Here is a 71,788-nt window from a genome sequence, read left to right as displayed (position 1 = left end):
GTGCCCCTGAAACATTAAATCTACAAGTGATGCCTGGGGCGCCTGGGTGGCTCAGTTGACTGTTGATTTCAGCTAAGGTCACGATCTCATGATTGTGAGTTGGAACCCCGTGTCGGCTCTGTGCTGGGCATGGAGCCTGCTTAAGAGTCTGTCTCTGCCCCTCCCTCTTCTTTCTCTCAAAAAAAAAAAAAAAAAAAAAGAAAAGAAAAAGAAAAAAGAAAGAAAGAAAGAAGGAAAGAAAAAAGAAAAAAATCACAAAAAAACAAGTGATTTCTATAAAGCTAGTTCAAAGAAACTCTGTAACCAGCCCCCCCAAAGTCCAGTAAAGGATGTTATAATTCAGAGATTTGTACTTCTCTTTATTTCTCCACCTGGCCTATTTCCTGTTTCTAAGGTACTTTGGTTGCCATGAAGACATAAACACAGCGTTTCCTCTAGATGGACTGCTGAATCCCACCCTGGGCTCTACCCCTCTGGTTTCCCTCATGACCGTTCCCCCCTACATCACGGTTAGCCAGTTGCCTTTTGCCACTAACCTGCCCGCTTCCTCCACTCCCAACTTTCTCTCCCAATCTCCCCATCCTGGTGAGTCGCACACTTTAGTGTGCGTACAGCTATGGGTGTTTGCCCTCCCAATTTATAAATTCTGTGCACAAACTCACCTCTCGCCACCGGGATTGACTCCTGCAAAGACTGTTTTTACTGAAGTATATTGATAAATGATAGATATAATAGATATTGATCTAAATTGGCCCAGTGTATATTGACTGGAATTAGGAACACCTCGGATATTGACATTTTGTTTCTTATTAAATAGCTGCATAAGGAAATAGTAATAAAATTTTATGAGTAGGAATATAAATAACACAGAGCGTCAAGGAAGTGGTAAGATGTTTACAAGTTGGTACAAAATAATGATCCAAAACAATGAGTGACTTGGGTAAAATTAAGAATTGGGCTACTCTTGGGGTACCTGGGTGGCTCTGTAGGTTAAGCGTCCAGCTCTTGGTTCTGGCTCAGGTCACCATCTCGCAGTTCATGGTTTCGACCCCCGCATCATGCTCTGCGCTGACAGCAAGGAGCCTGCTTGGGATTCTCTCTCTCTCCTTCTCTCTCTGCCCTCTGCTGCTCCCACTCTCCTCTCCCTCTTTAAATAAATTTTAAAAACTTAAAAAAAAAAAAAAAGAATTAGGTTACTCTGTAGCCCAAATACAAAGGAAATAGGTTGAGGGGAACATACATAGTCTGGAAAACTCAGAAATGAGCTATGTATTAACCATTCCTTTTCTTTCTTTCTCCTCCTCGCTCTTTGTCTTCAGCTAGTCATAACTTGGGGACGATAGGTGATCACACACACTGCATGAAATGCGACATTCCTAATAGTATTCAGCAGCAGTACAGATCAACTGGGGAAGAGATTTCATTCTCTGTGCAGAAGCTCCTGGAATGTCCTGAAGCAGCAGGTGGATCTACTGTCAGAGCCATTTGTGAAGTGGGAAAAGGGGTAAAACGTTTCATCGACCGTGATAAGCACTATCAGCATGAAAATCCCTGTGTGGAGCACCTGCTTCTGCCTTGTGCTGCCAGGAGCAAATTCCACCAACAGGTGCCCTACGAATGATGAAATGGCAGATGAGAACTCAAAAGATTAAGCACAGATCTGCAGTGAGATGTGTTTACATCCTATATATAGGTAGAGCGAGTATATTTTTAGGGTAGCAAGTTCTGGCCAAATGAGCTGAACATGAAAACATGAGTATTGCTCTACTTCAGCAGACCCACCCAATGTAATATTTCATCTCCGAGAGTGGAACTGAAAACTTAATTATTATGTAGAGCTTTCTACATAAAGCTCTAATGTATGACTAATTTAGTTTTCATTGTATGCTGTCTTGTAATAAATCTACGCCATCTTCCCTACTGGATTGACTTTCCACTAGGACAGAGTCCCTGCTAAATCACCAGCTATCCGGGAACTTTGGGGAAAAAGTCACATTGGAGAGACAAGCTAAACACGGAGGCGAGCACTAACTTTTGTAAGTACGTAAAATTTTTCTAAATGGCCAAAAACGGGGTATAATGAAATGTGTCAAACTATTTGTACACTACATGTCTCAGAATGCTGCACGTCTAAAGTTTTTTATGTAGGATTTTTCCAGTTTTTCCTGTTAGTTTCCCTGTTACCGGCTCCCACTCTCTTTGCTCTTAGGATAGAGCTTACTTAGCACAGACCCTCTTCTCTTCTAACAGTTTCTTTCTTCTTTTTTTTAATGTTTATTTTATTTTTGAGAGGAAAAGAGAGAGAGAGAGAGATGGAGCACCAGCTGGAGAGGGGCAGAGAGAGAGGGAGACACAGAATCCAAAGCAGGCTCCAGGCTCCCAGCTGTTGGCTCAGAGCCTGACTCCAGGCTTGAACTCACGAACCTCGAGATCATGCCCTGAGCCAAACTCAAATGCTTAACCAACCGAGCCTCCCAGATGCCCCTCCCCCAACCCCAACAGTTTTTAATTGGCTTTGGGCAGATGATAAGTATTACTTACATGTGCACCACATTTCACCAATTATAAAGTGCTCATCCAGGGGCACCTAGGTGGCTCAGTCAGTTGAACGCTGACTCTTGGTTTTGGCTCAGGTCATGATCTCACTGTTCATGGCTTTGAGCCCCTTGTCGAGCTCTGCACGACATCGAGGAGCCTGCTTGGGATTCTCTCTCTCAGCCCGCTCTCTCTCTGCCCCTCCCCCACTCACGTGCACATGCACACACGCTCTCTGTCTTTCTCTCAAAATAAACACACACACAAAATAAAATCTTAAAATAGTTTCAGTTGAATGTCTGTCATTTGTAACCGAAAGAGCTCTGCCAAATATAAACTTCACATCAACGCTTTGAGGTAATAGGAATATTATTACTGGCTTTACAGGTTGAAAAACTAATGACTGACTCCATAAATGAGTATACTTCATTATATACAGAAAAAGAACTTCAACTCAGGCCTCACATTTTTTAATCTAGAGCTTTTTTGGCTGCAATTTATTGCTTTTCTTTCTTTTTTCTTTTTCGTTCTTTTCTTCTCTTCCTTTCTTTTTTCTTTTCTTTCTCTCTTTTTTTTTTTTTTTTTTAGAAACAGAGGGAGACGGAGCATGAGCAGGGGAGGGGCAGAGAGAGATAGAGGGAGACACAGAATCCGAAGCAGGCTCCAGGCTCCGAGCTGTCAGCACAGAGCTCAGCCCCACGAACTGTGAGACCATGACCTGAGCCAAAGTTGGACACCCAACCGACTGAGCCACCCAGGTACCTGTCTATAATTCATTGCTTTTCAAATAACCAAATGTATTAAAATGGCATATAAAGCAAGGGCTCTGAGAAAGGGCCCGCAGGTAAGACATTGTGTCTAAATAAATATTCAATGCTTCATGAGCATTTGGGGAACAGATTTGCTGAGGTCGGACTCCGCCCTCTACACCCCACAGCATGCCAGAAAGTTTCAACATTCAATGAAAGATTCCAGCCAGCAGGGGCCCCAAGAGTGCACTGGGGGACAGATTTTCTAAAACAAAGACCTTCAAAACAAGTTTCAACAGTTTCAGTTTGAACATCTTTGCCCCAACAGGTAAAGGTTTGTCTTTTCTTCTTTCCTTCCTTCCTTCCATCCTTCCTTCCTTCCTTCCTTCCTTCCTTCCTTCCTTCCTTCCTTCCTTAATTCTTTCTTCCCTTTTTTCTATGTTTAAAAAGTCTACAAGACCTTACAAAAAACCAAAAATAGTAGTCTCTTGCTTCCTCTGCATTTTACTGCCTCATTTTCTACTCTTTTAATTGATTCCTTTATGTTTTCCAGCAGACCTTGAAAACACACTTCTGTTACTTACTAACTTTTCCGTTTTGGATATTATGTATTGGCTTCTCCATTACGGAAGATGAAAATGTATCTCTCTTCCATACACATCACCACCACGCATTTGTATGTCTCATCTCCTATTCCCCAATATAATTATATCCTAATTTTGGTTATTTAGTCTTAGGAAGGTCATTACGTCATTAAGACCATGTAAACGCTATTCACAACTGAGTCATGGTGAACTAGAATGCACTGTGATTGCTTTTCCTTTCTTGGAGAACTGACAGCTTCCCCAAAGTTTACATTCAGTTTGTTTGAATGCTTAGTTGTCTATGTACTCATTAATTCAGCCCCAAGCTCTCCTCCAACTATGAAATCCTGACTCAAAACACTAGGTACTTTGGGTGTCCTCTTGCTTTCATTCTGGAGACATCTCTCCAGGAGCCATCTGACCCACTCTGGTTTGGACTGGCTGCTCTGGCCCCGATGCACAGCTGTCTTCCTGGGACCTCCATCCACTGTCACTCGGAGATTCCCTCCCTCCACCTCTCCCTGTGTTGCATAGTCTCATCCCATGTTGTTCTCCTTGGTCTACTTCTTCATATCTAGTGAAAGATGGCCCTCAGCAGCTTCCTGAATAAAACATAGTTGGAAAATAAGTTTTTACAGAACTTGCATGCCTGGAAATGTCTTTGCTTTTTTTTTTTTTTTAAGACTTTACTTTTAAGTAATCTCTACATCCAACATGGGGCTCGAACTTAGGACCCCAAGATCAACAGTCACATGTTCCACCAACTGAAGCCAGCCCGGTGCCCCCAAAATGTCTTTTCTTTCATATCTCATTGACAGTTTGGTTATATTGGGGTTTCTAGGTTGCAAATACTTTTCCATCAGAATCTTTTTTTTTTAGTTTATTTATTTTGAGAGAGAGTGCTCATGCACAAGTGGGGGAGGGGCAGAGAGAGAGAGAGAGAGAGAGAGAGAGAGAGAGAATCCCAAGCAGGTTCTGTGCTGCCAACTGCTAACACAGAGCCGGACATGAGGCTCGAACCCACAAACCATGAGATCATGACCTGAGTCCAAGATCAAGAGTCAGACATCTAACCCACTGAGCCACCCAGGATCAGAATCTCAAAGGCTAAAGGTGTCCCTTAACTGTTTTTATAGCTTCCAGTGTGGCTGCTAACTGATCTAAAGTCATTTTGATTCGGGGTGCCATGAGTGGCTCAGTCGATTGGGCGTCGGACTTCAGCTCAGGTCATGATCTCATGGCTCATGAGTTCAGGCCTCTCATTGGGCTCTGTGCTGACAACTCAGACCCTAGAGCCTGCTTCGGATTCTGTGTCTCCCTCTCTCTGCCCCTCCCCTGCTCACACACGCAGTCTCTCTCTCTCTCAAAAATAAACGTTAAAGGGGCGCCTGGGTGGCGCAGTCGGTTAAGCGTCCGACTTCAGCCAGGTCACGATCTCGCGGTCCGTGAGTTCGAGCCCCGCGTCAGGCTCTGGGCTGATGGCTCGGAGCCTGGAGCCTGTTTCCGATTCTGTGTCTCCCTCTCTCTCTGCCCCTCCCCCGTTCATGCTCTGTCTCTCTCTGTCCCAAATAAATAAATAAATTAAAAATGTTGAAAAATAAACGTTAAAAAAAATTTTTTTTTTAAGTCATTTTGATTCTTAAGCCTCTCTTTTTGGCCTACTTTACATTAGTTTTGTTTTTCCCTTTCCAGGACCTCTTCTCTCTGCCGGTTTTCTTCCTTGATGATGTGCCTTCTTGTGAGTCTGTTTTCATTCACTGTTGTTGGCATACTAGACGGGACGTTTCAGTCTGAAAACTCACACCCTTTAATTGTAGGGAATGTTCTTTAATTATTCATTTGGTGATTTCCTCCCCTCTGATTTTTCTGTTCCTTTTTTTTCTTGAGTACCTTTTATTTACAATGCTGGATCTCCTGGTCCAATCTAATTATCTTAGGACTTAGTTTGTTTTGTTTTCCCCCTCTATTTTCTATCTTTGTCTTTTCTCGCTGTAAGATTTCCTCAACTTTATCCTGCAAACTTTTCTCTTGAGTATTTTTTTTTTCAAGGTCTCCCCCACTGGGGCCTTTCTTCACGAGGATCTCCCAGATCCCTCTAAATTCCCACTCGAGGCTCAGCCCCCAGTGCCCCACCACTTGGCCTCCCGCGGGCTCTTAACTGGGGATGTCTGGAACAATCCGAATTAGCAGTTCCTCCCCCCCCCCCCCCCCCCCACTTCTCTGCATCTCCGGACAAAGGTTGTCACTCCGGGGAGGGCTCTGTATTTTTCCTCAGCGACTGCAGCATCTCCAGTGGTCTTGGCCTCTGGAGTAGGTTGAGGGTGAGGGGTGGTTGCTAGGAACTGCCATTTCCCACTGGCAGCTGTCCCTGTCTTGCTGATACCGCATCTGTTCCTGGATGGCTTGTTCTAACAAGTGTGGGTTCATTCCTTCCACACAAGTCGGCTGTCACCCCAGAGCCATAGTCCTTCTGGTGCCGGAGCTCCCCAAGGACAAGGTACGGGGAGTGTACCTGGGCTTGGAAGGGCTCCACCAACTTGGTACAGACCGGGATCTGGGACTCGTCAGATCAGATCCATGCTGAGTCCTCAGAGTCACTCCAGACTGAGTCATGTCATAGAGGACAACCTGCCCAACATTCTCAGCGTGCCTCAGAATTTGGTGGCACTGACTTCCCAGAAGTAAGAGATCCCACCTGGGCAGCATCCCAAATAATTGAGATGGATTTTTGAAGATCCCTGTCCGGGCGCAGTGTCGGCCTTGGGTCCCTGCTTTCTACCCGGTGGGATCATGTGTCGAGGGAGGGACAGGTTACCAATGGCCTTATTCCCCACTCCTACCTTCCCCACCAAATCACCCTTATGCCTACCTGCTGTAGTCTTTGAGATCTTTATCATGTTTTTGTTTTTAATTTTTATTTATTTAAAAAAAATTTTTTTACATTGATTTATTTTTGAGAAACAGGGTGAGACAAAGCGTGAGCAGGGGAGGGGCAGAGAGAAAAGGACACACAGAATCTGAAGCAGGCTCCAGGCTCTGAGCAAGCGGTCAGCACAGAGCCTGATGCAGGGCTTGAACTCACAAACTGTGAGATCATGACCTGAGCCAAAGTCGGATGCTCAACCGACTGAGCCACCCAGGCGCCCCTAATTTTTATTTATTTTGAGACAGAGAGAGCAAGCGGGGGAGGGGCAGATAGAGAGAGGGAGACAGAATCCCAAGCAGGCTCCATGATGTCAGCACAGAGCTCCATGTGGGGCTTGAACCCACGAACAGTGAGATCACGACTTGAGGCGAAATCAAGAGTTGGAACTTAACCGACCAAGCCCCCAGGTGCCCCTATCCTGTTTCTAGTTTGTAAGAGTTCTTTCTTGTTTGCAAATGTTTCTTTTTATAGTGCCTTGTTCTTGTTTCATTAATTTGATAGTTTCTCTTATCTCTGAGGTTATTGGTGGTACATTTTTTTTTTTTTTTTGAGGGAGAGAGAGTGTGACTAGGCTGGGTGAGAGGGACAGAAAGAGAGAGAGAGAGAGAGAGAGAGAGAGAGAGAGAGAGAGAGAGAATCTTAAGGATACACAGGGCTCGATTCCACAACTCTGGGATCATGACCTGAACCCAAATAAAGAGTCAAACCTTCAACCGACTGAGCCACCCAGGTGTCCCATTAATGATAGATTTTTAACTTTTCTTTTTATTATGAAAGAAGTTTAAATTTCCAGATGATTCCAAGAAAAGTGAAATTTTTTCCATAATCATTTGAGAGTAAATTGCCAACACAATACCCATCACCTCCAGGACTAGTGCGTGTTTTCTCAAAAAGGGACATTCTTCTACCTAATAAAATCACTAAAATTGACAAATTAATACTGACACATGACTGCCATCTAATCCACAGACCCCAATCACATTTCTCCAATTGTCCCAATACTGTCCTTCATAATAACAGGATCCAATCCAGGACCATACTTCGCATATGTTGTCATGTCTCTTTAGCCTCTTTCAATCTGGAACAATTATTCCTGTGTTTCTTCAACTTTCATGACCTTGACACTTTTTTTACAGGCCAATTATTTTGTAGAATGTCCCTCAGTTTGAGTTTCCTCATGACTGAATTCAGGTTATGCAATTTTTTAAATTTTATTTATGTATTTTGAGAGAGAGAGAGAGAGAGAGCAGGGGAAGGGCAGAGAGAAAGAGAGAGGGAATCCCAAGCAGGCTCCTCATTGTCAGTGCAGAGCTTGATGCGGGGCTCGAACCCACGAACCAAGAGATCATGATCTGAGCTGAAGTCAAGAGTCAGCCGCTTAATGTACTGAGCCACCCAGGCGCCCCAGGTTATGCAATTTTTTTGTTAGGAATAGCAGAGAAGTGATGCTGTGTGTTTTTTATGACCTCCTCTCAAGTGGTAACTGATTTCAATTTGCCCCATCGTTGAGAATGTTAACTTTGATCATATGACTAAAGTGGTATTTGCTAGGTTTTTCCATTGTGAGGTCACTTTTTTGCCCTTTGTAATTAGTAAGAATTTTGCGGGGAGGTACTTTGAGACTATGCTTATATCCTGTTCCTCATCAAACTTTTACTCATTAATTTTAGTTTTTCTTGACTGAATGAATTTTTACCCTGATGGTTGCCAAATGGTGATTTGTATCAGTTGTCATTCTACTGTAAGGAAACGATTTTCTCCCATTTGTTTATTCATCTATTTATATAAGTATGGAATACAGTTTCCCATTTTGTTCAATGGATTATAAGCATTGACTATCATTCTTTATTTTGATGCTCAGATTTGGTTAGTGGTTAGCCCCTTCTGCATCATTTTGACATGTCTCCGCCATTCTTTAAGCACATCTTTACTTTCTGGCACAGAAAGATGGTCCGGGTGTATTTTGCACTTTCCCCATCTCAGTCCTGGAATCAATTATTTCTCCAAGGATCCCTGGTTCCTTTTGTGGAGAATGGTATTTAGAGACCAAGGTTTGGACACGAGGGGTGTTCATCACTGATGGAGTATTGCTGTCTCCAAGTTCTCTTGGCAGATAAACCTAGAGAATATGTGTACGTGGGCACATAGTACGTACAAGCATATACACACATTTGCATCTCTATTTCTCTGCCCAACACTACAGTTTTTTACTTTTCCATGTTGGCAAATTTCTTCCTGTTCAGTGAAGGGAGGAAGGAAGACAGAGGGGAGGTGTTGGCTTTTTGTTTGGTCACTTTACCGATCCTGCTAGGCTGTTTTGTGGAGGAAATGTCTAAAAGCAGTAACTTTAGGTCTCCTCTGTTTTACTTGCTCGGGAAACTAGACTTCCAGCTTTCTGCTGGGCTGAGGGATGAGCAGGTCTGGAGAGAGGTTCTGGGCACCTACATGCATAGTACGCAGACTTTGAACCAATCTCTTGTCTGCAGTCCCTTCACCCCATGACTTCCCAGGGTTCCTGTGCCCTCAGTGCCTGAGCCTTTGGGAGTTCTGTGGTGAAAATCAAGTTGCTTCTTGGTTTTCTCTCGGACAGTTTGGGATACAGATTCCCTGGTTCTGCTAACACAGTTAACATTCATCCCCTCTCCTGTTCCCTTTGTCCTTTTTCTGTCATTTCAGTGGAGCTTTGAAAGGGTGGGGAATTAAATGCCCATTTAATCTGGCAATTTACAGGAACTCCCATTCAAACTTCCAGGCTTCTAATGGCCTCCATGACTCTCTGCATCCAGGGCCAAAGACCCAGATGCAATTCTTTTCAGTCGCATATTCTTTTAATCCCTCACCCTTTCCTTCCCTTTGGCTCCTCTTATCATTCATTGACCTCCGGGCCATCTCTTTCACCGTGTCCTGTGGAATCCTCCTTGCAATAACAGCAATAACAATCATAATAAGGAAATCTTGACTTCTCCCTTGGCCTCACATCAAATTTATGCCCCAGGCCTATCGACCCTCCCTCCGGAGACTCTCTAGAATCTGCCACTGTCCCTCCACATCTGACCCCAGCTCACACCTTCACTTCTCACCCGGATCCCCTTCTGGTCGTCCTGCCTGTAGTCTAGCTCCATTCCACATATTCCAGTTTCTTTTTATGAATGTGACCGTGGCTCTCTGCTGCATAAAATCCTTTCCCAAGTCCACGGTTTTAAAATTTGGATTGAATCCTTTCAGGTGAGTGAGTACTCTTGAAGTCTTTGCAGGTCCGCCACACCCTCTTGTCTCACATTCATTTAGGGCATCTGCCCTCCCCTGAAGGCATCGGAGCTTTTAAGCCCTGCTTTAATGACTTCCCACTGGTCTGGGGGAAAGTACAAACTCTAGCTGTCCCTTAAGACCCTTCAGGATCTGGCCCCTGAGTCCTCTATTCTCCAGCCAACCTATTCAACTCCATCATACCTCAGGGTTTTTTGTGTGTGCTCTTCTCATTCTCCCCTCCCATTCATCTGGCTATTTCTGACCCAGGACTCAACTTAGGCATAATTGCCTTTGGGAAACCATGCCAGTTCTATGCCCCTCCTGCTGGCTCTCCTTGGGGACTCTATCTATTTCCTCTGGAAGTGCACTTTATCACACGCTATTATAATTATTTATTTATTCTTTTTCTTTTTTTTTTTTTTTTTTTTTTTTTTTATTTATTTATTTTTGGGACAGAGAGAGACAGAGCATGAACGGGGGAGGGGCAGAGAGAGAGGGAGACACAGAATCGGAAACAGGCTCCAGGCTCCGAGCCATCGGCCCAGAGCCTGACGCGGGGCTCGAACTCACGGACCGCGAGATCGTGACCTGGCTGAAGTCGGACGCTTAACCGACTGCGCCACCCAGGCGCCCCTAATTATTTATTTATTGTTTTATTGTCGTAAGCCCAGAACGTATTTGACACATACAGACCTTCGATAAATATTTCTTTTAAATATTTTCTAATTAATAAGTGCATCTGGGGTGCCTGGGCGGCTCAGTCAGTTGAGCATCTGACTTCGGCTCAGGTCATGATCTCACAGTTTGTGGGTTCGAGCCCCGTGTCCGGCTCTGCGCTGGCAGCTCAGAGCCTGGAGCCTGCTTGGGATTCCGTGTCTCCCTGTCTCTCTCTGCCCCTCCCCCACTCGTGCTCTATCTCCCTCTCTTTCTGAAAATAAATAGACGTTAAAAAAAGTAAAAATAAATAAATAAATGCATTTTTTTAAATGTGGCTTAGGATGAGTTAACCCTGGGGTAAGTTTTTATAGATACATTATCGTGTCTTCACAACAGCTTTAGACGTAGGTCCTGTTGTCATAACCCTACTTGTCAATGTGAGGAATCAAGTCTCAGAAATATAAACTGGGGGCACCTGACTGGCCCAGTTGGTAGAGCATGCGATTCTTAGGGTCGTGAGTTCGCACCTCACGTTGGGCATGGAACCTACTTAAACAGAATAAATAAATTTTTTAAAAATTAAAAAACAAACAAACAAAAAGAAATACAAAGCAACTTGCCCCAAATCATATAATTATTAAATGATCCAGGTCAAATACAGGTCTGTCTAACCCTGAAATCTGTGCTACCAATTATTCAGGTTACTTCTACTTTAACTTAGTTCAGGAAGCAACCATCCTGTCCTTCTGGACTGAGACCTGGCCCTCCCCAGGCGCTTGTTCTCTCATAGTGCCCATGCCAGACCATTCATTCTTTATTCTTGTTCATTTTAAGTAGGCTCCAAGCCCGACATGGGACTCAAACTCACAATCCCGAGATTAAGAGTCATGTGCTCTACCAACTGAGACAGACAGGTGTCCCAAAGACCGTTCATTCTTTAATGCCCAGGTGTGCACAGGTTCAGAGGCTGGACAGCATTCTTGTGGTACCCCACAGCTTCTCCTTGGTAGGATTGGCAGATTTAGCAAACAGGGGTGCCTGGGTGGCTCAGTTGGTTAAGTGTCCAACTCTTTTTTTTTTTTTTTTTAATTTTTTTAAATGTTTATTTGTTCCTGAGACAGAGTGTGAACAGGGGAGGGGCAGAGACAGAGGGAGACACAGAACCTGAAACAGGCTCCAGGCTCCGAGCCATCAGCACAGAGCCCAACGCGGGGCTCAAACCCACGAACTGTGAGTTCACGACCTGAGCCGAAGTTGGACGCCTAACCGACTGGGCCACCCAGGTGCCCAAGTGTCCAACTCTTGGTTTCAGCCCAAGTCATAATCTCACAGTTTGTGGGTTCGAGCCCGATGGTCAGCATGGAGCCTGCTTGGGGTTTCTCTCTGCCCCTCCCCTGCTCATGCTCTCTCTCTCTCTTTCTCTTAAAGAAACATTTAAAAAGAGATTTAGGAAATAAAAATACAGGGAAGCCCGTTAAACTTGAATTTCAGGTACACAACAAATTATTTTCTTGTACATTGTACAAGAAATCTTGTACATTTCTTGTACATTGCATTGTCCCAATGCAATATTTTGAGGCATATTTATGCTAAACATTATTCTTTGTTTATCTAAAAGTCTACTTTAGTTGTGTATCATGTATTTTATCTGGCAACCCTGCACCACTGCTATTCCACCTCCTTTGAAAGGTCCCCTACTTTCAAAACATCCTACTTAGTGTCATCTGGTGATCCATTCATTCAACACAAACCGAAAAGCCAGAGACTACGGGATGTGCTGTGATACAACACATTCCCTACAGGAAAGACAGAAATCGCTTCCTTACAGGTTGTTAGTCCTCTTGCTACTTTTTTATGCATACTACCCTGAGCACATAAGCACACTCTAGACTTTCATGCCTTTAAGATAATTGTCAACCCTGCTCTCCCTTCTCTGAATCACCCTATTTTTCTCCTCTACTCAGCCAAAATTCTTCTGTCTCCACTCCATTCATTCGAAAGATGGGGTAAAGCTTAGCGATTACGAGTACAGATTTTGTTGTCAGAACACCTAGGTTTACATCCAAGCTGACTCTTACTATTAGTAACCCAAAGTGCTTCATTTCTTTAAGCATCAATTTCCTTTCCTGTAAAAAGAGACAATTGCCTACCTCACTTCAGAGGGTTGCTGTGAGCATTAAATTAGATTATTCGCATGAAACACTTTGCACATGCCTGGCACATAATAAGCATTCAATAAACATTCATATTATGCCACTAAAATCTATATTCTGCCTGGTTTGCTACTGGAAATGCCCTGGCCAAGGTTAGCGATGATCTTGAAGTTGCCACACCCAAAGGGTAGTTTTCAGTCTTCATCTTACTGGACTGTTGTGACTCTTGACACGACTTCTTCCTTGACATTCCCTCTCCCTGTGGCTGCTGGATCCCCACTTTCTCCTTGCTATCCCCGACCTGTCTCTTCTAGGCCTTCTTTGCCGCATCCTCTTCCTCTGCCTGACTCCCCCAGCGTGCTCTTCCTTGAGTTTATCTTTTCTCCTCCTGCCTCAATTCCACTCACCTTTCCTGGGAGGTGATGTCCATCCTGTTGTTGAACTGCCATTTCTATGAAGAATATATCTTTCCTATCTCCACTTCTGACCTCTCCCCTGACCTCCAGTTCCACATCTCCAGGTGGATGCCTACAATATGCTGAATATTTGTGTCCCCCCCCCCCCGACACCAAATTCATATGTTGCAACTCCCAATGTGATGGTATTTGGGGGGGGACCTTTGGAAGGTCATTAGGTCTTGGGGTTAGAGCTTCATGAATGGGATTAGTGCCCTTCCTTAGAAAAAGATGCTAGGGAGCTAGCTGGCTTTCTTTCCACCATGTGAGGATACAATGAGAAGTCAACTGTTGTCACAGCCAGGAGGAGAGCTCTCACCAGAACCTGACTATGCTGGCACCCTGATCTCAGACTTCTGGCCTCCAGACTGTGAGAAAGAAATTTCTGTGGCTGATGAGTCACCCAGTCTATGGCATTTTGTATTATAGCAGCCTGAACTGATTAAGACAATGCCCAAGAGGTACCTCAAATTCAGCACTCAACTTAACCATCTCTGAAGGTATTACTTACCATCTCCACCATGAAACTTGATCTGCTTCTTAGATTCCAACAGTGGCCGTTGCCTCGAACCTCATCAAGTCCACAGACCTAGGAACCTAGACATCATTCTTTCTCCTTTTTTCACCCTTCTTTCCCAAATCCAACCCATCTCCATGTTTTGTCACTTAAGTTACTACTGATCTCCCAAACCTGCCTTCTCTTCCTAAGCCCTCATGCTTGGGTGGAGGATGGGTTAGAGGGACCAAGGAGATAGTTAGCAGGTGTTTTCAACCATCTAAGTGAGAGACGATGTGGAACTTCCTAAGTGATCTTCTTGGTCCCTCCAAAATCCATCCCTATTTGGTTATCAGAGTAATATTCCTAATCTCCCCATAAGTCACCTTCATCTTCAAAATCCTCAATGGCTCCCCTTCACGTATAGGATAATATAAACACTTCAATGCCTAATATAAGGACTGTTTATAGACTGACTCCCGACCGGCTCTCCAGCCTCAGCTATTGCCACGTCTTTTCCCCACACACATGTTTACACCGAGGCTACTTGGGGTTTCCCACTCCCCACCCTAGTTCCCTTGCTATTGACGGTGCCAGTAACCCTCTTCCATCTTGGCCCCTCTGACCAATCTCCACTCAACCTTCAAAATCCTGCTCTGAATTTCATCTTGAAACCTTTTCTGAAATACCGCACTCCTGCCTGCTTGCAGAGTTCATTATTCCCTCCTCAGCACTCCTTCCAGACTTAGTACATTTCTTCTTCTCCTCCTCCCCCTCCTCTTCCTCCTCCTCCTTCTTCTTCTTCTTCTTCTTCTTCTTCTTCTTCTTCTTCTTCATAGAAGCTTCGTACATTTTTTCATTAGAACGCATCATTATATTACTCTTCATATGTCTATATGAAGAATATGTCTATATGTCTATATTTGCTACTACTAGAGCGTAAACTCCTCGAGGTCAGCTATCTGCCTTCATTCATATTCACTCCCCAGAGCCAAGTATAACTACTGCCATATGGTGGATGTCCAGTTAATGTTTATTAAACCAAGTTGCAATTCTGCATCGGTGAGGCATGAAGGAGGAGGGAGAGAGGATACGAAGAGAGAAGGAAGGTGGGAGCTAAGTCTGGAGAGGTTGGGAGGGGAAAGTGCCTTGTGTGCCAATCTATGAAATTTAGATTTCGCTCTGTGGAAAACCAGAACTAGCAGGGTCTTCAGGCTGGGGAGTGATTTGGACTTAAGAAGCCATTTCTAAGAGCAATGCGAAAGGGGGAGGACGGGCATACGAGAGGACATTCTGAGGGCTACTGCAGTAATGCAGGCAATAGGTAATAAATGCGTACATCAAGATAATGGCAGTGGGTATAGACAAAAGAGCTAAGTTCTAAATGGTATTTCTGAAGTAAGGTCATCGATTTAATTCAGAGGAGTAAGATAATGTGAGGAATGAAGGATAAGAACTCTAAGTTTCTGGCTTAGATGACTGGTGATACCGTTAAAAAGAATATATACGAGACAACAGGGGCAAAAGGGTTTGGGCAAAAGGGTTCAGACAGAATGAAGGGCTAGTGAGACAACCAGAATAATACATAGTCACCAAACGGTGGCACAAGGCTAGGAGCCACGTATCTGAGTGATTGCCAACACGCTACAGCCTGGGGGCCTCATGATTATGGGCGAGATAGTCTCCAAAGGAAGAAAGAGAATTAGGAAAAGTACAGTGCTGGGGGCCAAGAAAGGAAAATATGGAGAAATAGTGGGTATGCGACAATATCAAACGCCAAAAAGCAACATGTGCTAGTGTGTGTTTTGTAAAATCCCTCAGGAGGTTGGGTGGTATTCTGCTGGGAGTGAGAGAACAAAGAGAGGTATGGGCGATCCAGTTGGAAAGACTGCGTGTTAAACAAATTTGAATACATTTCTTCTGTTCAGGATTTTACATTTAATATGTGAATCCACCTTGCAATTTCCCAAAGGGAAACATTTTCATTTATTCACTCCGGTAAAAATGAAACATCTTTCATGTGCTGGAATTATGGGGCTGCTACAGTAACAGAACAGACAGGATTCCTGTCCTCCAGAACTTACATTCCTGGGGTGCCTGGGTGGCTTAGTCAGTTTAGCTGCTGGCTCTTGATTTCAGCTCAGGTCACGACCTCACGGTTCGAGAGGTTGAGCCCCACAGTCGGGTTCGGCGCTGACAGCATAGAGCTTGCTTGGGATTCTCTCTCTCCCTCTCCCTCTGCCCCTCCCCTGCTCATGCTTTCTCTCTCTCAAAATAAAAACAAAAATAAAGAACTCACAGCGTCTAATAGGACGAATGTGACACACGTGTTCGCCAGGGGAGTTCAAGGAACTCGCGTTTCGCAGAACAAAATTGAGGAAATGTGGCCGCGGAAAGGTCAAGTAGGCTGGGAACCAGAGCATACGTCCTTGGATTTAACGACGAAAAGGAGTCATTGATGATGCTACTGAGAGCCATTTCATACAGTGGGAGTTGATGAAGCCTCAACAGACAATCTACTCTTTGGCAGCCTAGGGGAAGAAGAAGAGAGCAGCAGCTATAGGCAGAAGACTAAGTCGAGGGAAGGCCGTCTTTAGTCTGGGGAGTCTTCCACCAATTTGCAAGTTGAAAGGAAGGAATCAGAAGAACTAGACAGTTTGCAATTGAAGATAATGAGGACACGTGTTCGTGTGTTCGCTTGTAAATATTTGTTTGCTGAATCCTTTGCTCCGGGGACTGTATTAGTCACGTATGGTACAGTGGCGAACAAAATACACGTGATCCCTGCTCTCCTGAAGCTTATATTCTTTTTTTAAAAAGTTTATTTATTTATTTTGGAGAGAGAGAGAGAGAGAGCGCGCGAGAGCATGTGCATACAAGCGGGGAAGAGGCAGAGAGAGAACCCCAGGCAGGCTCCGTGCTGATAGCTGGACCCCACGAACCACGAGATCATGACCTGAGCTGAAATCACTCAGTGAGTCTGACACTTCACCAACTGAGCCACCCAGGTGCCCCTGAAGCTTATATACTAACAAATAGTCAACAAGTCAGCCGATGAAGATCTAATCATTAGAGCTACAAGGGGTGCCTGCCCGGCTCGGTTGGTTGAGCAGCGGACTCTTAACATCGGCTCAGGTTGTGGTCTTGCTATCGTGGGATCGAGCCGTGACTCAGGCTCTGCACTGAGTGTGGCGCCTGCCTTCCCTCTCCTTCTGCGCCGCACCTCCCCCCCCCCCACCAAATAGATAAATGGTCATTTAAAAAAATCGGGAGGGAAATAAATCGGGTCCCGTGATGGAGGTCGGGGTGTGTGTGAGGGGACAGAGGTCTTTAAGGCATGCCATTTGCTTGGAGCTATGAAGAATAAGGAGCCAACTGTGTGAGGAGGGGTGGGGGGAGTGCTTTCGATAGAGACAATAGTAAGTACAAAAGCTTTGAGGTGGGAAAGAGGTTTGGGTGATCCAAGAACTTCCGAGGGCCACTGCAGCTGCAGCAAGGTGAGCTGATGTAGGAGGGGTAGGCAGGATTCAGATCACGTGGGTCCTTGTCGACCAGGGCAGGGAATTCGGAGTGCACCTTCAGCTCATCGGGAAGCTACTGAAAATTGACGGTAGTGATGCAGAGTAGGGTCAGGCAAGAGGGAATAGAGAAGGAGTCCGGGCTAGGCGCTTACAGCAGTCAACAGGTCAACGAAAGACGACCCTGTGGCTGAGGGTGGAGGCAATGGGGTAATAAGGAGTAGACAGATACAGGAAATATTTCAAAGGTTGAACCCACAGGCCTTGGGGATGGATTGGATATGGGAGATGAGGGGAAGATTGAGATAATATGCAGGCCTTCTGGAAGGATTATTTTTGAAGAGGAGACAAAAGGGAAAGTGCAGTTGACTCAAGAGCCCATTTAATAAACATTTACTGAGTGCCTTCCAAATGCCAGGCCATGTGCTGGGTGTGGGACATGCGGAAAAGACAAAGGCATGGGTAGAGCCAGTCCTTGTGGAAAGGCAAACCTACAACCAAACGAACTCTGATGCCACCTGATTTGCACAGTAAGAGAAATTTGCACAGTCGTGGCACAGAGGTGGGAGTGCTTCACGCTGCCTGGGGTACTGGAGGGAAGAGGCGTCAGGGAGGAAGGTAAGGCTAGGTCCTGTGGAAGGTGAGTGGAGAGGTGGGGAAGGGAAACTAAGGAATCCCAAGCTCTATGACCTTGATTTTTTTTGCATGCAGAAGGAGCCAGTCTTTTGCTACGCGTAGGCACTGGAAGACCTAAGAACTGCTGTATATTCTTGGCTGTGTTCTCCAGAGGTGGGGTGGCTGGATTTGTAGCTTCGGCACCCATCATGATGCCTTGGTTCTAGTCACAGGGCATTTCATCATCCAGAGATATCACTGAGGGCATGGGCATATTCCGTCCCCCCACCCCAATCTTAATTTCCCCCAAGTTACTTCTTATTATTCTATTATTCATTCAGCAGCATTTAATAAGCATTTACTGTGTACCTGGCATAGAATAAATGAATGAATGAATGAATGCACAAAAGAATAAACGGTTAAATGAATGAACAAGAATTATAGTTTATCATTGACAGTAGGAACAAGATGTAACTGAAAATTTGAAAACAATTATATTTTTAGCCACCCTACCTTTAGCACTGAAACAGGTTTTGAAGCTGCCTAGATTACGCACTATAAAAATAGCTGTTGTTTATTGAGACTTGCAATGAGTCAGGCCCTATGCTAAACATTTTACATATGTTTCTCCTTTACTCTTCTTACAATCACCCCAGAGGCAGATGTATCATCCTGATTATACAGATGAGAAAACAGGTTTCAGGAGGCTGAATGGCTTAATGGCTTATGCATTCAAACCCAGGTCTAATTATTCCAAAGTCAGATCTCAACACTATGCATAGTTTTCATTCTTCCCCTACTTTTATTTATTTATTTATTTATTTATTTTTTTAATTTTTTTTTTCAACTTTTTTTTTTTTTTTTTTTTTTTTTTTTGGGACAGAGAGAGACAGAGCATGAACGGGGGAGGGTCAAAGAGAGAGGGAGACACAGAATCGGAAACAGGCTCCAGGCTCCGAGCCATCAGCCCAGAGCCTGACGCGGGGCTCGAACTCACGGACCGCAAGATCGTGACCTGGCTGAAGTCGGACGCTTAACCGACTGCGCCACCCAGGCGCCCCTCTTCCCCTACTTTTAAAAGACATTATGCTTTTCCATTGCCATCATTTCACTCTTCCCTGAAAATTAATTGCACCAGTGAGTACCGAGCATGTCAATATCAAGCAATTTATACAGATGATTAGTTCATAGTTCTGCTATGTGTACTGGAGAGTTATAAGACATGACACTTGCCTTCGGAGAGTTTCCAATTTAGCAAAAATCAGAAATAAGACCACAAAAACTCAATCAAAGACAACTAGCCAGTGTGCCCTTGGGGACTGAATTGTGTGTCTATAAACAAAGAATTTGGAAGACATGACATTTGGCGTCATGTGGAGCAAGGAAAAGTAAGATCTGTTGGGTCTTTTTTTAACTTAACACATTACGTGTTAGATATGTTACATTCTTCACATACATGATCTCATTTTAATGTATCATCCAATCCTATTCAATAAACACTTCCTGAGCTTCTACTACATTTACGCAAAATACCAGGGGTGCCAGGGTGGCTCAGTCGGTTGAGGGTTCTGACTCATGATCTCAGCTCAGGGTCATGAGTTCAAGCCCTGCGTTGGGCTCCATGCTGGGCATGAAGCCTACAAAAATCAATAAATAAACAGGGGCACCTGGGCAGCTCCTCGGTTAACATCCAACATTTTGCCTTAGGTCATGATCTCATGGTTCCTAAGTTCAAGCCCCACATCAGCTTCTGAGCACGGAGGCTGCTTGAGATTCTCTGTCTCTCTCTCTCTCTCTCTCTCTCTCTCTCTCTCTCTCTCTGCCCCTCCTGCATGTGCTCTCTAAATAAATAAACAAGTAAATAAACAAACAAAATTTATAAAAAAACAAAAATAAATCCAAATCAAAATACCTTACTAGGTGTTATTGGTGAAAGAAATATGAACATGACTTTGTTCCTGTCCTCAATGAATTCAGAAAATAGACATGCATACAAATACAAATGTCTATGATACAGGGCTATAAATACAGTGATTATATAATTTATTGGGCCACTTTTGAGAATCAACAGGATATTAATAATTACTGAAGACAAACCCAAACATAAACCCAAACTGTTCTGAACAAACCAGGTCGTATCACCTTACGAATGAAAGAGCTTGAAGTGAGGGGCGCCTGGGTGACTCAGTGGTTGGGCGGTCGGCTTTGGCCCAGGTCATGGTTTCACAGCTCGTGGGTTTGAGCCCCATGTCGGGCTCTGTGCTGCCAGCTCAGAGCCTGCCTAAGGTCTGCTTTGGATTCTGTGTCTCCCTCTCTCTCTCTGTCCTTCCCCCGCTCGTGTTCTGTCTCTGTCTCTCTCAAAAATAAAAATGTTAAAAAAAATTTTTTTAAAGGAAAGTTTAAAAAAGAAAGAAAGAGAGAAAGAAAGAAAGCCAGCAAAGAAAGAGCTTGAAGTGGTAGGAAGACAAAGGAGCAGTTGGGATGAATCAGGGAAGCCCAGGGACAGAAGTGGATTTGAGCTGGGCTTGCTGCAGGGGACAGCATAGGCAATAGGCATGTAAACAAAATAATTTCCAGTACCTTAAGGGGTAAACAGTGAGGCGGGGGTGGAGAGGAGGACTAAGGCATCTCAGAGGAGGTAACATTTAAGCTGACACTTGAATGATAAGAAGGATCAAGAAATTCAACGACAAAAGAAAAACAAGTCACAAGAATAGTCTTATCCCAGCAGTGATCTTCAAGGTCAGTAGGAACAGCCTCCCACTCATGGGGTTTGGTAATAATGAAGAAGCAGAAGTGGAAGGAAGTGATACCCCAGAGCAAGAATGGATGTCACCTAGCATAATGCCTGTTCCTAGGAGGCCCTCAGTAAATGCTTGTTCCTCCCTCCTCTCCCACTCAGCAGGTAATGAGAGTGAGAGAAGATTGTTTTTGTTTGTTGTTTAGAATGGAGAAAATGTTGGGCATGAACCCAGGTTATGGGGAAGAACCGGCAGCGAGGGAGATATTAAAAATGTAAAGGAGGGGCAGGCTCAGTCTGTTGAACATCTGGGATTCCTGATTTCGGGTGGGATCATGGTCCCGGGTCCTGGGATCAAGCCCTGAGTAGGCTCCACGCTTAGTGTGGAGCCTGCTTCAGATTCTCTCCCTCTGCCCCTCTCCCCCACTAGTGGACACACACTCTCTCTCTCTCTCTCTAAAAAAAAAATAAATAATAAAAAAAAAAAAGAAAAAAGCAAAGGAAAGGTGGTAACCAATGGGATATTTTATTTAAAAAGGATGGAAGTCAGGGCCATGTTAGCCTTAGATAGGAGGCATGATACTTCATCGTCCTAGGTAGGAACGAATAGAAGTCTGCATGTGGGAGGTGGAAAGTTAATGAAACTTCTATGGTAAGGCTTTGATTTGAAGGTGGGCTTATGGATAGAAGGACAGATTTGGAATGCTGCTGTGGGGGAAAAAAAAATACCCTTTAAGAACAGTGGTTGGTTCTCATCCTTGGCTGCATGTTAGGATCTTCTTGGGAGACTTAAAAAATGATGCTGGGTGCCCAACCCCAAGGATTCTGATATAATTCCTCTGGGATGGGGCCCAGGCACCAGTGTTTTATAAAGTGGCTGTGTTGACGCTAATGAACAGCCGTGATTGAGAACCCCCAGTAAGAGGCTTGCAGAGGGCTCAGCTGAGGTGTGGGAACAGGAATTTGTTGTTGAGCCAACAATCAGCTTGGTTACACGCCTCTCTCCAGCACCAACTATTCCTGGAGCAGAAGCTGTGAAATTAGAGCGTGGCACTTGTTTGAGGTTGGTAAGACGCTAAGCTGAAGAAGTGCGTGAGGATAGAGACTGGGGAAAAAGAATTGAACTGGCCAACCATAGGCTCTAATCTGATAGAATAAGAATAGATTCAGATGAAATCTAATAAAATAATAATAGCAATACCAAGCAATTTTTTTAAGTGCCATCTACCAACTACTAAAATAAGGGATTTATACAAATTCTCACTTACTCTTATACAGCTGTGGCTCCCATTATCCCCATTTTATACATGGGAAGGTGAAGCATAGAAGTTTCCCAGGGGAACTTGGCTGGCTCAGTCAGAAGAGCATGAGACTCTTGATCTCAGGGTCGTGAGTTCAAACCCATGTTGGGTGTAGAAATTACATAAATAAATAGCTATTAAAAAAAAAAAAAAAAGGATGGGGCGCCTGGGTGGCACGGTCGGTTAAGCGTCCGACTTCAGCCAGGTCACGATCTCGCGGTCTGTGAGTTCGAGCCCCGCGTCGGGCTCTGGGCTGATGGCTCGGAGCCTGGAGCCTGTTTCCGATTCTGTGTCTCCCTCTCTCTCTGCCCCTCCCCCGTTCATGCTCTGTCTCTCTCTGTCCCAAAAATAAAAAAAAATAAAAAAAATAAAAAGTTGAAAAAAAAAAAAAAAAGGAAACGTTCCCAAGTTTACAGAGTTTGTAAGTGTCAGAATTGGGATTTGAAACCATATCTGACTGACTCTGGAGCCTGAACTCTGGTTGGGCAGGAGCAACAAAGTGGGAAACTTGGGAGGACGGGAGCTTGCGACAATCTACTGGGTTCTGAATGGGACTTAGACCCAGAGGAAAGAAAATGAGAGGGTTTCCAAGGGCAACAATGAAAAGTGAGGGGATGGGTCTCCTATCAAGAGACCAAGGCCCCTGATGTATCGGAGGAAGAATGGGAAACCAAATTGGATGGGCACATTGGCAGTCTCAATCTGCCAATGGCATATCTCCAGGTGGTAAAAAGAATCTAGGAGACACTAAAGGGTTATGTAGGGGATGGTTGATATGATAAAGAGCAATGTTTAAATTTCACCAACCAGATGAAGAGCTAGAAGGTCACTGGGGAGACTTCTGCACTGAAATGTTGTTTTCTCCCCGTGTTCCTTGTCTTGTCCTGGTAGCCAAAGATGTTACTTACTCCAAACTTGGCACTCAGGGCTGAAGACATTGCCCACTCTTTAGCTATAAGATACCTTCCCAGGGGGCGCCTGGGTGGCGCAGTCGGTTAAGCGTCCGACTTCAGCCAGGTCACGATCTCGCGGTCCGTGAGTTCGAGCCCCGCGTCAGGCTCTGGGCTGATGGCTCGGAGCCTGGAGCCTGTTTCCGATTCTGTGTCTCCCTCTCTCTCTGCCCCTCCCCCGTTCATGCTCTGTCTCTCTCTGTCCCAAAAATAAATAAAAAAAAAAAAAAAAAAAAAAAAAAGATACCTTCCCAGGGCTCATACCTAAGATCACAGTCTATTTTCAAAGACCAATAAAAGGCTCTGCAAATTGACTAGTGTTAGGAAATCAGGGTGGGACCCTTGTCACAATTGTTGCTACCCCTGTAAGAGAAGGTTATTCAGAAATATAATTTTGTTATAAGGTCCTGGGTACAAAGGAGGCATGGTACACATACTAATACCATGACAATCCCACAAGTTCGTCATGGACCCCCATCAACGTCACCTATCAACAACCCACCACCCCTGAACTAATTCAAAAAGTACCCAAGGGGACCAACGCATCATAGATGGGGATGGTGTAGGTTCTTTCTTGATCTGATTAGACCAAATGAAATGTATACCTAAAGAACGAATTTTCAGATTTTTGTGTCTGCCCAGCTGCACATTATTTTCAAATTAGTGAATAAGTGCAAATTGTTGGTGGACAGTAATTTTAGGAGAACCGAAGAGGCAAAACAAATAGGTAGGATTTTCTGGGCGATGACCAAAACAATGCTGGGACCTGGGGCACCTGGGTGGCTCACTGAAGCGTCTGACTTCAGCTCAGGTTATGATCTCGTGTTTCATGGGTTCGAGCCCCACATCGGTCTCTGTGCTGACAGCTCAGAGCCAAGCAGGCTTTGGGTTCTGTGTCTCCCTCTCTCTCTCTCTCTCTTCCCTTTCCCCGCTCACACTCTATCTGTCTGTCTGTCTGTCTCTCTCAAAAATAAATAAACATTAAAAAAAAAAATGTTGGGACCTGATGAGGCCGCAAGAAACCTGGTGAGCTGAGCTAGCTGGTTATGGTACCCTGGGAACGGGGAGATTTTTTTTCTGTCAGAGGGAATATGAATTCTGCAAACTAAAGCTGGCAGTTTGGGGGAAATGTGTTTAATCCACTCACTTCCCTCTCTGATTGTCATCTTGCTTTCCCACTTTTCAACTTAAGTTTATCCTGGAAGTGAAGCGTTTATCCCAACAAAATGTGCCTGGTGTGGTCTCTCAGTGATTAAAGACATCTGCTTAGTTTGCATTGATGTCTATGCGGTGCCTGGACCTCTCTGAGGGTATCTTTGCTAAGCATGTAGGAGGCTGATACTGCTTCATTTTCCTCGGGTGTATAAACTGAAGAAGCAATTTTTACCGGCTATGAGGCCAAAGAAAATGGGCCCATTAGCCTTTAGTCTTAGTTAGCCACTACCAGATGTTGCTTGAGCATATTTCGAGAAGAACTTTATCCGTTGAACCTTCTTTTGGAAAATCAAAATATTAGCCCACAAGCCACGTAAGAGGGAAAATGCTGTACTATAGAGCTTAGGCAGGTGTGATATAATCATTTTATCGAGACTATGGTATGGGCAAACATTTTTTCTTCTAAGTGATGAAGTAGCTTGAGTTAAAAGAAGAAGCCTCATTTCCTTAAAAAAAAACTTATAGAAAGCTAAAATCATGAAATCTGTTTTAGCATGTTGAAAACATTTGGAGTTTTTTTAAGGGGCGGGAGGTGCCTGGCTGGCCCAGTCGGAGGAGCACGTGTGACTCTTGATCTCCACGTAGTGAGTTTGAGCCCCAAGATGGGTGTAAAGATTACTTAAATCAATAAACAAATAAACTTCAAAAAAAAAAAAAAAGGAAACATTTGGGGTTTTTAAGAGAGCATCACAGATGTATATCTTCCAGGCTGAAATTACTTGGAATTCTAGATTCTAAATATTTTAAATTGAAGTCAAAATGAAATCATGTATAAATTAGCCTGGGATTTTTTTTTCCTTCTAGGTATTTTTAGGTAAATAAATGAGGACAGGACATGAGACTGGCAAAGAATATTTGCTGGGAGGACCCATTATGATGATCAAATTCCAAGTACCATTTTCTAGTTGCAGCTCATGACTTACAAAAAAAAAAAAAAAAAAAGAATTCTGTGTTTTAAACAGAGATGATGAAAACCTCAACTTTGTTTATGAATCTTTTTCTTTTTAAAAATATCTTTCCTAGAGACCAGTTCTCTAGGAGCCGGCCAACAACGCAGGCCTAACACTTTAGCTAACAGTTTCATAGTTCAAAAGCCAGTAAGTAGGGTATGGGGAAAACAAATGGAAATGGCCAAGACATCTTGGGAAGCACTTTACTACAATTAATAAGTGACCTCATTGGGGACAACTTACCCTCCAGAAGCCATATTTACCTCAGATCACCCAAACTATTATATTCAATAATAACTAAAAGTCCAAAGGACTGGATTTGTGTGTTATTTTTATTTTATTGTTTTTAAGTTTATTTTTATTTATTATGAGAGAAAGATAGAGAGCAATCAGGGGAGGAGCAGAGAGAGAGACAGAGAGACAGAGACACAGAGAGACAGAGAGACAGAATCCCAAGCAGGCTTCACACTGTCAGCACAAAGCCTGACATGGGGCTTGAACTCATGAACTGTGAGATCACGCCCTGAGCTGAAATCAAGAGTTTCAGTTGCTTAACCAGTTGAATCACCCAGGCGCCCCTTAAATACAATTTATAAATATAAGGATACTGTGTACATTATCATATAATTCATCTCTATTCCTAAAGTGTCACATTTTCACTAATCCGTTTGAACTGGGGAGGAAAAAAAAAAAATATATATATATATATATATATATATATATATATATATATATATATATGGAGATAGTGAGACTGGACCTACCAAACACTGAAATGGAACCCAGAAGAAGATCCAAGGATTCGTAGCTTAATTCTGCACCATCTATGCTTCTTACCAGAAAACTGCAAAGGGCTGACATAAGTAAGTTGTAAGGATATCTGAGTATCTTACAAGAACATTATGCAGAATCATTAAAGGTTTTAGCCCTGGCAGGATTCCTAGGTGAGAAAGGGCAGCTATTTCATATTCCCTCCTCACTTTTGTTTTTTGTCATGACCTCAACCAGACTCCTTTTGAAAGTAATCACTTATTTGTGAACACAAAACCCTTTCCTTTGCCTGGTCTCCTTTCTTTCTTTCTTTCTTTCTTTCTTTCTTTCTTTCTTTCATGTTTCTTTGGTTTTGAGAGAGACACAGAGTGCAAGCAGGAGAGGGTCAGAGAGAGAGGGAGACAGAATCTGAAGTGGGCTTCAGGCTCTGAGCTGTCAGCACAGAGCCTGATGCGGGGCTCAGACGCAGGAACGGTGAGATCATGACCTGACCTGAAGTCAGAGGCTTAAATGACTGAGCCATCCAGGCGCCCCTGGTCTCATTTCTTGAGTGGCCTGGGCAAAGAGACCCACCAGCAAGCAGTGGCCTGTTTTAAATTCTTAGGCTCCTCTCCCTCCCACTTATTTTTGCCCTCCTTCCCTTCACATTCCTGCTACTTGGAAAGGCAGTGAGGCAAACAAGGCCTCACGCTTTAATATTTCATTAAGGAACAGGGGCACCTGGGTGGCTCAGTTCGTTAAGCGACCGTCTCTTGGTTTGGGCTCAGATCATGATCTCACTGGTTCCTGAGATCCAGCCCCCACATCCCTGCTCTGCGCTGACCGAGCTGAGCCTGCTTGGGATGCTCTCTCTCTCTGTGTCCCTCTCTTTGTCCCTCCCCCAATTGTGCCACTCCCTCTCTCTCAAAATAAATAAATAAACATAAAAAAAAAAAAAAAGGAACAACTTAGCCATCCTCTCTCTAGGACGGGCACAAGGTGCAGGGTTATTCCCTTGCATGAGTGGATGTTTTAAAATCTGGGTGGGAGATGACATTCTAAATTTAAATTTATAACAAAAAAGTTCTAAGGGGAACTTTCTTCGTGATCTCAAGAATAGGCTCTTTACACTTCTGTACTACCTTTCCATTGGCTGTGTGAAAATAAACAAAGACGACCAAAGGCGAACAGGCTATTTATTCACTGCTGGCTAAGCGAGGGAGCCGGCCACCTTCGCTTAGTTTGGTACTCAACGGCAGGCAGGGAAAACGGGGAGGCTTGAGGTGTGCTCTGATTGGAGGTTGTTGGCCTGAGAAGCCGGAGGCAGGCTAACCGGAAGAGGCGCTGTTCTGTGATTGGTTTGGGGAACATATTTGGCTTTCTCTGATTGGCCCCGGGTTGGAAGCCGGGGCAAAAACCGGGGAAGCTGGCAGCGACCAAGCGCTGCTCGTTCTGGGCCCGTCACTGCAGAGACTGTGGTCTGGCTTCCCAAGCCGGTTGCTGCAGAGGTGGAGGGTCGGAGTTCTGTTGTCGCACACGGTCTGGCCATTGTCCTGTACTGTCTCTCGGCTGCGGGAGACCCAGGTTTTTCTCTTCTTTTGACCTAGGAAGCTTCCCAGTTTCAAATTTTTGTTTTAGCTGGGACAAAATAGCGCTCCCGACGCATCAGGACACGACAAGTATTTATGGGCACAAATACTGGAATAGCTTCCTAGGAGAGTCAGGCCTGGGGAAGAATCGCCCTCCGCCTTCTGGTTCCTACTTCCACCAGAAGTGACTCCTCAGCAGCTCTCCCTTCCCCTCGGGACAGGCCGGCTCCCCCCCCCCCCTCCCCCCCCCCGGCCGCGTCTCCCAGCCTGGCCTCCCGGGGCCAGGCAGGTCGCAGCCCCGGGCCCCCGCGCGCCCCCATCCCGCGTGCCCCTTCCGGTCCCCACTCCCGGGCGCGCGCCGACACCTCCGGGCCACTAGTTCCGCGCGTTCCTGGATGGAGGCGCGCCCGGAGGGGCTCGGACGCGACACCCCGGTCCTGCAGCAGCCTCCTTGGCCCGCGGGGGACGTCAGGTCAGTTCTCCTGTCCCCCCAGCCGCGGCCCGGACGGCTCGTTCTCGGAACGAGTCCTTGCTCAGGAACAAGCAGCTCCTCCTCTGGTCACAACCCCCGATTTCCACTGCCAAGGGGCGAAGACAGGGTGGACTCTTCCCGGCCACCGTGTCCCCCTCATTTCTCCTCAGCTGTGGAAAAAGCCAGCCCCGCTTCCCGCTCAGAAAGGAACCCGTATTGCCCCCTCGAGTCTCCGTCATCGGGGCCCCCATCTGTGTGAGAGCACGGCCGTCCATTTTCCCCTCAGGGAGGTTCCCCGGCCCGCGTCCCTCCGGCCGCGAAGCCGGGAGGCCGTGACTCCGAGGCTGGCGCGGCGGTGGCGGAGCTCTCGCCATCTTGTCTGTAGGAGGAGCCGCGGCCGCCGCCGCCATGCGGACAGGCAGGGGGAGGGGGAGGCCAGGGGGAGGGGGGCGGCGGGCGGGCGGGGGAGGGGCAGAGCAGCCGAGTTAGCTCAGCCCGGGCGGCGACTCTGGCGGCGCCATGAGAGCGGGCAGCGGCGGAGGTAGGGCTGGGCGGCCGGAGAGCCGGCGGGCGCGGGCGGCCCTGCGGAGCGGCCCCCGGAGCGGGGCGGGGGCGGGGGCGGGAGGAGGAGGAGGCAGCAGCGAGGGGCCGAGTGGGGGCGGGCGGAGGTTTCCGAGGAGGAAGGAGCCGCCGCCATTTTGGGAGCTTCGAGTCAACAATAAAGGACCGAGGGTGCCGAGCGGGAGTGGCCTCGGTGGTAGGACTCGGGCCCGAGCCGCGGGGAGTGGGGTGAGGTGGTGGGGTCGAGGTCAGCGGTGCGGCCGGGGCCGCGAGAAGCCCCTCGGCTGGCGTCGGGGGCGCTCTGAGGCGGAGGCCTGAGGCCTGGCCGGGCCCCGGGGAGGAAGGCGGGCGGCGGACGGCTGCCGTGTGGGGTGGGGGCGCCTGAGAGGAGTCGAATATGGGAATGTCGTGCGCGGCGGGGTCCGGAGAGGGAGCGGGCGGAGTACTCGGAGGAGCTTTATGGAAGTCGAGGGGATGTGGGACCACAGGGGCGGCAAGGACTTAGGGGGATGGTGGAGGTTATAGGGTACGAGGCGGCCCTATAGGGGGCGGCAGGGATATGCAGTGTCGGAGGGCTCGCTTTGGAAGAGGACCCGCTGCTGTTTGGTTGGAATAAGGCCTCGTAGGTCGGTAACAAGAGACCGATTGTGGAGCCCCCGAGTCGTGGAGGAAAAGGGGGGCTTTCTGACTTTAAGGGTTTCTCTTTGGGGCCTTACGGGGGGAATCCCTATTGTTTTCTGTCCGCGGAGTTGGTTCCCTGCTCTTGTGGCGCAGATGCGATTACAGGGCCCCAACCCCTTTGTGTTGATGGTCACAGGGGGCTCACTTGAAGTGTGTGAGGATTTTGGGGGGGGGGGAGGGAGGCGTACGGGGGGAGCGAGAAATTATTGCCCCACTATTACGGGGCTCAAATCACTGGCTTGTTTCTTTCCCTTAGCGCTCACTCCCTTTTCTGTTCCACGGTCCCCTCTTCCCTTCAAAATAAAACAGTCACTCCAACTTGCAGACCAAGCTTAGAGAAACTGCGCCGCATTTGCAAACAAAAGCTCTTGTCTGAGATGACGATACTGTTTGGGGTGTGAAACTGTCAATTGCTAACTACAATCTGGGAAGTGCTGTAATTAACTCGGCAAGGGGCTCCTCCCAGCTAGTCTACGTTTCGTTCGTATTTTTGAAAATGTAGACTGTAACTTGCAAGGCTAAATTGGGAAGGGGTAGGAGGATTATTTCCTTCCCTGAGACATAAAGCTGCAGTGCAGGTTTTGGTTCAAGTGAGAAGGGAGTACTAGTTACATTTTGGATCTGGGGAGATAGGAGGTCTTACGTGCTGGAGGGACAATAATGATATCTTTTAATCTTTAGAGGCTGCCCTCTTCATCTTCTTACTGCTTTGCAAGCGAACAAGTCTTGTGTGAACTCCGTGATATTGTTGATCATAACATAAACCTGTCAATACAGGAAACTGTTTAATGTCTTGAAATGCTATTAACCACGGCCTGCATCAGGGATCAGATTCTAAGAGACTTAGAATAGACAGCTTTGTATATGTAATAATCAGGATTTGCTTGTCAGCAACTTTATTTACAATTTTTAAAAAAGACATAACCAGTTGTCTTTTAGAAAAGTTCTATTGTTTTTGAATCCTTGGTGTTTGGCCAGAAAATCAACACCAATCAATAAGCTGGTGTATTTTTGGTAAGAAATATGAAGGAGTTTAAAAAGAACCGAAGAGAGTAGTCCTTTATTTTCTGGCCTTTGTAAATTGTTTTATTTACTACATTGTAAAATAAGAGTTCGATTTGGGAAATAATTAAAAATGGCAGTTTGGCCAGTTCTTTTTTAAAACAACTATTAATTAGTACTCTGGATTTCTTGGAAAGTTTGGTTAAAGTTACTAGTGTATTTTAGTTTTTACCACATTTTTTTCAACAGGCAATTTCCTTTTTGTGTTTTTATAGATAAGTATATTTAATAACAAAGCAAATATTTCAAGTTAGGATATACTTTTTGAAAAGTGTTATTGGCAATGTATGTGGCTAATAGTTTTTGAGTATTCAAATTTTATTAAGGTGGCTAAAGATTTTCTTGGCTCTTTCTCAAGCAAAAGATTGTGACATACAGACGTGTATCTCTTGACTACTTCAGCTATAGTTTTAAAGGGCAAAACGTAAGAGAAAAAAGAAAATTTATTTTTCTTCATGAAGTTCAACTTCTATGGTTGAAATTCATAAAGGCACAAATGTGGGGTTTTCTTCCTGAAAGCATAAAGTTAAGTCAAAAGCTCAGTTTCAAGAATTCTCAGTTGCTGTCAGAAGTAGGGGAAAAAAATTAATACATTGTCTTGCCTTGTTCTAAGATGTGTATTGTAAATTTTACTAATTTTACAATTAGCAAAATTGTGTGATACTTCTTTGAGTTGTAATGCAATTAAGTGTAATGAATCATTGACTTTTAGAGGTGTCAGGGACTTTTAAAGAATTCATGAGGGAGGAAACTGAAGGGAAGATATTATCATTTGACAACTAATGCTAATTTAATCACAATGTCTTTTTACCTAATCATCTTTGGGCTGCTTTGAACTGACAATTTAAAATGTTTGAGATTGGTCTCATTTGGCCCGGTTTTTGAAGCAGTTAATTTTTGTGTGTCTCTCGTAGCATGGTTAGTTTTGGTCTAAGTAGATCTATATTTTTAATTCTTTAATAGAGTGATTTCCTCTAAAGGGGTTGTTTAAAAGGGAAAGTTTCTAACTTTCCTGTGTTTGCTAATTAAACTTTCTCTTTGTTTCAGATTGAAGTGAGTGAATTCAGATACATAACTCAACCTTGTTAGAGGGCTTTTTAAAAAATAAAAAGTTGATTCGGTGCATGAGAGCAAGTTACTGCTGCTTACCGTTCAGAGACTTACAGGTGCTTGCCTGCATTGCAATAAAGGACTCATATATTGAGCAAGACTTATATTTATCTCTTCGTTTTGGAGAGCCTAATAAACTGTTATTACAGTTTCTCTACTGACTTTCAAAAGTTTTGAAGTTTGAAAGAGACACCTTTGCAATTAATACAGCATGAGCACGGCCAGAACAGAGAACCCTGTTATAATGGGTCTTTCCAGTCAAAATGGTCAGCTGAGGGGCCCTGTGAAGCCCAGTGGTGGCCCCGGAGGAGGGGGCACACAGACACAGCAACAGATGAACCAGCTGAAAAATACCAACACAATCAATAATGGCACTCAGCAGCAAGCACAGAGTATGACCACCACTATTAAGTAAGTGTTAGAATAAATCAACACACTTGGGAGACCAAGGAGATTTCTTTTTGTTACTTTGTTGACTGCTTTATACCTTATTTAACCATTTTGATTGCAAATAGAGGACAGATGGCTTTGTATTATGGGCAGTGGGTATTTGCAATGGAATAATGTATTTTTGTCATAATTAATACAGGCTTGTTAAATAACAAACAGACACAGATGATATATATTAATTTTGTATACATTACTTTTTGAAACATTTCTGGCTTTCATAATTAGCTCAGATTCATCTTGTTTTTGCCAGTATGGCTTTTTCCCTAGTGTTGTAACTGTACCTTACCCTAGATGAAGTGGCAGTTAGAGCCAATTTCAAGTTTTAAATTTAAAGACTTATCCAGCCTTCTGAGTCATACTTAACTGAGAGGAAATTTATCCATAACTTTTTTTTTAAGATAATGTTACTTTATTTTTTTTTTAAGATTATGTTACCTGTAGTTTAGTTTTGTTTTATAAGCTTTCTTGTTTTACACATATACAGTATTACAAGTTGTTATGTATCACAGGGAACTCAAGATTTTGAACTCAGGGAAATGTACATCTCTGAATAGTCCCAATTCCCTTTGTTGACTCTTAAAAACTTAGGAGCCTCATCTTACCACAGAATAATTTTTTCTTTTAAATCTGCTATTTGTCATCTAAGTGTACACTTTAAATTATTTGAATGATAACTATCACTCTAGAGATTCAGTTAATAGACTAGAGATTCAGTTAGTTCGACTCTTGACCCCACTTCATGTTTGGCTTTATTAAGATTCTAGTCATAGGGATTGATTTACTCTTGAAATCTTCATATGATGAAACTGCTTCACTGAACTAAAGTGTATGTATTACTACAACCTAGATCTTCTCCGTACCTAAGAAGCACTTCTAAAGAAAAGTAGCCCTTGAATATCATAGAGATGGTTACTGCTATGTGATTTGCTAGTGACCTGTAGAAATTAACTTCCAATGGAATTGATTTGGTCATTGAGAGAATTGGCATCAATACATGTTGTTATTTCTTGTGCATATTTTATGATTTTTGAGGTGAATGCTTTAGTATAGAAATCAAAAATATTTTCTAAATTGTAGTTTCTCTTGACAAAATACGAATAGGTTAGCAAAATTTAGGACATCTTTAAAAAATTTTTTTTTAATGTTTATTTTTGAGAGAGAGGGCGACAGAGCATGAGTTGTGGAGGAGCAGAGAGGGAGACACAGCATCTGAAGCAGGTTCCAGATTCTGAGCTGTCAGCACAGAGCCCGACGTGGGGCTCAAACTCACGAACTTTCGTGACCTGAGCTGAAGTCAGGCGCTTAACCAGCTGAGCCACCCAGGAGCTCCTAGGCTATTTTTAAACATAAAGCTGTGTTATTTCATTATTTTCTACTTAAATTCTGGCTTGAGACAACAGTAGATTTTGCTTTCTCTCTTTTGCTCATCCTGGGATTAATGGTTTCTTTTTAATTCTGGGTTCTTTTTTTTTTTTTTTTTTTTAATTTTTTTTTTTTAATGTTTATTTTTAAGAGAGAGAGAGCCGGGGGAGGGGAAGAGAGAGGGAGACACAGAATCCGAAACAGGCCCCAGGCTCTGAACTGTCAGCACAGAGCCTGACACGGAGCTCAAACTCAAGAACCACAAGTTCATGACCTGACCTGAAGTAGAAAGCTTAACCGACTGAGCCACCCAGGCGCCCCTAATGTTTGTTTGTTTTTGAGAGTGAGTGAGCAGGAGAGGGGCAGAGAGGAAGGGAGACAGAGGATCTAGAGGATCTGAAGCAGGCTCCTGTGACAATAGAGAGCCCAGTATGGGGCTCAAACTCAAGAACTATGAGATCATGACCTGAGCCGAAGTTGGATGCTTAACCAGCTAGCCACCCAGGTGCCCCTAATTCTTTGGGTTCCTTAAATCTCAGTTTGTCCTTTTCTGTGAAGCTTTCTAGATCCCATCACTGTCTTCAGAAATCTTCTAATACTTATCTTTATCACTTATTTTCTCATTTTAAATAGTTTGGGTTTTTTCTCTCCTAAGATTATAAGTTCCATGTGGTAAGATTTTCCATTGTATTTCTGCATTTTTATTCACTTTATATATTGAATTTGACAGCGGCAAGTTAGCCTACTAGGATGTACAACTAAATTTTTTGTTCAAAAACCTTGGTGTGTTTTGTAGGCAGAGGTGAAAGACTTTGGTACCCTTGGAATTAGTAGCAAATAGTTACCTGTGTTACAGTATCTTAAATTACATGGGACCTAGCTTTAAGGAAAATGGCTCATCTTTCTAAACCAAGACTCTTGAGATGTTTTGAGGGCTCTGATTATATAAGAATTGCTATAATGAAATCAGTGAAAACTTTTGTTTATTTTATAAAGATGACACAGTGGAAAGCATTGTCTGCTTTATTGACATTTTTTTTTCCCTATTAGATGCTTTGGGTGTAATTTGAAGTTTTCACCTGAGCAAAAGGGAAATTTGTTTTACATGTTTCTCTTTCATGATTTCAAACATTCTCAGTAAAATAGATCGGGAGGTGTTCATTAACAGCTAACGCTGACTTCTTATTTTGCCAGGCACTGTGCTGAGTGCTTTATATAAATTATTTGCTATAATTATTATTTTTAATGTTTATTTATTTTTGAGAGAGAGAGAGAGACAGAACATGAGCAGGAGAGGAGCAGAGAGAGAGAGGGAAACACAGAATCCGAAACAGCCTCTAGACTCTGAGCTATCAGCACAGAGCCCAACGCGGGGCTTGAACTCACAAACCGTGAGGTTGTGACCTGAGCTAAAGCCGGGCGCTCAGCCAACTGAGCCACTCAGGCGCCCCATAATTCTTTTTTTTTTTTTTTTTTTTTTTTTTTTTGATGGTTATTTATTTTGAGAGCGCATGCAGGAGTGGGGAAGGGCAGAGAGAGAGGGAGAGAGAGAATCCCAAGCAGGCTCTGCACTGTCAGCGCAAGCCAGACACAGGGCTTGATCTGAGGAGCCGTGAGATCATGACCTGAGCTGAAATCAAGAGTCTGACACTTACCCAACTGAGCCACCCAGGCATCCCCTATTTGATATAATTCTTAACCCACTTTATATAGGAGAGAATTAGAGGCTTAGAAAAGTAACTGCTGCAAATCACAAAAATAATAAATAGTAGAGTCAGGGCTTGACCTGGTTTGAAACCTAAAGTTTTGAAACTTTAGAGCCCTTAGTTTTAACTAGTCATCAGAAGTTAGAAACTCAGATGCTTACTTACAGGAGACTGTGCCAAATGAGAGGGTACTTACTTGTTCTGACTAAAGGAGTCTGCTGCTTGATTTAAACTCCCAGTTATTAAGCTCTTTCAAACTGTTGACATGCAGAAGTTTGGAACTAGTGTTGATGAAGCTTCCAGTTTTTTCAAGAAAAGCCAGAATGTGGACTTTTATATGAAATCTTTTAATGTTTAAATGTTGGCAACTAATTTAAATGAAAACACACTATGTACATGAAACAAAACACATGGGGGGGCGCCTGGGTGGCGCAGTCGGTTAAGCGTCCGACTTCAGCCAGGTCACGATCTCGCGGTCCGTGAGTTCGAGCCCCGCGTCAGGCTCTGGGCTGATGGCTCGGAGCCTGGAGCCTGTTTCCGATTCTGTGTCTCCCTCTCTCTCTGCCCCTCCCCCGTTCATGCTCTGTCTCTCTCTGTCCCAAAAATAAAATAAAAAACGTTGAAAAAAAAAAAATTTAAAAAAAGAAACAAAACACATGGGTTACCAGTTTTGAGAACAGTTGTACTGTATATTACACTGCTGCTCTTAAGAGGATGGATGCCCAGGGATGCCTGGGTGGCTCAGTATATTAAGCATCTGACTCTTGATTTCGGCCCAGGTCATGATTCTGGAATCATGGAATTGAGCCCTGTGTTGGGCTTTGCGCTCAGTGTGGAGCCTGCTCAGGATTCTCTCTTTCCCTCCCTCTGTCCATCTCCCTGGCCCGGGTACTCTCTGTCCAAAAAAAGTGGGGGTGGGGGGGTGGGGTTAAGTGCCTTATTCCCTTCTTTTTATTGATTTATTTTTTTATTTTTTAGGTTTTATTCATTTAAGTAATCTCTATACCCAACTTGGGGCTCAGACTTATGACCCTGAGATCAAAGAGTCACATGTCCTTCCAACTGAGCCACCCACGGTGCCCCTGCCTGTTCCCTTCTATTTTTGATTTTTTTAAAATCCTCTCTAGATTGTTGTTCTTTTGTAAGAAGAGCGGTTTTTCTAAAGCTGTTTATGTCTGTTAACCGTATTCTGAAGTAAATAGCAATACATTAAACTTACTGTTTATTAGAAGAGTGATGCTGTGGGGGCGCCTGGGTGGCTCAGTCGGTTGAGTGTCCGACTTCGCCCCAGGTGATGATCTCCCAGTTCGTGAGTTCGAGCCCCACGTTGGGCTCTGTGCTGACAGCTCAGAGCCTGGAGCCTGCTTCAGATTCTGTGTCTCCCTCCCTCTGCCCCTTCCCCGCTCATGCTCTGTCTCTCAAAAATGAATAAACGTTAAAAAAAAAAAAATTAAAAAAGAAAAGAGTGATCCTGTGAATTCTCATGCTTCAATTTTACTGTATTCTCTGTAGACCTGGTGATGACTGGAAAAAGACTTTAAAACTCCCTCCAAAGGATCTAAGAATCAAAACTTCGGTAAGTTGGTTGTAAAATTCAAGTGGAAAAGTGGTGTGGAAACTCTAAAAATGAGGTAGTTACTTAACAATAGGCATTGTGTATTTACTCTGAAATAGGTTGAAATGGTTGAAATTATATAGATTATATATGATGAATTGCCGAAATTTTTCACTGTTTGGAGGAATTCTATTAATACGGTAATGTGTGTCTGTATATTAAATACTGTGTTTACACGTGTGTATTTTATCTAACTTACAGAGTACTTTCAGGATTTGCAAGGCATTTTCTCAAAATTCTCTTTTGCTCCCACCGACATAGTAAGATTCAGGTTAGGTATTAACCCTGTTTAGTGGATGAGAAAAGGAAGGTTGAAAGGTTAGTTCTCTTAGCACAGTGTTCCCAGCTAGGGGTGATTTTTGTCCCTTAGGGGTCATTTAGCAGTAGCTAGAGACATTTTTGGTTAACTCAGCTGGTTAAACTCAACTGGGGGGATGCTACAGGACATCCCCTTACAACAGAGAATTTTCTGGCCCAAATGTCAATAGTGCTAAGTGTGAGAAACCTTTATTTAGGATAGGATATTTGTAGGCAGTGAGTGGGAGTTAGGGTTTGACTTCACATCTTGTGATTTGTAAAAATAATGGTATTCTACCAGTCCTCAGAAGAATATGACCGTAGGGTGGCCTTTCCCCAAAACAATTTATTTTATTTTTTAAATGGTTATGTCTTTATTTTGAGAGAGAGAGAGAGAGAGAGAGAGGAAAAATCCCAAGCAGGCTCTGCGCTGTCAGTGCTGAGCCCGACAAAGGGGCTGAACTCATGAACCTGTGAGATCATGACTTGAGCTGAAATCAAGAGTTAGCTGCTTAACCCACTGAGCTATCCAGGCACCACTCACCAAAACAATTTTCATTTTATTTTATTCTTTAAATTTAATGTTTATTCTTGAGAGAGAGAGACAGAGCATGAGTTGGGGGGTGGGGGTGCAGAGAGAGAGGAAGACACAGAATCTGAAGCAGGCTCCAGGCTCTGAGCTGTCTGCACAGGGTGTGACATGGGGCTAGAGGAACCGTGAGATCATGACCTGAGCCAAAGTTAGCCGCTTAACCAACTGAGCCACCCAGGCACCCCACCCCAAAAGAATTTTTAAATGATTTGTGTGTATGTTAAAGAGTAGTTATTTATTCTTTAGGAATTATTCTTTAGGAATACTTGAAATATAGATCGAGACAAGCAATTTGCATATATTTATATTTTAAATGGGGTAGATAAAAAATTAGTCCCTGAAACAAATTTTCTTAAGCATACTAGCTACCTAAGGAACACAGTTGTACTTTATTATTTTGTTGTTGTTTTATTTCTTTTGTTTGTCTGAGTAGGATGTGACCTCCACAAAAGGAAATGAGTTTGAAGATTACTGTTTGAAACGGGAGTTACTGATGGGAATTTTTGAAATGGGCTGGGAAAAGCCATCTCCTATTCAGGTATGTTTCTTGTTTTTATCCATATAAAATATTGTGAGTTAAGCAATCCATACTTTTTGATATGTGTGGGTGATACAGTTAACCAACACTTCTGTGTGTGTATACACATAGGCACTTTTTCTGAACATTTTAAGGATAAGTCACAAAATCATGGCCCATTGCCTCTAAATATTTCAGTGTATATTTCCTGAGAATAGGACTTTTTTTTTTTTTTTTTAAATAAGCTCTGTGCCCAGCGTGCAGCTTAAACTCACAACCCTGAGATGAAGAGTAACCTGTTTACCAACTGTGCCAGCCAGGCTCCCCTAGGTGCCTGTGAGTAACCGTAGTGTACTTACCTTTGGTCAGTTTAACACAGTATTTTTATCTCATCTGTCATTTGTATTCTGATTTTTAATTGACTCTAAAATATCCTTTATAGGACTTATTTTTCTTTTCTGTACAGGATGCATCCTAGGATCAGGTATATCATATTATGAAACTGTATTACGTAGAGTTAGTTACATTTCTTTAACGTTTTACAGTTGCGAGCATTTCCCTAGTCTTTTTTTTTTTTTTTTTTAAATGTATAACATTCCTCATTTTGGGTTTGTCTCCTGTCTGTATGTGATGAGACTCAAGCTATGCATTCTTAGCCAGGATACTGTAGAAGTCATGTTGTAGCCTTCTCAAGCTGCCTCATTGGGAGGTATATACAGTGTCCATCTGTTTCTCAATGGTGAATTTAATTTTGGTTACCCTCTCAAGGTGGTGCCTGATTTTTTTTTTTTAAGTTTTTATTTTGAGAGAGAGAGTGTGTGCACATGCGTGAGCAGGGAAGGGGCACAGAGAAGAGAGAGAGAATCCCAAGCAGGCTCCATGCTGTGAGTGTGGAGCCCAATACAGGGCTCAATCTCACTGTGAGATCATGACCTGAGCTGAAATCAAGTTGGACGCTTAACTGACTGAGCCACCCAGGCACCCCTAATTAACTGTTTTTTTCCCCCCTTCCCTTAAAACTAATAAGCAGTCTATGGGGAGCCTTTAAGACCATGCAGGTATCTTACTCTTCCATCAAAATTTCCCCTTAGTCTTAGTATCCATTGTTGATTCTTGCATACTTTAATCTTTACTCTGGTGGGTAATGATGGACTTCCAATGGTCGTGCTCCTTGCATGTTTGGCCTTGTGAAGAAGAGCCTTCCCATATCTTTTCATGTAGCTATATGTTATCAGTGTGGACGCATGAATTTTTTTCCCCCTGGTGGTATTTTTGTGGCCAAATTGTCCCATATTTGGCTATGGTGAGCTCCTTCAAGCTGGTTTCTGTGTTTTTGTAATATCCCCCCACTCCCTCCCCCCCCTGCTTTTTTTCTGATAGACTATCTTTTGGAGCAATTTTAAGTTCATAGCAATTGAGCAGAAAAGGTATTTCCCATAAACCCTGGTCCCTACTCATGCATAACCTCTCATTTTCAACATCCCTCACATGAGTGATATATTTATTATAACTAAGGAACCTCTCTTAACCTTACCTAAAGTTTGTAGTGTGTTTATAGTATGCATTAGTGTTCACTCTTGGTGGTGTACTTTGTATAGTATGCTGTACAAATGTATGCTGACATGTACCCATCATTGTAGTATCACACATAGTAGTTTTACTGCCCTAAAAATCCTCTGTGCTCTGCCTGTCCCCTCCTCACTATCCCCTTTTTCCTTGAGTACTTCCTTTTTGGTATATCATGGTGTCAAGCTTATCTGCACCTATGCTATCCCAGCCTTGGAATCAGTCATTTCTCCAGGGAACCCTCATTGTCTTGGGACAGCAGTATTAGAGACTTACATCTGAGTACTGAGTGCACCGTTTGCTCCTTGACTCTTTAGGTGGAAATGTGTATGTGCACACACATACATGTAGGCCTAAACATGCATGTTAATTGACAGTGTTGGTTCCAGGCTGTAGTAAGGACAAACCCTGTGACAATGAGCACTTTTTCGTTGAGCAAACATGCACTGAGTGACCCAGAAAATGTTAGACACTGGAGATACTGTGATGAACAAGACAGATAGGGTTCCTGCCCTCACAGCCAGGTGGATGAGACTACTAACTGTACAGATAATTTCAGTGTGCTGTGATGAGCCCTCTTCTAGTTGAAATTGTGTATATGTGTAGCCATTAAAAGAAGATGGAATGACCTGGAAGAAGTGATCCATATTCTAAGCCAGAGACACTGGGATAGCGATTGCCTAGAGATTCTAAACTTTGTGTGCCTTTGTGGACGAACTAAAGAGGTTTATTATGGTTGGAGAAAGTATCAAGATAAAGTTATGTATCATCAGACAATTTGAGTACATACATTAAAAATACTGCGGAATTTATTTTTATATAATGTAGTTCATGTTAATCCATTTTATCTACAGGGATGAAAGTTTTATGAGTCTTCTGTTACAGGGACTGTATCATTCAACTTTGTATCTCCAGTATTCAGGTGCATGGCAGGAAATGGGCCTTCTGATACTCAGTAGTATTTATTTAGAATGTTGTGAAATTACGGTTGACATGTCCACATGCAACCTTGGTCTGTAGAACTATTGAACAGCACTAGCTTTGCAGTCAGACTGTCCAGGTTGAATTCCCGACTCCCCTCCTTTCTAAGTTGATTATTTGAGGTATCTCTCTAATCATCAGTTTCCTGGCCTGTAAAATTGATATAACAGTACATATGATATATATTATAGAGTTGTTGTGAAGGTTAAGTGAGGTCATTCATGTTAGTATGCTTGGTATAGTGCCTCGTAGATGTTGAATGCTCTATAATTGGTATGGGTTGTTATTCCATAGACTTGTTTTATGAACAAAGGAAATGGGGGGAGGCAGGAAGGAATAAATGCCCCTGCCTTCCTCAAAAAGAAAAAAAAAAGAGACAGTGGTTCATTTAGGAGACTGAATTCTTAATGGAGCCTTGCTGGCTCCTGTTTCCCACCTAATGCAGGGCTTGATCTCACAAACCGTGAGATCATGACCTGAGCGGAAATCAAGAGTTGGATACTAAACCAACTGAGCCACCGAGGCACCCCTAAAATTGACATTGTTGTTCGCGTCTGAGTATTAATATAACATAGAGATAGTTATCTCTCTATCCACTTAACTAGTCTCACATCTAGCTTTCTCTGTAAAATAAAAATAAGTAATCTTCCTCACAGGGTTTTTGTGAGAATCAAATGCAATTTTTAAACAAAATATATATTTTTTAATGTTTATTTATTTTGGGGAGATAGAGTTGGGGAGGGGTATAGGGAGAGGTAGACACAGAATCTGAAGCAGGCTCCAGGCTCTGAGCTGTCAGCGCAGAGCCCCACGTGGGACTCGAACCCACAAAGCATGGGATCATGACCTGGGCCGAAGTAAGACACTCCACTAACTAAGCCACCCAGGTACCCCTGTAAACAAACTATTTTGACATAGCAAAGCAGTGTACAGATATAAAGTATTATTTTAGATACCTGGGACCACCATTCCCATTGTCTTTTTTCTTCACTATTGTTTTGCCTGAGAATCTGTGGAAAATACAAGATGGTCCTTAGAATTAATTCAGTTTAACCATAAATATTAAGATTTTGAAACAAAGAAATTTAGAAACCCTCTAGTAAAATCTAACCTCATGACTGGATGTCTTCTATTCATTCTGTTCTTACCTACTTTTCTCTCCTTGTTTTCCAGTTGTTTTTAAGGTGTTCTATAATACTTAGTTTTACAATGTTGTCCAGACAGTTTTTCCCCAAATACAAAAGCCTTTTGGATCAGATGGGTGTCATCTGCATTTGAATCTTTTTTTAAGAGATGGTGACTTTGTTGGCTGTAAGATTATTGGACAGTGAAGCACTTAAAATTACATCCTCAAAAAAGATTGTACCCTGACAGTCTGGAACCATATATACTACAGATTGCTTCCACACATCTTTCTTTGGTGCAACCATCTGTGACTCTAGTTCTAGTTCTGAATGCTATCCCCCAGAGCTAGCATAACTATGCCTTTCTAAAGGCATAGCTTTATAGGAGCCCAGACTTCTTTGGAAGGCCTGAGAATCTACTGTTTTATTCTGCTTAGCATCGTGAAGCCTTACAGAGTCAACTCGTGAACAACAAGGGTTTGAACTGCATGGATCCACTTACACAGGATTTTTTTTCAGTATTGTAAATGTGTTTTCCTTAGAACTTCCTTAGTATTTTCTCTAGCTTACTTTATTTATTTACATATAACATACAAAATGTGTTAATTGTTTACCTTACCAATATCAGCTTCCAGTCAACGGTAGGCTGTTCGTAGTTGTAGAGGAGTCAAAAGTTATTTATACATGGATTTTTGAGTCTGCCGCGATGCAGAGGGGTGGAACGGGAGGGAGGATAACAGTGCCTGTAATTCCCTCATTCAAGGGTCAACTATTTACTTCGAGATGGTTGAAAATGGCAGCTCTTACTGCTTCCAGACCCTACATACAACCTTTGAAGACTTTTTAGATAATGACGAAATGGCAAGTAGTCCATTATTGAGGGAAACATGGAAGTTCCTTATTGTTGGCAACAAAATTTCTCAACTCTTTTGAGAAATTATTTTGTCAACCAGGTCTAATAAAAATTGATAGTTTATTGTTGATAGCTAGGAATTATAGCATCCTTAATCCTTTGCAAATCATTCCTTTTGCTGATGTAGATTTCTTATGACTCTAGGAATTGTTTTCCTAACTTTGCAGAAAAGTGTTTAAAAGTATTTCCTCATTGGTTACTTTGGCAAAATTGGAGTATGTTCCTAAGTTAGAGATATTTTTGAAATTAATTATCTTCCATATCTTTCTTTTTGGGTAGCACTAGATACCTATGAGAACCATTGCCATACCACCTATGTCTATGACCATACCACCCTGAACATGCCTGATCTCATCTGATTTCAGAAGCTATGCAGGTTTGGGCCTGGTTAGTACTTGGATGGGAGAACTATTGCCATCTTCTCCACCATAGTCATAGTATCTTTTCCCCTGAGATTAATATTGTTACGGCTCCCTAGCACTAGGAGGTATAAAGAAGCAGCTACTCCAAAAGCAGCTAATTGGGCAATTTTCAGTTTTTTTAGGTAAGACACTTTTGTCAAATGCCTCTCAGTATTAGGAAATTGGGAAGTATACTGTGCTTTGGTTGTAGGCAACAGAAACCAGCTTGGGCTAACTTAAGCAAAGGGAAATTTCTTGAGAGAGTATCAGAGGAGTTCACAAGAGTGAGAAAAATCTGGAGAAACACACTTGGAATAGACCAAGAACTGAGGCAGCTGTGAAGGGCTTAGAAAGCTACAAATCGTTATAGGATGTACTTTAACAATTTAAATTCTAAGAAGGGAGCATGGAGCTGGCCTGGCTTCAGTTGAGGTCTCCTCTTTGGCTAGAGTGTCCGGTGGGGAGATGCAGTTCCTCAGATGGAAGTTAGGGTGCTACTGGGAAAGGGAAAATGAATCCTAGGGTAACCAAAACTCAACGAATACTTAGTGGATGAGTCCCTAGACCTTACAGTGGAACATGGACTTGGGGAGATAAGGTGGCAAAATCAGACCTCAGATTGTAGGGTTGTCATGGGTTTTTTGATAACTTGATTGAGATACAAATCCCAGATCACAGAATTCACACATTTAAAGCATATAATTCAGTGGGTTAGTATATTCACAGTTGTGCAACTGTTACTACAATCAATTTTAGAAAATTTTCATCACCTCAAAAAGAAGCTGCTTTAGCAGTCTCCCTTCATTTTCCCCTAGCCCTAACCAGCCACTAATCTTAGTGTCTCCATGGATTTGCCTGTTCCCTACATTTCATCTAGATGGAATCCTAGCATATATGGTTTTTTGTGAGTGGCTTCTTTGACTTAGCATTTTTTAGGGTTCATCCATGTTGTAACATGTATCAGTCCTTGCCTTTGTATTGCTGAATAATAATTCTGTTGTATGGCTATACTACATTTGGTTTATCAGTCGACAGGGTTTTTTTCTGCTGTTAGCTATTTTGAATAATGCTACTGTGAACATTCATGGACACGTTTTTGTGTGGAGAGGTTTTCATTATAAAACAAAGTACCTGGGGCGCCTGGGTGGCGCAGTCGGTTAAGCGTCCGACTTCAGCCAGGTCACGATCTCGCGGTCCGTGAGTTCGAGCCCCGCGTCAGGCTCTGGGCTGATGGCTTGGAGCCTGGAGCCTGTTTCCGATTCTGTGTCTCCCTCTCTCTCTGCCCCTCCCCCGTTCATGCTCTGTCTCTCTCTGTCCCAAAAATAAATTAAAAAAAAAAAAAAAAAAGTTGAAAAAAATAAAACAAAGTACCTAACTTGAAAGGATATAAATAATATAAAGTATTTGAGTACCGGGCACACAGTAAGTTTTTAAAGTTTTTTGTTTCGTTCCTTCTTTCTTTTCTCCCTGGTAGCTCCCATGATTTCCTCTTGGGTTTCAAAGCTGTCTGAACCTGACTTGAATTCTCTTTCTTCATATTACCTAATCTTCCTAGGAAACAGTGGTGAGACGGTGTGGATGTATTGAATTCCCTGCTTGCTAATCATAATGGTTACCATATGGGGCATATATATATATCTGTATCTTAAAGACTAGTTTACTTGGTTTAAAAAACAAAAAAACTTTAAACAGTTTCTGTAGACTGATAAGTCAGGGAGTGCAGGGGAACAGAAGTCTGTGCCTTAATCCAAGTTAAAAGGTGAACCCAAAATGGGAATTAGGATACCCCTAAGCTAATTCTGACCTGCCTCACTTTATTAAAAGTTTTATTCTTTTAAAGAACCTGACTCCAGGGCTGCTTGGGTGGCTTGGGTGAGTTAAGTGTCCAACTCTTGATCTTAGCTCAGGTCTTGATCTTAGGGTCGTGAATTCAAGCTCCGTGTTGGGCTCAGGGCTGGGTGTGAAGCCTGCTTAAACGAATAAAATAATAAAGAAAAATAAAGAACCTGACTCAGGATGTCACGGGAGACCCTTTTATCCTGCTGTAGAACTGAGTAGTGTGCACGTAGGCTATTTAAAAACTGTAGAAGATAGGGCACCTCACTGGCTCAGTTGGAGAGCATGCATCTCTTGATTTCGGGGTTGTGAGTTAGGGCCCCATATTGGGGGTAGAGGTTACTTAAATAAGTTAAATAAATAAATAAATAAATAAATAAATAAATAAATAAATAAATAAATAAATAAAATGAACCGTGGAGGTAATAGGCCTTCAGAGCAACTGAAGATTAACAGAGTTGACTCAAAGTAGGAGGAGATTAAGACCAAAGAGTCAAAGCCAAGGATTTTTCTTTGACCTGCTTTACTGTGATAAGCAGAGTGCTTAATGCTGATTGTAGGAAGAGAGGGTAACAGAGTATTGTCATTGGACCATTTTTTACGTTGTTTTGGCAGCTGTGTTTCTTTTTCTGATAATATGGAACCCATTTGACTCCTGTGATGGGTTCTAGGTAGAATGAGTACCACGGTGGAAAAAAATGCAAGTAATGATGTTTATTACTTAAATTTTTGTATAATAACTTTAAAGTGCTAGAGATACTTCTTTTAGTTATTAGCTCAGGCATAGAAACTGTTAAAGTGGTAATAAATCTCTTTCCTAATTTATTTTCCTAATTTTTTGGTTTTAGAAATTAAAATTTTTAGTTTTAGAAGTGGAAGTGTTCTGCTTCCTCCCTGTTGATACCTATTTTCATTTTTAAATTTCTCTCTGTATATGAATATTTAATTTTCAGTAATTTTGGGGAGGCCTTTGCTATTTAGGTGATTTGTCCAAATAGGAAATGTTATCTTTACAAAATACACTTGACACAGTAAGCTAAATGTGAAAGTGAAAAGTCAGTCTCTGATGTGACCATCGATGGAGATAACTGGAATAGAATTGGGCCTCCAGTTGAGCACGCTTCAGGACAGAGAAGTTGCATGTGAAAACATTGACATTGACGTTGTGAACTTATGTAATAAAATCAAATAGGAACTAAACTTACACTTTCTAGCTGATAACTATTTTTTGCAAGGATGGGCTGCCCAAGGCACAATTTTTCATTGTGTTTAAATTTAAATTGGCTTCCTCGTCTCAAAACGTACAGTCTTACCTTTGTATTCTTTGTATCACTTCTTCTCCAGTTTTTAATTGTGAGATGTCCTTTGCTTTTTTTGTTTATTCAAGTCTTATTTGTGTGTCAGCCCAGGTTCCTCCTTTTCATTTGTTGTTTTCTTTGTTTAGATGCCCAGATTCCTTAGGCATACACATTCTTGCACGTACAAATTCACATATACAGTTTGTATTACATTGGGATACAGTTTATACTGTACGCAGTTCTGATCAGTATCGGTTGGCAATGTTGATGACGTTGGCTGGTAATTTACCTCTGCCTATTCTTGTAAAATGCAAATGTGAGACACTTTAAAGTTGTACCAAAGAGGTATACCTTCAGTGCATTTAAAGAATAATTTCCTTATTTATTGTTTTTATTCATGAGTAATTTTCATTTTCTTGTCTCTTAGGAGGAGAGCATTCCCATTGCTTTATCTGGTAGGGATATCTTAGCTAGAGCAAAAAATGGAACAGGCAAGAGCGGTGCCTACCTCATTCCCTTACTTGAACGGCTAGACCTGAAGAAGGACAATATACAAGGTTAGTTTGTTTTTGTTTGTTTGTTTGTTTTAAGTTTATTTATTTATTTTGAGAGAGAGCACAAGCTGGGGAGGAACAGAGAGGGAGAAAGAGCGAATCCCAAACAGGCTCTGCACTGCCAGCGCACAGCCCAATGAGGGGCTCAAAACTCATGAAGTGTGAGATCATGACAGCGGAAATCAAGAGCTGGAGGCTCAACTGACTGAGCCACCCAGGTGTCCCAGTTAGTTGTTTGTTTAAGCTAAAAATTGCAGTTTGCACCTTGGAGCTATGTGGAAAATGTTACCATCTTTTTTTTTAGTCAGAATTTATATAATCTGGAGTTAGTATTTACCTATCCTTTCACAGCTTGGGGCCCAGTTGTCTTACAAAATATCCAGCTTTTGGAAAGATTTCTAGTTTTCAGAAGAGTTTTACATATTACACAGTTTTGATAACATTCCAGTGAAATAGGCAAAATAAGCATTATTGCCTTATAGGTAAGAAAGCTAAGATCATGAGAAGTTATCTGACATTGCTACTTAGAAATTATGGAACTGAGTTGTTTCTTGTGGCACCTGTGTGTCTGCAAGAGCTCATGAACTTTTTCTTCTGTATAAAGCCTTGTGGTTTTGGAATTTTAAGAGCTTAGGAAGTAGAGAAGAAAGAAATTTCCATAGTTGTACGCAGAGCAAGCTAATAGAGTTAATTTTTTTTTTAAGTTTATTTTTAAGAGAAACAGAACGCAAGTGGGGGAGGGGCAGAGAGAGATGGAGACACAGAATCCAAACCAGGCTCCAGGCTCTGAGCTGTCAGCACAGAGCTGGATGCAGGACTCGAATTTACAAGCCATGAGATGATGACGTGAGCCGAAGTCAGACACTCCACCAACTGAGCCACCCAGGCATCCCATAATTTTTGATCTCTAAAGCTTTATCTTAAATTTTCATAAATTGGTCTTGATCTATAATGATCATTTCTCCCATTTTCCCTTTACCTACTTTCATGTGATTCAAATGGAACCTGGGCAGCAAGAGTTTTCTATTCAGGTGTTTAGACTAGTGAATCTTTTGGTGAAAAATTAATAAACTTTGAGCTAGTTTTTACCAACTCAAAGAACCCTTTAAAGGTTTTTAACTAAGGAGTACCAGGTTTATATAGCAGTGCTGCTGAGGAAAAGTCTGAATCTGCAATACTATAATAGGTGGGGTTTTTTGGTTGGTTTTTTTGGTTTTGTTTTTTGTTTGTTTTTTTGGTAAAGGAAATTTACTTACGTGACTTTTCAGAATCAGGCCTATTATGATTCAATTTTCTAAAATGTCCTGAGTATCTAGATTGCAAGGGGCAGTATTTCTGTAGCTTATTAAAAACTCTTAAAATATGTTTTCTTTTTTTCTGTTTTCCAGCAATGGTGATTGTTCCCACTAGAGAACTTGCTCTACAGGTCAGTCAAATTTGCATCCAGGTCAGCAAACACATGGGAGGGGCCAAAGTGATGGCAACCACAGGAGGAACCAATTTACGGGATGACATAATGAGGCTTGATGACACAGGTAGGAAATGATGGCTCTAAGGTGGCCTGGCTCTAAGTGGAATTACAGACACAGGTGTTTCCTTTTAAACTTACTAAAAATTGTTTTTGAGAATTAAGGACCAGAAACATTGCAGTAGAAAAATGAGTAAAGGAAATGACCATTTCATTCGAGAAAAAAGACAAATTGATATTAATGGGAAGGATATTCAGCCTTCCTGGTAATTTTTTTTAATGTAAATGAAAACAGCAATTTGATACCATGCCTATCCAATTGGCAAGACTAAGAAATAGTAGTAACCAATAATAAAAGTTTGAGAAGAAACAGGCTATCTTGTAGCATGGGGGTATAAATTGATACAATGTTTATGGTGAGCAGTTTGTCATTATGTTTTAAAATTGGGAGTGTGTGTGTGTGTGTGTGTGTAAATATATATATATATATATATATATATATATATATATATATATATATATATATATATATTTTCAAGAATCTTCCCTGAAGAAATAGGCAGATGCAGGGTCAGGTTAGTGCAGTATGGTTTGTAGTACTAAAAAAATTGGAACATCCTAAACGTTAGTGGAGATTGGCTAAATACATCGGGGTGTAGTCTGAATGGAATTCCCCAAAGCTGTTAAAAAATTAAGCTGAACTGTATTCATTTTCATTAAGAGTTCTCCAGGATACATCATTACGTGAAAAAAGATAACAAAACACCAAGCATGAAATTAACTTATATAAAATTATACATAAAGTTTGAGTCAGAATCTTATATATGGTTGTCATCTGGTAAATTACTTACCATGTGCTTCATACTGCACAGTTACTTAAAACGATTGTCTCATTTCATCTTTGTAATATCTTCTGAAGGCCATTCCTCTAGATTAGAGGGAAGCAACTGTATCAAAAGCCTGGTATGCCTTTGTTATTCACTGGAGATTGTTTTAATACAAGTATGCCCCTTATTTGGAGCAGGTGATTTGGGAATCTGTTAGCTCACCCCACGTAGAAGTGAAACAAGTATTTTCTGGCCAACCTAAGATGAAATGAAAATCCATCTCCTAAAACACATCTTTGCCTGTTTGTATTATTCCAACCTTTACAACAGTGTTTCTGATAAAATATGTATGATAAATCGTTATTGTATCCTGTTTGCCTAAGCTAAAATTAATGAGAATACATATTTTCTAATTTTGTGTAGTGCATGTGGTGATAGCTACCCCTGGAAGAATCCTGGATCTTATCAAGAAAGGAGTAGCAAAAGTTGATCATGTCCAGATGATAGTGTTGGATGAGGTAATGTCTCTTTATTTGGAAAGTATTATTTTGTGCTTTGTTTAGAACTGTCAATGAATGAAGCAAAAGCTCTTTGTGTTTGTGAACCTTTAATAAATGCATGACTCTTGTCAATTCAAACTAATTTGCTTATAAAACCCATTTAACTTTTTAAAGGCAATGGGTGATAGGTATAGGAAAAGTTCAGCCTTGGGTCTTTTTCTTAGGGATGCCAGATAGTTTGTAAGTTTTGTTTTTATTTTTCAAGAAAAGTAATTGTTGAATACCTTAAAGCCAAATTCATTCTAAGTCTCTTTCCAATCAGTAATACGTCTTAAAGCCAAATTCATTCTAAGTCTCTTTCCAGTCAGTAATACGTCTTAAAAGACATGTAATGTCTCTCACCCCTCGTTTAGTATGTCTTCTTTTCTTTCTTTCTTTTCTTTCTTTCTTTCTTTCTTTCTTTTCTTTCTTTTCTTTTCTTTTCTTTTCTTTTCTCTTTTCTTTTCTCTTTTCTTTTCTCTTTTCTTTTCTCTTTTCTTTTCTCTTTTCTTTTCTTTTCTTTTCTTTTCTTTTCTCTTCTCTTCTCTTCTCTTCTCTTCTCTTCTCTTCTCTTCTCTTCTCTTTTCTTTTCTTTTCTTTTCTTTTCTTTTCTTTTCTTTCTTTCTTTCAAGTTTATCTATTTTGAGAAAGAGCAAGCGAGAGTCCCAAGCAGGCTCCGTGCAGGGCTCAATCTCACGAACCATGAGATCAGTCAAGATGCTTAACTGACTGAACTACCCAGATGCCCCTAGTATGTCCTTTGTACTGTTTGGTTTTTCATCTCCAGTATATGTGTTATCTCACCAGGTTGTAAGTGCCTTTTAAGAACTTACTCTGGCTCTGCATTTGTGGGATCTGGCAGTGTTTTTGTATATAAAGTCTATGGGTGTTAATGTTTTTGAAATAAAGTTGCTTTCCTATTTGATTTGTGTCTTAGATAACTAGATCAGGTTATTGTAGTCTATCAGACAGGTTTTTTTTATCTTTGAGTAAGGAGAGAGAATGTTTATTAATGACCATTGGCTAGCAATAAGTACTGAACATGTTTCTTCATTTACTTTTTACGCCAACCCTGTAAGGTAGGTATCCTATAAAGTAGTTAACAGTAAGTGAAATTTCTAATTTTAAAGTTGTGGACTGAAGTTGTGGGTGTAAATAACCTGCCAACATAGCTAAAAAGTCAGAGAGACTAGATTTCAACTCAGGTAATTTGACTCTGCAGATTGTACTCTCAGCCATGTACTGTCTCTCATGGAAATCCCATTAAAATTCTGTTATGGGGGACGCTTAGGTGGCTCAGCATCTGACTTTTGATTTTGGCTTAAGTCATGACCTCACAGACAGCCCCAAGTGGGGCTCTGCACTGAGCACAGAGCCTGCTTGGGATTCTCTTGCTGCCCCTCCCACGCATGCACATTTTTCTCTCTCACTGTCTCTCAAACTAAATTAAAATTCTGTTCTAGGATTTTTTTTGCCTATCTAGAATATGGTATTATAGATTATCCGCCTTCTGAATCCCTGGGACTGTGTCTTGGTGCCATCGGACTGGATGATGTTACAGAACTTACTGTTTTACAACCAGGAGTATTACATGAATGCTCTTGGATGATGCCTTACTAACCAAAGACCTTAAACACTAATTGTTTTTGAAATTGTCTTTTCTTTGTACTGCAGGCAGATAAGTTGCTGTCACAGGATTTTGTGCAGATAATGGAGGATATTATTCTCACGCTACCTAAAAACAGACAGATTTTATTATACTCCGCTACTTTTCCTCTTAGTGTACAGAAGTTCATGGTGAGTATAAATTTACATGGAAGCAGTGCCATTCTGTTGCCCACAAGTATACCTTTATTCATAATTACATCCTGTAATCAGTCTCTACGTTATGCTGATTGTTTCAAGTTGTTGGCTTTTTCGTCAGCTGATCAGTTAAGATTTGTTGTGCATAAATTAACTTATTTTTTTAGTTGTAATTGTAATTTGATGAAATTACTTAGCGTTTGGTGTCAGGCTGACATATAATCATTGATACTGGATAAATTGATTATAGTGTGATCCTATATACAAAGCACAAAATAGGAACTTAGCTACATATCTGAATGTTAGATCTTCCATTATATGGTGACTTGTTTCCATCATAGATTATGTATACTTTGAAGAGAAGAGATCTGCATCCCTTTAAAGCGATAGTTTTATCAGAAAATTGTAGGATATATTTTGAGTTCCAGAGATACACTCTTTCATTGAATTATATGACTCTTCTTTTTTTCAGAATTCCCATTTGCAGAAACCCTATGAGATTAACCTGATGGAGGAACTAACTTTGAAGGGAGTAACCCAGTACTATGCCTATGTAACTGAGCGCCAAAAAGTACACTGCCTCAACACACTTTTCTCCAGGGTAAGTAATGGGCTTCAGCTACTGAATATTATAACCCCAATTAAACAGTTGTGTCCATTTTTCCTACCATTTTCAGTGTAAAAAACAGTCCACAGCTTTTTCTTAAAAGGTAGCTTGGGTTGTTGATCTGAAGGTACGTTTAATTAAATCCTAAAATAATTTGACCTTGATTTTATAGTTGCTCTTCATTATCTGCATATTCTGTATTTGCTAATTTGGCTGGTCCCCAAAATTTATTTGTAACTTGTGATCGATACGCACGTGCTACTGAAGTCATTTGTGGATACTAGTAGTACAATGGAAAATAACAGCAGTTGTGCATAATCCCAACTGAGATTGAACAAGGTGACACACTGCCTTCTTATTTCAGCTCTCATACTTGTCTTTCTTGTAGTCTGTGCCACATTAATGCCACATTTTTTGCATTTTAATGCTTTGTTTTGGTTTTTGTTTATTTCATGGTTTTATTTATTTATTTTTTAACATTTATTTATTTTTTTTTAATTTTTTTTTTTAATTTTTTTTTTTTTTTCAACGTTTTTTATTTATTTTTGGGACAGAGAGAGACAGAGCATGAACGGGGGAGGGGCAGAGAGAGAGGGAGACACAGAATCGGAAACAGGCTCCAGGCTCCGAGCCATCAGCTCAGAGCCTGACGCGGGGCTCGAACTCACAGACCGCGAGATCGTGACCTGGCTGAAGTCGGACGCTTAACCGACTGCGCCACCCAGGCGCCCCCATTTATTTATTTTTGAGACAGAGGGAGACAGAGCATGAACGGGGGAGGGTCAGAGAGAGAGGGAGACACAGAATCTGAAACAGGCTCCAGGCTCTGAGCTGTCAGCACAGAGCCCGACGCGGGGCCTGAACTCACAAACTGCGAGATCATGACCTGAGCCGAAGTCGGACGCTTAACCGACTGAGTCACCCAGGCGCCCCTATTTCACGGTTTTAAATGGCTCCTAAGCTTAGTGCTCTCCGTCGCTCCTAAGCACAAGAAGACTGATGTGCCTTGCAGAGAAAATGTATATTGGATAAACTCTTTACAGCCAGGCAGGAGTTACACTGTTGGCCATGAGTAAATAAGGAGTCTTTGAATAGCAACACACATAAGATTATCTGTTGATGGATTGGTGAAAAAGATGTGACTAGAGGCTCACAGGAACCTAATCCTTTATCTCTCCTGGGAGCAGTGGTTTTGTATTCACGTGTTCAGTATTTTTTGTTTTTTTCACATATTCAGTGTTTGTGGCAACTTTATAGAACATAATTACTGCATATAATGAGAATTGAATGTGTTTTAGTCTTGATGATTTTTACAATTTTGCATCTCTCTTGTGTCATGAGATTCTAAGTCTTAGACTGTATTTTTAACATCTATCGGTCACTATTTTCAAGATTTGGCAAAGTAAGATGAAGGTTTTTGTTTTTCTTTCTCATATCTTTTTTTTTTTTTCTCCCTTTAGCTTCAGATAAACCAGTCGATCATTTTCTGTAACTCCTCTCAGCGAGTTGAATTGCTAGCCAAGAAGATTTCTCAACTGGGTTATTCTTGCTTCTATATCCATGCTAAAATGAGGCAGGTGAGTATAAAACTAGAACTTGTGTGCGGATTTTTAAAATCTTTTTCTAAGTATTTCTTGGATTCTGTTTTTTGTTTTAATGCTCCTCCATATGTCCTAAACATAAGAATGAATTATTCCTTAGTAAGCAAGGGACCTTTCATTGTGACCTCCGTGGTTCAGTTTTCTGGCTGTAAAACATGGTATACACACTCTTCCCTCACAAGGTTGTTAGGAAGATGGAGATAGTTTATAAATGAGTAACTATTGTAAACTATTGAGCATGATACAAATATGAGATTTTACTCCCTTTCCCAGGTAATGCAGATTTGCACTGTTTAATACAGTAACCACTAGTCACATGTGGCAATTAAAGGAGTTAAAATTAAAGTTTAAAATTTAGTTCCTCTGTCACACTAACCACATTTTAAGTGCCATGTGACATGTGACTAGCAACTACAGTTTTAGAAAGTACAGATATAGAACACTTCCATCATTGCAGAAGGTTCTATTGGATAACACTGCTCTAGATTTTTAATTTATGTACCTCAGCCCTTATGTTTTTCTTCACTGTTTGCCTTAAGGGCACAATCTCTAAATTTTAGAACTAAATCAAGAGTTTAAAGAAACGCAGAACTATAAAAATAAGATTTTTGTGTGTGTGCTAATTAAACATTGTGAAATTTTGTGAAAGAAAGCAGTTCCTGTAGACTAACAGATTAAGAGCTTAAGCTAATCAGCACACATACGGTTTTCAAAGCAGCTTGAAAATGGATCAGATATCATCATGTGGACCCTAATATTAGAAATTGTCACAGGAAATGAATGTATTAAGGTGTAGAGAATATTTCCAACTGGAAGAATGTTGCTTTGAATGAAAGGAAAGATGAGTTTGCCAGATGATAGATTTATTTCACTTTTTTTAGAGTCATTATGTATGTGTTTTCATTTTTGTATTTTAATTGAAAAGTAAATTTTTGTTTTTGCATACAGGTAACTCAAAAGACAAGTAGTAGATGTTTAGATCAAGCCAAACTTCTGTCATTTTCTGTTTGAAACATTGAAAAAATAGATAACACAAAAACATGGTGAAAATTGTTGCTTAAAACCCAGCAAAAAAAGATAAAAAAATACCCTTAAGAGTTAAGATAAATGGTACATGAAGATACGTATTAAAATATGTTTTAGTTGCTTATTAATTCCCGTGGGAAACTAATGTATGGTTAACTTTTTTATCTTTTGTTTTTAACTTACGGGTTTTGAATTGGCTCCTCTCTCATTTGTGTAAATTTCGGGTATACTAAACTGTTTGGATAGGAGAAATTAATGATAGGAAAATTAGGGTTATGTGTATGAGATTTAAACAAACTAAGTGCATTACTTTGTTCCTAGGAACATCGAAATCGTGTATTTCATGATTTCCGAAATGGCTTATGCCGCAATCTTGTTTGCACTGGTAAGTATTTCCGTATTTATCCCTTGGTTTTCTCTTTAGTTCTGCTCTGCTTTCTCTATCCATATCTTCCATCAGAGTCTGTGACAGAGTTCAGCTCACCCTAATACCATTTCTGGAATTTCTAAAGTTGAAATGAGCTTAATTCCTGAAACTAGTTTCCATATCTGAAACTGCAGAACACTTGTTGGCACTCATACCTCATCTCTGTCTTTTAAACAGCTGTGGAATTTGTGTGTTTTCTGAATAACCTTAGCATACAGGAATGAGATGTATGTAGTACACGCAAAATAAATTAACATTAAGAAACTATGTTTTGGAAATTATTTACTGTGGTCTCTTAATTTTTTTGCCAGAAACAGACTAGTCTATATTTTGGTGTATATTTAGTGTACTGAACTTCAACTCGGGAGCCAGGTGGACATTCAGAACAGACAATGAGTATCCTTCCATCTCTACACTGGAAGTACAATCTTAGTATTGGTATGAGATTAATCATCTAAACTAGGCTTCTGGGTAGAGAAGAATCTGGATTTAAAAAAAAAATTTGTTTTTAGTGTTTAATTTTGAGAGAGAGAGACAGCAGGGGAGGGGCAGACAGAGAGGGAGACACAGAATCTGGAGCAGGCTCCAGGCTCCGAGCTATCAGCACAGAACCTGATGTGGAGCCTGAACCCACAAATCAGGCGGCCCAAGGATTTTTTTCTGTAATTGAGGTACACATACACAGAGAAATACAGTAATTGTAAGGATATCTTTCATTGACTTTACATATAAAAAAATTTTTTTAATGTTTATTTATTTTAGAGACAGAGCACAAGTGAGGGAGGGGCAGAGAGAGCCAGAGACAGAATCGGAAGCAGGCTGCAGGCTCTGAGCTGTCAGCACAGAGCCCGATGTGGGGCTCGAACCCAAGAACCACGAAATCATGATCTGAGCCGCAGTCAGACACTCAACCGACTGAGCCATCCAGGCACCCCTCAGTGACTTTTTGCATATGTATACACCCATACAACTATCATCCAGATCAAAATGTAGAGTAGTTCACAATTTGAATTTGTTAAAATGCTGCTCTAGAAATAAACTCCAGGGGCGCCTGGGTGGCTCAGTCGGCTAAGCGTCTGACTTCGGCTCAGGTCACGATCTCACTGTCTGTGGGTTCGAGCCCCGTGTCGGGCTCTGTGCTGACAGCCTGGAGCCTGTTTCAGATTCTGTGTCTCCCTCTCTCTGACCCTCCCCCGTTCATGCTCTGTCTCTCTGTCGCAAAAATAAATAAACGTTAGAAAAAAAAAATTAAAAAAAAAAAAAAAGAAACTCCAAATTTTTACTAACGGAATATTGAATTTGCTAATCTACAAGAACCAAAAAAAAGACTATCAGGTATCCTTGGTGCTTCCAGTTTACCTTTTTCTGTCTTCTATCTAACAATACAACTGTGAATTAATACATGTATGTTTACTTTATCAGCAGTTCTAACCTTTATATTGAAATAAATGGAAAGGATATTAGACTTCTAGAATTTTTATTTTTATTTAAAAAATTTTTTTAATGTTGGTTTGTTTTTGAGAGAGAGAAAGAGAGCGTGAGCAGGGGAGGGGCAGAGAGAGAGGCTGACACAAAATTGAAGCATAGACTTTTAGAATTTTAAGATTAGGGTTCAAGTCCTACCCTTTTTAACCTGTAATCATACGACCTTGGACAAGTCATGCTTTTCTTTTATGCCTTTTTTTTAATCTGTAAAATGAGAATGCTTTAAACCAAATTCTGAACAAATATGTGTTTTATTTATTCAAAAATAGTTTTTGATATTCAACCAATATTCTGCCAGGTATTTAATTAGTTGGTGCTGGAAAAATATTACTCCTCAGTTTTATGTATATTTTACCATAATTAAAAATTTTCAGATATATACACACATACTCCCTGCCCTTGGGGAACCTATAATGTAGAAAAGGAATAGTTCATTGATGAAATGTTGAGAGTTGTTAAGCAAATTCAGCATGTGCAGACAGAAAACCAAAGAGTGTTTAATGTCATTAAATGAGTACTGAATAACGTATGTGTACAAAGTGTATAAATACATGCGAAGTATCACTCTTTATTTCAAGGACCAATGGTTTAATCAGAGATAAAAAAGATAAACAACCTTGAGAGTCTAAAGCAGGCCCTGCAACCTTTTTCTTTAAAGTGCCAGATAGTAGGTATTTTAGACCTCGTATACCATAAGGTCTCTGAAACAAGTTACTCAGCTCTGCCATTCTAGCTTAAAAACACCCTTAAACAGCACATAAACACACAGGCATGGTCCTGTAATTTTTTTTTAATTTATTTTTGAGACAGAACATGAATGGGGGAGGGGCAGAGAGAGAGGGAGACACAGAATCGGAAGCAGGCTCCAGGCCATCAGCCCAGAGCCCGACCAGTAAAACTTTATTAAAACAGCCTTCGGGTTGGGTCTACAAGGGGGTAAAGGTAATTTGCAAATGTGAGGTGTGTGTAGGAAAAAAGTCCTAAATTTTCACAGGAAAGGAAATTAATTAGCTGTGGTGATCTGAGAAGAGCTGGAATTTTAACTGGCTTCGTAAACTGTATAAATTTTAGACTTGAATAAGGAGTTTTCAGTTAGGGGACTGGTATAAAACATGATCCATAGAGGGCTTCAAGAACATGCATTTAAGGAAAGATAAGTGGATGAATTTCATGGAGGGGGTTTGAGGACACGTGTTAGAGAAGTATATTAGGATCAACACGTGTAGGGTGGAGGACCTTGTATGTCAGTCTTGCATTTTATCCAGAGGCAAATTAATGAGTTACAAATTCAAAGCGGTGTTTTGGAAACAGTAGTCACCATTGTGGATTATTTTGGAGTGTGGAACTGATAGAAGCCCTAAAACCTAGTTATTAGTCTATTGTAATTGTTTCTACTTGTAGTTTTCATAGCCTAAATTAGCGTAGTAATTGGGGAACTAGAAAAGAGAAGGTGTGGCCTTGGCGCTAACCTCAGACTTGTAAATCACTTAGAATGAGATGAATGAATTCTAAAAGTGTAAGGAATTACTCGTAGTGGCTTATCTCTTCTTTTCACAGTATTCTTGGTTAATCTATTTTGATCTTGGATTGAATACTAAAAATTACTGGTTACTCCTGAGACTCATTTATAATGAGTTTGTAGCTTAACAGTCATTCTGATCTCTTCCTGCATTTGCAGTTACCTTACACCGTTTCAAAAAAAAATTTATGGGACTTAGGAAAAGGTAACTTGGCTAGCAGAAAATTATTTATGATAATGTGCAGTAAAGATAATGCTAGTAATTTGCAAGTACATTTAAAATACCTAATGAAAAAAAAAATAATAAAAAAAAATAAAAAAAAAAATTAAAAAAAAAAAAAAAAAGAAAAAGGGGCGCCTGGGTGGCGCAGTCGGTTAAGCGTCCAACTTCAGCCAGGTCACGATCTCACGGTCCGTGAGTTCGAGCCCCGCGTCGGGCTCTGGGCTGATGGCTCGGAGCCTGGAGCCTGTTTCCGATTCTGTGTCTCCCTCTCTCTCTGCCCCTCCCCCGTTCATGCTCTGTCTCTCTCTGTCCCAAAAATAAATAAAAAATGTTGAAAAAAAAAAAAATTTTAAAATACCTAATGAATTAAAACTTAGGTTGCACTAGAAAGACATGTTAAAGAGTATTGTGGTACCAAGAAACATGCTTAAACTGAAAGATATAATGGAGATTCTCTCTTTCTTTTTTAAGATTTGTTTACCCGAGGTATTGATATACAAGCTGTGAATGTGGTAATAAACTTCGACTTCCCAAAGCTGGCAGAGACCTATCTCCATCGTATTGGAAGATCAGGTGAGGAAAAGGAAGATGTTCTTCTTCTTTTTTTAATGTTTATTTATTTTTGAGACAGAGAGAGACAGAGTATGAACAGGGGAGGGTCAGAGAGAGAGGGAGACACAGAATCCGAAACAGGCTCCGGGCTCCGAGCTGTCAGCACAGAGCCCAATGCGGGGCTCGAACCCACGGACCGCGAGATCGTGACCTGGGCCGAAGTCAGACGCTCAACCGACTGAGCCACCCAGGCACCCCAGGAAGATGTTCTTCATGGAAGTGTTTTGAGAAGTGTAATCACTAAATTCTGTTCTTTTGTGAAATAGAGTATACTAGCAGTGAGAACAGTGAATTAAAACTAATTTAGTTGTTTGATATTTAAAACTGATTTCTATTCTAGAGCATTTAAGAAAAGTTAAAATAACTTTATATATGCTTAAGGTGAGGGAAAATTTAAGCGCATATATATATATATATATATATATATATATATGTATATATGTATATATGTATATAAAGCATGACAGGCATGCTTTTCTCAGGTGGTGCAAACTACTGTTGATGTTTTGTGGCAACTTTTGAGATAAATGAGCATCTGTTTTGTCATTTGAAAAAGGTAAATGAGGGTACTACTTAGGGCGTGAAACAAAGTTGTTAATGTGTGTATGAGACCGTAAGTGGTTTCGTACACTCACAGTGGCAGTGAACAAAAACAGTCCTGTATGGTTTTGCCACTAATAGACTTGCGTGCACACATTGATTCTCATATTTAACTCATTTTTATTAAAAACTGTTTTTCTTTAGGTCGCTTTGGTCATCTTGGCTTAGCCATCAACTTGATCACATATGATGATCGCTTCAACCTGAAAAGTATTGAGGAGCAGCTGGGAACAGAAATTAAACCGATCCCAAGCAACATTGACAAGAGTCTGTATGTGGCAGAATACCATAGCGAGCCCGTAGAAGATGAGAAACCTTAACAAGCATGTGCGTACCTGACAGAACAGTAGCTGAGTGAGTGTAATGTTTAAAGAAAAGAAAGAAACCAAAATCCTCTTTCCTGGGGAAAATCTCATGTGGCGCTACATATAAAAAAGCAATGATAGAGTAAAACACCGGTTGGCATAAATAAACGAACTGGGACCTGTTGCTTGGGTGAAGTTGTGGTCTCATTAGAGAATCTGTAAATGCTGTTCTCGAATGCAGTCTTCCTGTGTAATGTGATATATGAGGAGTACTTAAGACAAATCCATACTTCCAAAATAATGAAAGCAAAGAATCTTTTTTAGCGGTTTGAATATGAAAATATTTCTTGTCTTTCCTTTATCACTCAGTCATCTCTCTCTGTTAGCATCACTCTTAATTTCTACTGGTCACCTTAATAAATCGGGTTAAAATTTTTTTTTTTTATGTTTATTTTTGAGAGAGAGTGTGTGCATGTGAGCAGGGGAGGGGCAGAGAGAGAGGGAGACCCAGAATCTGAGGCAGGCTCCAGCCTGTCAGCACGGAGCCCGACATGGGGCTCGAACTCATGAACCGAGTGAGATCATGACCTGGCCCTAAGTTGGCCGCTTAACTCACTGAGCCACCCGGGCAAGGCACCTCCTTAATAAATCAGGTTAAATTACCCTACACTGCCTCATTGCCAAATGTGTAATCAGGCTGTGAGGATAATTGTCTTTTTTTTAACTGCCCACTCTGGTTTCCTGCACCATTTCATTTCATTGTTTGATGACTATCAACTATCAGGCTCTAATACTGATGCTCAAAAGAAAGCTCAACATAAAGGAATATAGGCTATTTTGCAGGGTTTTTTGTAAGGAAAATCTGATTTGGGAGATGATTGTTTCCAAATTAGCAATAAACCTTTTACCTGTTATTTTTAAGTTTCTAAGATCCTCTCTTTGCTTTAGTCTTTCCCCTCCCCTCCTTAATTGGAATGTCAAACACAAAGCCCTCAGGCAAACCTAAAAGTAGGCAATGTTTGCTGGTGTATTGGTAGGCTGTTGAGTTCGTGGAAGGTTAAAAAAAAATTTCTTGATTTTATTTGTTTTGGATACCAGAACTTTCAGGCTCTCATTCTATCTCTGGGATGCCTAGCAGAAATTCCTTCATCCTAAATGGATTCTGTGGGAGGCATAGGCTCAGTAGAAGCTACTAAGAGCATTTGGGATGGAGATTGTGAAAAAGTAGGTACCCTAGTTCGTTGCTTTCACAAAAGTTAATTTTAGGTTTCTTCCTTCTTTCTTTAGGCTATGACAAACTACAGAAGGCTCGTTTGGATCTGTGACACATCGTTTGGGGGGGATGCTCTTCTCTTTGTGGGTTTTTCATCTTCTTTTATTTTGGAACTATGAAGACTTAAAAGAGCTCAGACATTTTTTCTTTTTTTAACTGGTGAAGAGAAAAAGCTGAAAAGAAGGAATTTACCTTTTTTGTTCCACTTGTTTGCACTGTGTGCTGACTGAACATTCGTTGCACTAACTGCTGGTTTTTAAAAAATGTTTTCTGGGGAAGGGGGACAAGGAAGGAGGAGAAAGAAGAGAAGGGGAGAAACCCTAAAAAGAGAAGAATCTTGATGAACACACAAGCTTGTCTACAATTTCAAAATTCTCCAACAGCTGACTCTTGAGTGCATTTCAACTTCTCCCTAATTACTCATCCGTTTTTTAAGCCTGAAGAGCTTATTACTTATTTGTGCGAAGTGCCTTATGCTATGAGACCATTCAGAGTATCATCTTTTAGACACAGCCCAAGGAATCAACATAGTAATTCTTTGCTTTTTTTTCTTTTTCCTATCTTTTAAAAATTTTTCGTCTTTTCATTTTGGTTTCAAGTTGAAGTCTCTCCCTTCCCTTTTTACCCAGTACTCAAGCCCAGGGCTGGAAGATGAAACATATTAGTAATGTTAAACACCATTTTCTTTTCGTTTATGTGGAGGAGTTGATATGCAACTGCAGTTCATCCGCACTGTAAATACATGTATTTAAAAAAAAAAAAAACAATCCCAAGTAAAAATTTCTTCTGGGCTGAGTAGATTCCAACATCATCGCTCCCAAAGGAAAGAGCAGTCTATCATTGCAGGAGCCATATGACACGCCTTTGTGCTCTATAGCAGAACACTAAAGACTGGTTTACATACGCTTCCATTAGCAGTTATGGCACTTGATGTGTAGACATGTCAGAGCCTCGACCCTCTTTCCTCCGTGGCAGAGCGTGTCCCATAGAAAATTGGGTGTGTATACTTGTATAAACTTTGTAAATAAGTTTTTTTCTGGGTTCATATATATATATACATATATATATATTTTTTTTTTGGATGAAGGTTGCTGGGATTAAGGGGATTAGAGTGATTATGGGAGCAGCTAAAGATGAGAGGGGCTCAGTTTTCCGCAACACTAAATTCTAAAAAGTACTTTTGGCCTCTTGCTGTAGAGAGCAGACCTCTGTGGGGACCCTGTGTTGGAAGAGGGACCCAGAAGTCTGGGATTCACTGTTTGCTGCCACACTGTATCATCTGATACCTTTGGAGAACACCCGCGAGAGAGAGCAAGGAAACTTCAAAAACCTCTGATTCAGGATGCTAGTTTTGAGAAGCTCTCTCTGATTTTGCTTCTTCCCCCTTAAAAAAAGTTTGAGGAACTTTTCAAGCTCAGCAAAAGGGGACAAAGATTAATCTCCCTTGCAGTGTGGGGATTCAGTTGAGTGGCAGTGTCTGAGCAGTGTATGTACAAAGCATGGATTTGCATTTCAGAATACTAGCCAGTACCAGCTTTGGTAACGTTAGCAGTTCTGGAACTTACTTTCTGTGGATCACTTCCTGTACTCTGTAAGTGTGTTGCCCTCCGCCCACCTTGATCCATAAACTTCCAGGAATGGGCAACTCCTGAGAGCTGTTAACTTTCATGCTACAGAAAGCTGCTTGCCATCCTCTTGCTTTGTGACAAGAATTATCTGTCATTTTGCATTGTAAATTGCTGGCAAATGCTTTACAGTTAATAGTGTTGCTTTAAATTGTGCCCCTCCCAACATGCTTGATGTTTGGCCTGATCTCCAGGCAAAAGGAGTGAGATGAATCAAAACCAGTGAACTTTTTTTTTTTTAATGTTTTTAATTCCCTTTTAACCCAGTGTACTAGGTCAGTCAGGAGGCATCTAGGGTTTTAAAAAAAAGCAAAAAAATAATATGAAAAAATATCTGATTTCCATACTGCATTTTTTTCCAGACCCTAAAATATTACAAGGTAAATCCTGCATACGCTTTCGTGCTTAACTCATCTGGGTAAAGAAATCAATTATTCAAAGTTGCTTTTTTTTTTTGACTCTTGCCTAGTTCTAAGCAAAACTATTTGTGACTCACCCAAAACTCCTTAGGATCAAAATCCTGCAGATGCCTCCTGATCAGACATAGCCCTAACTCCTTAAAAAACTGTAGCAAGAGCTGCACAGTACAAACCCCAAAAAGAATAAGCTCAAATATTTGGTATCCAAGCTATGTTCTTTCCAGCCAATGTTGGTTACTAAATACAAACCCTAATTAAGGAATCATTTTCTTCCAGGGAGGGGTGGGGGGAGGGAATTTAGAAGGCATCAACTTTTGACCAAAAAATCTTGTCCTTGTACTGATGCAGCTCTCTCTTTCTCCCCCACCTCTGGCGAGATAAGAGGGATCATTCATTATAGAAGAAAAGCTTGTAAATGCAAATTGGTATCTCGCTAGAGAGTGTGTGGGTGACAACAAACCGCGCAGTCTCCTTTGCCATCCTCAGACTGTGCCTGGTGCCACATGCCTGTGGGTCCCTCTTAAAGCACAGACTTAACTGAAAGTATTACTGAAGTATATAGCCTCTGATGAGGAGTGGCACTTAAACTATCTGGGACACCACTATTGGACACAGTCCTGTAGAGGCAGCTGTCCAGTTTTGGTGCTTGACTCTTGAATAGGAATTACTAAATGGAAAGATGCTCTAAAGACTAGGTCAAAGCCTAGTCTCTTTTTTCTTTTTCTTTTTTTTTTTTTTTTAAACCCCCCCCCCCCCCCCCCCCCCCGGCTATTAAGGGGTGTTGTTACTGGAAATTGTTTTTGTGTTCTTTTCCAATATTGGCTGTTTTAAGTAACGGCGGTATTTTTTTTCCAGTGGTTCATTTGAGTGAGACTTCCCTATTTTTAATACTTAAATTATGTCCAACTCATGGTTTTGCCTGTGGTGTAGTAGTTGTGTAATGGTTTATGGATCGTTACACACCTTGATGCCTCTGGGCCTGTTTAGTTTTTCTCTTCTCATATATTCTGATGGAGAAACTTTCTTGGCTTTCCTTTGGGAATGGAATAAACTTATTCTAAAATGATCTTCCATGGGAAGAAGTTAAGGGAGAAGGAGATCTAAATATGTCTCTTAATTATTTTCAAGTTGGTCCCAGCATCATCATATGGGCGGGCCCCAGTGGCTGGAGGGAGGGGGGAGGCAATTGGTTATCAATATTATTTTTTTCAGAATGAGATGGGAGCATCTTTCCTTTGCTGTGTGCTTTGTGTTTGATACCATCATGCTTGGGTCAGAACCAGACAATTCAGCACAAAGCCTTGAGTGTAAATTGGTTGGAATCAAAACATCTCATTCTGATCACTTTGTTTAGTTTTTTTTTTTTCTTTTTCTTTTCTTTTTTTCTTTTTTTTTTTTTTTAATAGGGGTGGGAGGGAGGTTACTATGCCCCAAAAGGGAGGGTGTCTGCACTAAGGATTTAGAAACACTTTGGAAGCTCATAACCTCATCAGAAATGGCCTTTAGCCACACTCCTGACCTTATAGATGAGTAAAAATGAAATAATTTTGGGGGAACTAAGCCATGTTATTTTAATTTGCTACTTTTTTCAATGTTTTGTGTATGTTAAAAATTGTTACTGTGGAATAATTTTGTGACAAAACACTTTTGTCCAGCAAAATTTTGGCTTCATGGGAGCTGAAGTCAGTCAACTTATAGGTGAACTTAAGTGGACTTTGGTGAGCTTGTATCCTACTTTATATCCTTAAGAATTGCTTTCTAAAACTCCCAAAGAAAAACCTCTGGTCTAAAAACTCATCTTTGGGGTAAAGAGTTAAGTGTCCAAAGGTTATAACAGTTCATGAGGTTAGAGGGAGCTAGCCTGGCACCTGGACTCTGCCCCTCCACAGCTGACAGATTCCAGCAGAAGTGTGTTTAAATTCTCCAGTAGACAATACTGGGCAGGGAAAGGGAGGGGGTAGGGGCTGGGTTACTAAGATACAGGCTACTGTCTTTTAACCAGTGGTTGTGTGGGAGGGGTGCCTGGAGAAAACAAAGTCACTTCCCTTTTTTGAAACAAAACTAAAACTTGAAAAAATATTTTTTTGTTAAGTAAAAATGGAATGGAATTCTAATGTCCCTAGCCACAAGGGACCAGTTCCACTGAGAAGTGAACAGTGGGGACTCAAAATTTTGAAAACATTCGGGGAAAGGGAAAATTGGCTTTTTGTTAATTGGCAAATGTTCCAGTGGGACTCTGTTTTTGTTGGGATGTGTTATGTTGTATGTACACATATATGGACCAGAGTCTCTGCTGAGTTTAGAAGGTTCAGAAAAAAATGGTTGATAAAATCTTGGTTTTTGTTAATTTATCTCAATAAAAGCCCACTGGAACTCCAAATGTGTGTGTGTGTGTGTGTGTGTGTTTAGGAATGCTTGCCTTTGAGAACATTTTACTAAAGTAATTCACGTGATGAGGCGTTAAGACCTTCCCAGCACTACTTCTGTAAGCCCAGTTGAGTAAAATCGGAGTGGGCACCTCGTTCAGCGTAGAAAATGTCCTACCGTCTTCATTTCAGTTTTTCAGTTCTCGTTACCTAAACTGAACCAAGATAGCAATCAGTTGGAGAGATGTTAGTCCGTGCTACACGGAAGTGAGGTATCAGATGTTTCAGCAAGCTAAACATACCCACGGAGTTTCCTTAGGAGTGAATCTGACCGTATGAACAGCATTTGTAGGTTTAGAAGCGCAAAACACTGATGAAACAAATCAAAGACCTAAATGAGAAATTTAGATACTTACAGCTGAACACACAGCTTTGTCCCAACCTCCAAACAAAATAGGTATAACTAACAAAAAGTGTGCAAGAATTGTATGCCAAAAGCTGCAAAAATGATGAAAGAAATTTGAGGTGTGCTGTGTTCATGGAATGCCATAACAATTTTGAAAAAATTGAAGGGCTTATTGCCTGGTTTGAAAACTCAGCTACAGCAAAGTTGTAAATCTACTTCTTTCACTACAATACAGTGTGTGTGAGGAAATGTAGGGGGACATGACATCAGCCTTCCCATCTAAAGAGCAAAGATAAAATTGTAGAAGTGCCACCAACAGACTTGAAAGTTGAAACAGTTGTTCCTACCATATCTTTCAACACCTGTGCGTTTGGTTTATGCAGAAGACAAATGGATTATAGAGATTGATAGTGGATTATGATGACTTCAACTGCTATCCCACAAGTGCTTTTTTGTTTTTTTTTTCTGGAGAAAATCACATCCTCTTAAGGCCTGGTATGTAGTTATTGATGTGTTGAATACTTCCCGGGTCTCCCACCCCCACTCCACACACACACACAGCAAAGACCAGCAATACAACTGGCAGAACCAGCAATAACGACTTCATTGTCCTACGTCAGGGCTGTATGACTGCTCTTACTGGTCTACAGAGACTTTGGTCACCTCTGAATTCTACGGGGTATCATGCTGGCCCACTATATTATGGATGTGATGAGGACATATAGCATCTACCTAGATACTTTAATAAAAACTCCAGCATGCTAGAGGATAGGAAATAGATTTAACAAAACATCATGGACCTGCGTCAGTGGGATTCTAGGGATCCATAGGACCACGGTATGTTGCAATATCCCTTTCTAGGTGAAGGACAAATTGCTACATCGGGCCTCTCCTACCGCCAAGAAAGGAACATAATGTCCAGTGGGCCTCTTTGGATTTTGAAGGTAATATATACTTGGGGTGTGTCACTTTAACTTATTTGCTGAGAAATCTGAATTGTTGCCTTTTTTTTTTTTTTTTTAACGTTTATTTACCCTTGAGAGACAGAGTTGAGAGAAGCAGAGAAAGGGAGGAGACACAGAATCTGAAGTAGGCTCCAGGCTGTCAGCACAGAGCCCGACATGGGGCTCGAACTCACAAACCGTGAGATCGTGACCTGAGCTGAAGTCGGACACTTAAGCGACTGAGCCACCCAGGTGACCCCGAATTGTTGCCATTTTTAAGTGTGGCCCAGAACGAGAAGGCTCTGCACCAGGTCCAAGCTGCAGTACAGATGGCTCTTAGACTGTATGATCGAGCAGATCCAGTGACCTTGAAGTACCTATGGCAGGGATGCTTGTACAGAGCCTTTGGCAGGCTCCTTTTGGATTTTGAAGAAAAGCTATGTCATCCTGTGACAAAAACTACTCCCCCTTTTGAGAAACAGTTTCTAGCTTGCTATTGGGCCTTAGGAAGGACCGAATGCTGACCACCAAGCATTACCAAGTTACCTGAATTGCCCATCGTGAACTGGATGTTGCCTGCAAGCCATCAGGCAATTTTGGGTTCTGCTGGTCCAACAGTCTTAGTTCCCAAGAGAGGAATGCCCCTCCAGAGAACTTGGCAGAAGTTCCGTTAAACTGGAAACTGAGATTGCCACATGGGCTTCTGCCTAGTTTGGGCTTCTTATGCTAGTAAACCAACGGGCTGCTTTGTGGTGATTGATCCACATTTGAAAGGGGGAAATTGGGTTGTGATCACACAAAGAAGGTAAGGAAGAATATGAATGGAATGCGGCAGATTTTCTGGGGCTACTCTTAATTTTACCATATAATGTGACAAAAAGTGGAAAACCACAACTTAGTACAGGCTGGACTAGTACTAGCCCAGACCCTTCAGGAATGAAGGTCTGGGTCATTCCTCCAGGCAAGGGATCAGGACTATCAAAGGTCCTTACAGAGGGCAAAGAAAATATGGAATGGGTGGTGGAAGGAAGAAAGAAATTATAGATACCATTTATGACCACATGACCACTTGTAGAAATGAGTATAATAGTTACATTTCTTACTATAAGCTTACTAGGTATGTATTAACTAATTCTCTTTTTCTCTCTTCTCATTCTACCATCTAACATGTATCAATAAAGATTAGAGGGAATTTTGACCTACTTTAGAAAAGGCTTGAAATCATCTGAAGATAATGTGACATAAGAATTTGTATCCTTGGGGCACCTGGGGTAGCTCAGTCAGCTAAGTGTCTGACTCTTGGTTCGGCTCAGGTCTATTTCTCACAGTTCGTGGGTTTGAGCCCTGCATCGTGCTCTGTGCTGATAGTGCAGAGCCTGCTTCAGATTTTCTCTCTCTCTCTCTCTCTCTCTCTCTCTCTCTCTCTCTCTCTCTTTCTCAAAATAGAAAACAAGAATTTGTATCCTCTTTTGGGAAAAGAGTATGCTTTTGATTTTTTGATGAACAATGGAGTATGTTAACCAGAAACATGATTTTGCTGTTTATTTGGAAGTTAAATATGGTTAAAAGAAGTGTGACTGAATGTCAGATTAACATAGGGTGGAGGGTTGTGGTTTTGTAAATTGTTTGCTGGGCTAATCTGGACCTGCCTTTCCCAGAATCCCCTTCCCTGTTTGGCTAGGGATCAGAGTTGGCCAAAAGAAAATTTGCACAAGATTTGGGAGGTGGGACTGAAGCAGCTTGCATTAAGAATATAAAGGTCATCATGGTCAGAGGTGATAGGTGCCAGAAAGTTCTAGTTTCCCCTTGTTCTTTTTCCTTGTTGTGCATCCTTCTTCTTGTTTCTCCCTTGTCCAACTCTCCTTCCTTATTGCTAGTTCTGCTAAAGAAGCAATCCCAGACCCGTTACCAGACCACTCTGCTGTGAATTCACAGAGTGTAGCTATGAAGAGACAACAGCCTTCCATCGTCTACTCCAGTCCCCTCTGTGATCCCATTCCAGCAGCTGATGTGCCTCACTTCCACATTTCCCTGAAAGCACTAACTTGCTCACCAAGGCTAGTGTTGAAGAGGGCCTATGAGTGATTCCCCGCCCCTGGTTTTCCAACACTGTTATTTGAACCATTACTTCTCCAGTCTCTCCTCCAATATGTGAAGCAGTGACTCTCAGACTTCAACCTGCATCTGTATCACCTGGAGGGCTTAACACTAGTTTGCTGAGTCTCACCTTCAGAGCTTCTGGGTCAGTAGGGCTGTGGTGGGGCCTCGATATTTACATTTCTTTTCTTTTTTTAAATGTTTTTATTTATTTTTGAGAAAGAGAGGGACAGAGTGCGAATGGAGGAGGGGCAGAAAGAGAGGGAGTCGCAGAATCCGAAGCAGGCTCCAGGCTCGGAGGTGTCAGCACAGAGCCTGACACGGGGCTCAAAGTCGTGAACCACGAGATCATGACCTGGGCCCAAGTCGGATGCTTAACCAACTGAGCCACCCAGGCACCCCTAGATATTTACATTTCTTTTTTTTTTTTTTTTTTTTTTAATTTTTTTTTTCCAACGTTTTTTATTTATTTTTGGGACAGAGAGAGACAGAGCATGAACGGGGTAGGGGCAGAGAGAGAGAGGGAGACACAGAATCGGAAACAGGCTCCAGGCTCCGAGCCATCAGCCCAGAGCCTGACGCGGGGCTCGAACTCACGGACCGCGAGATCGTGACCTGGCTGAAGTCGGACGCTTAACCGACTGCGCCACCCAGGCGCCCCATAGATATTTACATTTCTAACAGACTCTCAGGTAATGCTGCTTCTTGATGCTGTTGGTTTAATGACTGCACTTTGAGAACACTGGAGTAAAATCTAATTCTTCTAATAAACTCTTTATAATATCCATTTTAGTTCTGCATTCCTTGACTTAATTCTGGCCAACATAGAACCCCAGAGCACATAGGGGAAGAACAGAAATTAAAAACTATTAACGTGCAACTAGGGACATGCCAGTGACCACTGGGGAGCAGGACTGCTGTCTTCCACTTCCTGCCAATGACCAACAACCAACGATACACAATATATGAAGTGACAGTTTTCAAGACCACTGGACACCGGCCAATGAAAGGCAGTGAAACTTGAAGATGAGAAAGATGAGATGAGCCAGCTTGCTGATTGTAGTATGGTTATGATCACCCAGCTTACTGCCCTGAAAGAGTTCCCCAGCCGTGATGTGGAAAAGGGAACCCAGGTGGAGCCCAACAAACTGAGTTGAGGAAACAGAGCTGATTCTGAGAAGATGAAACCGATCAAGTTTGCAGGGTAGAGTACCAGAAAGGAGAGAGCTGCACAGGAGAAGAACTCCAGAGATGTGCAGAGGGTCCCCTTGAGTATTTGGCTGGGTATTGATCAGCCCAAGAATGTGCAGAAACTAGCTGAGGCAGAAGAAAACCACTCAAAAGGATTAGAGGGAAGAGTGCCCAGCATTCACATGGGGTTGGGAATAGTGCCCCTTCCCACCAGGCAGACCAGAAAACCTCATGATTTGAGGGGCATGGGATAGAGTACTCAGAAGGTAGTGGGAAATAACTAGACTTAGAATGAGCATGGATATGGTCCCACTATCACAAATCTTAAAAAGCAAGACCTGAGAGAATCAAACACTTTCCAAATAACTCACCCCAGAACAAAGTTCAAGAATATTTATAGGAATATAAAAACTGTAGCACCCAACAAAGTGAGATTCATAATATCTGGAAGCTGATTTAAAAAAAAAAAAAGCATGCAAAAAAGCAGAAAAGTAAAACCCAGAATAAGGAGAATTATCAGTCCATCAGAATTGACTCATATTAGAGTTACCAGACAAGGACATTAAAACAATCATAAGTCTGTCCCAGATAGTCCAAAACATAAGAGACAGAAGAAGTTAAAAACAAAAACAAAAACCATGCAAACTTCTAGAGGTGAAAACTACAATGTCTGAGATGAAAAATATACTGAACAGATTGACAGCAGATTAGACACTGTAGGAAAAAAAAAAAAAAAAAGATGAGTAACCTTGAAGACACAACAATAGAAGCTATCCAAAATGTCTCAATAAACCCCAAGCACAAGAAATATGGAGAAAACTATAAGGTATATCACAATCAAATCGCTCAAAACTAATGATAAAGGAAAATCTTACAAGCAGCCAGAAACACACACACACACACACACACTTACACACACACACACACACACACACACACACACACACACACACTATGTGCAGAGGAGCAAAGATAAAAATGAGAGTAGAATTCTTATCAGAAAGAATTCAAGTGAGAAGTCAGTAGAGCAACATTTAAAGTAATGAAAGAAAAAAAAACCCATTGACCTTGAGTTCTATACCCATTAAAATACATTTCAAAAATGAAGGCTAAATAAAATATTTTCAGACATACAGAAGCTAAAAGAATTCATTATCGTCAGACCCACAACATAAGAAATGTTAGAGGAGAACCCAAAATGAAATAAAATCATGTGGAAATATGGATCTACAGAAAGGAAATAAAAATCTCTAAAAAGGGTAATTTACATGGGTAAACATGACATTTTTATTATTATTTTAATACCTTTGAAAGATAATATAGACGCCTGGGTGGCTCAGTCAATTGAGTGTCTGACTCTTTTTTTTAAATTTTTTTAAGTTTACTTATTTATTTTGAGAGAGAGGAAATGAGTGTAAGCTGGGGAAGAGCAGAGAGCAAGGGAGAGAGAGAATCCCAAGCAGGCTCTGCACTGTCAGCACAGAGCCTGATGTGGGGCTCGAACTCACAAACCATGAGATCATGACCTGTGCCAAAACCAAGAGTCAGACACTCCAAAAAACAAATAATCCAGTGAAGAAATGGGCAAAAGACATGAATAGACACTTCTCCAAAGAAGACATCCAGATGGCCAACCGGCACATGAAAAAATGCTCCACATCACTCATCATCAGGGAAATATAAATCAAAATCACCATGAGATACCACCTTACACCTGTCAGAATGGCTAACATTAACAACTCAGGCAACAACAGATGTTGGCGAGGACGCGGAGAAAGAGGATCCCTTTTGCACTGCTGGTGAGAATCCAAGCTGGTGCAGCCACTCTAGAAAACAGTATGGAGGTTCCTCAAAAAATTACAAATAGAAATACCCTATGACCCAGCAATTGCACT

General features: G+C 41.6%; 1 protein-coding gene across 5 annotated transcripts; it reads left to right on the top strand.

Annotated features, from left to right (window-relative positions):
• Positions 1-27,789: 27,789 nt before the first annotated feature.
• Positions 27,790-65,269, top strand: DDX6 (DEAD-box helicase 6). Of its 5 annotated transcripts, none has more exons than XM_058686939.1 (14): positions 27,790-27,904; positions 31,256-31,729; positions 36,349-36,412; positions 37,774-37,878; positions 46,404-46,533; positions 47,919-48,065; positions 49,249-49,343; positions 51,039-51,161; positions 51,640-51,768; positions 53,235-53,351; positions 54,723-54,786; positions 58,527-58,628; positions 59,412-59,621; positions 60,860-65,269. In XM_058686939.1, the coding sequence occupies exons 2-13, from the start codon at positions 31,530-31,532 to the stop codon at positions 59,585-59,587; spliced, it is 1,452 nt and encodes a 483-aa protein (XP_058542922.1). In that variant the 5' UTR covers positions 27,790-27,904; positions 31,256-31,529; the 3' UTR covers positions 59,588-59,621; positions 60,860-65,269. The 5 variants fall into 5 exon arrangements, with proteins under 5 accessions (XP_058542922.1, XP_058542920.1, XP_058542919.1 ...); XM_058686937.1 differs by lacking the exon at positions 27,790-27,904 and adding an exon at positions 28,366-28,445; XM_058686936.1 differs by lacking the exon at positions 27,790-27,904 and adding an exon at positions 28,552-28,661 and having other exon boundaries at positions 59,412-59,594.
• Positions 65,270-71,788: the final 6,519 nt, after the last annotated feature.

Source organism: Neofelis nebulosa, chromosome 10 (assembly GCF_028018385.1).
Source record: "Neofelis nebulosa isolate mNeoNeb1 chromosome 10, mNeoNeb1.pri, whole genome shotgun sequence".
In the NCBI taxonomy this organism is placed as follows: Eukaryota; Metazoa; Chordata; class Mammalia; order Carnivora; family Felidae; genus Neofelis; species Neofelis nebulosa.
Note: the sequence above shows the minus strand (reverse complement) of the source record. Positions and strands in the feature narration are given on the sequence as shown.

Bases quoted from the DNA above. Each gene is read 5' to 3' on its own strand.
- DDX6 (XM_058686939.1), top strand. From the start codon at position 31,530: ATGAGCACGGCCAGAACAGAGAACCCTGTTATAATGGGTCTTTCCAGT. The intron at 51,162-51,639 runs GTGAGTATAAAT...TCTTTTTTTCAG, and splicing joins TTAGTGTACAGAAGTTCATG to AATTCCCATTTGCAGAAACC. The intron at 58,629-59,411 runs GTGAGGAAAAGG...GTTTTTCTTTAG, and splicing joins CCATCGTATTGGAAGATCAG to GTCGCTTTGGTCATCTTGGC.